The sequence below is a fragment of the Capricornis sumatraensis genome, chromosome 14, assembly GCF_032405125.1.
Source record: "Capricornis sumatraensis isolate serow.1 chromosome 14, serow.2, whole genome shotgun sequence".
Taxonomy (NCBI): Eukaryota; Metazoa; Chordata; class Mammalia; order Artiodactyla; family Bovidae; genus Capricornis; species Capricornis sumatraensis.
The window spans coordinates 13,958,661-14,030,749 of record NC_091082.1 but is presented as its reverse complement, the minus strand read 5'-3'; the positions used below and the strand labels follow the sequence as shown (position 1 = coordinate 14,030,749).

General features: G+C 37.1%; 1 protein-coding gene across 2 annotated transcripts; it reads right to left on the bottom strand.

Annotated features, from left to right (window-relative positions):
* Positions 1–27,399: 27,399 nt before the first annotated feature.
* CD55 (CD55 molecule (Cromer blood group)) lies at positions 27,400–55,599 on the bottom strand. Of its 2 annotated transcripts, XM_068986616.1 has the most exons (10): positions 55,500–55,599; positions 54,596–54,778; positions 53,032–53,223; positions 51,819–51,918; positions 50,711–50,796; positions 46,382–46,570; positions 42,114–42,164; positions 41,250–41,333; positions 37,760–37,780; positions 27,400–29,194 (listed from the first exon to the last, which is right to left on the bottom strand). In XM_068986616.1, exons 1-10 carry the CDS (start codon positions 55,597–55,599, stop codon positions 29,139–29,141), a joined length of 1,062 nt encoding a protein of 353 aa, XP_068842717.1. In that variant the 3' UTR covers positions 27,400–29,138. The 2 variants fall into 2 exon arrangements, with proteins under 2 accessions (XP_068842717.1, XP_068842716.1); XM_068986615.1 differs by lacking the exon at positions 27,400–29,194 and having other exon boundaries at positions 36,773–37,780.
* Between the last annotated feature and the right edge of the window lie 16,490 nt (positions 55,600–72,089).

Here is a 72,089-nt window from a genome sequence, read left to right as displayed (position 1 = left end):
CTTTTCATAGCTGCTTCTCCACACATTCTTATCCATAAGCCCCCAGAGGTGCCCCTCAACATCTGAGCTGCAGTGCTTATCAACCAGGACAGATGAGAGGATGACATCTTAACTTCATTCTTATATCAAAACAACTTTACTTATAAAAACAACTTTTTTAAAAATTTGTCACAAGTGAATTAAAGCAACTCTGCTTAAATTATAAATAAGTAGATTTGAAATAATATCCAACCAATACACAACAGTCGTTAAGACTGAAAGCTACAGAATAAGACTAGCATCTTGTGTGAAGGCTCTTAGGAGGAAAAGAGCTAAGAGTAAACGTCACTCAAAAGTTTCATCTTTAAAAGCTGAAATACTCATATATTTCATCAAGATGGGACTAAAATGTTCTGTTAAAATTCACGCTCAAAGAAAAGCTGTGATTCTCAAAAAGAAAAATTAAAAACATTAAAAATTATACTCTACCTTGAAATATTTGAAGTCAAATTTCTGAAAAAAAATTTATTTCAGTATGTGGGAAAAAATAAATAAAATTAAAACAAATGATAATTTTACTTTTTATGATCAAATAGAAAAAATAATGAAGCATGTTCAGGTAAAATATTTAATACATTAAAAAAATAATATTGATCTTATGATTGCTACCCAGTGCTATGGACCACTTATCATGCCACATATTTTACTAAAATGAAAAGATAACTCTTAGGAAAAATGACAAAGTAAACACGATTGTTTCAATCAATTGACTATTGGTACAGCACTATTAGTTTAATAAACTACAATTTACACACCATAATGTAATACCTTAGTCATATATTAAGATCCCTCATAAAACTCTCTATTCCTAAATATTATTTGACATAAGTATAATTTGTATTTTATCTAATTACTTAAAGTATAAAACTATAATTTAATAGTTTTGGTAGAGCTAGCATAACATCTAAGTAAACATAAAATTTTATATGTATTTCTTGATAAAAATGATTTCCATTAAAAACATTTATTTGAAAACTTAACTAAAATCTGAACAAATAATACCATAGTAATGCTAAGAAAAATGTCCATAACTTTAGCCAACATTTTAGAAAATTTCCAGATGTTTTAATTTGGCACTAAAAGATAATAACTTTAGTTGTCTTGGAATGATCTAATACAAGATTTAAATCAAGCAAATAACTTCAAATCATTTTTCAATAAGCTTGTATTCACTTCTACATATAAAATAGACATTAGATTGAAAAAATAACAAATTGATGGGAATATATAATAATAAACGTTCAATGATTCAGACATTGGTGGGCAGGCTGTAATTAAGGCTAGAGGTGCAAAGGCAGTTCAGAAGTCATAGAAGGATTATCTATTAACTTTAATACAAATTTGCAGTGAGAATAGTTGGAAATGAATTCTTAAGAGGCTTAGCTAAAATACATAAAAGCAATGTTAAGAATCCTCCTTATGAGAAAAATAGTCATTAAAATGAAAGATTAATTCAACAGAAATACACACATAAAACATTAAATTATAAAAGTGAAAGCAATTATTGAAATAAATAATTGCCATATATTCTTAAACAGAATGAGCTAATGTTGTTTGCTTCTTTTTTTTTTTAATTTATATATTTTTTATTTATTTATTTATTATTATTATTTTTTTAATTTTAAAATCTTTAATTCTTACATGTGTTCCCAAACATGAACCCCCCTCCCACCTCCCTCCCCATAACATCTCTGTGGGTCATCCCCATGCACAAGCCCAAAGCATGCTGTATCCTGCATCAGACATAGACTGGCGATTCAATTCTTACATGATAGTATACATGATAGAATGCCATTCTCCCAAATCATCCCACCCTCTCCCTCTCCCTCTGAGTCCAAAAGTCCATTATACACAGCTGTGTCTTTTTTCCTGTCTTGCATACAGGGTCGTCATTGCCATCTTTCTAAATTCCATATATATGTGTTAGTATACTGTATTGGTGTTTTTCTTTCTGGCTTACTTCACTCTGTATAATCGGCTCCAGTTTCATCCATCTCATCAGAACTGATTCAAATGAATTCTTTTTAACGGCTGAGTAATACTCCATTGTGTATATGTACCACAGCTTTCTTATCCATTCATCTGCTGATGGACATCTAGGTTGTTTCCATGTCCTGGCTATTATAAACAGTGCTGCGATGAACATTGGGGTACATGTGTCTCTTTCAATTCTGGTTTCCTCTGTGTGTATGTTCTTAATAGACATACATATCTATTTTTTCAGGGGCAAGTGGATGGTGTAGTGGACAGAAACATGCAATTTTAAAATTTCTATTGGAAGATATAATACATATTAAGACTTGGTAAAGAAAATGTAAAACTTTATCAGTGAAACAGGTCCCAGAAAGATAAAGAAATGAAGAAAAATCAGTTCTGATAAATGTGATTTGAGAACAAGCACACAATACCATTTTAAGTCCCCTGTTCAACATGGAAGTTACAATAAAATAGTATAATCCTGTTTTTGTTTAACAAATTGTTCTGTTAAAGCTTTCAAACTGTGGCGTTGGAGAAGACTCTTAAGAGTCCCTTTGATTGCAAGGAGATTAAACCCGTAAATCCTAAAGGAAACCAACCGTGAATATTAATTGGAAGGACTGATGCTAAAGCTGAAACTTCAATACTTTGGCCACATGATGCAAAGAGCTGACTTATTGGAAAAGATGCTGATGCTGAGAAATATTGAAGGCAGGAGGAGAAGTGGGTGACCAAGGATGAGATGGTTGGATGGCATCACTGATTCAATCGACATGAGTTTGATCAAGCTCTGGGAGTTGATGGTGGACAGGGAAGCCTGTCATGCTACAGTCCATGGGGTCACAAAGAATGGACATGATTTAGGAACGGAACAACAACAACAGGTAGGATCAGAGTACAGAACTGAAGCTCTGGTGAACTCCTATCTTTAGTAGAAGGCTGTTCCTCATGACAAGAAACTGCCACCATTAGGAGGATGAGAATGCAAGGCAGGTGAAGATTTGGTTTAGCAGAAGTGGAAGCCCAGGGCAGCTGAGTGAAAGGAAATTTATGTGTTTCTACATAATGATCAAAGGATCAATCCAAGAAGAAGATATAACAATTATAAATATATATGCACCCAACATAGGAGCACCACAATATGTAAGACAAATGCTAACAAGTATGAAAGGGGAAATTAACAATAACACAATAATAGTGGGAAATTTTAACACCCCACTCACACCTATGGATAGATCAACTAAACAGAAAATTAACAAGGAAATGCAAACTTTAAATGATACAATAGACCAGTTAGACCTAATTAATATCTATAGGACATTTCAACCCAAAACAATGAATTTCATCTTTTTCTCAAGCGCACACAGAACCTTCTCCAGGATTGGGCCATAAATATAGCCTTGGTAAATTCAAAAAAATTGAAATCATTCCAAGCATCTTTTCTGATCACAGTGCAGTAAAATTAGATCTCAATTACAGGAGAAAAACTATTACAAATTCCAACACATGGAGGCTGAAAACACGCTGCTGAATAACCAACAAATCACAGAAGAAATCAAAAAAGAAATCAAAATATATATATAGAAATGAATGAAAATGAAAACACAACAACCCAAAACCTTTGGAACACTGTAAAAGCAGTGCTAAGCGGAAAGTTCATAGCAATACAGGCATACCTCAAGAAACAAGAAAAAAGTCAAATAACCCAACTCTAAGCCTAAAGCAACTAGAAAAGGAAGAAATGAAGAACCCCAGGGTTAGTAGAAGGAAAGAAATCTTAAAAATTAGGGCAGAAATAAATGCAAAAGAAACAAAAGAGACCATAGCAAAAATCAACAAAGCCAAAATCTGGTTCTTTGAAAGGATAAATTAAATTGACAAACTATTAGCCAAACTCATCAAGAAACAAAGGGAGAAAAATCAAATCAATAAAATTAGAAATGAAAATGGAGAGATCACAACAGACAACACAGAAATACAAAAGATCCTAAGAGACTACTATCAGCCATTATATGACAATAAAATGGACAACTTGGAAGAAATGGACAAAAATCTTAGAAAAGTACAACTTTCCAAAACTGAACCAGGAAGAAATAGAAAATCTTAACAGACACATCACAAGCACAGAAATTGAAACTGTAATCAGAAATCTTCCAGCAAACAAAAGCCCAGGTCCAGATGGCTTTACAGCTCAATTCTACCAAAAATTTAGAGAAGAGCTAACACCTATCCTACTGAAACTCTTCCAGAAAATTGCAGAGGAAGGTAAACTTCCAAACTCATTCTATGAGGTCACCATCACCTTAATACCAGACCCTGACAAAGATGCCACAAAAAAAGAAAACTACAGGCCAGTATCACTGATGAACATAGATGCAAAACTCCTTAACAAAATTCTAGCAATCAGAATCCAACAACGCATTAGAAAGATCATACACCATGACCAAATGGGCTTTATCTCAGGGATGCAAGGATTCTTCAATATCCACAAATCAATCAATGTAATTCACCACATTAACAAATTGAAAAATAAAAACCATATGATTATCTCAATAGATGCAGAGAAAGCCTTTGAAAAATTCAACATCCATTTATGATAAAAACTCTCCAGAAAGCAGGATAGAAGGAACATACCTCAACATAATAAAAGCTATATATGACAGTTCAGTTCAGTTCAGTTCAGTTCATTCTCTCAGTCATGTCTGACTTTTTGCGACCCCATGAATCACAGCATGCCAGGCCTCTCTGTCCATCACCATCTCCCGGAGTTCACTCAGATTCACGTCCATCGAGTCAGTGATGCCATCCAGCCATCTCATCCTCTGCCGTCCCCTTCTCCTCCTGCCCCCAATCCCTCCCAGCATCAGAGTCTTTTCCAATGAGTCAACTCTTCGCATGAGGTGGCCAAAGTACTGGAGCTTCAGCTTTAGCATCATTCCTTCCAAAGAAATCCCAGGGTTGATCTCCTGCAGAATGGAATGGTTGGATCTCCCTGCAGTCCAAGGGACTCTCAAGAGTCTTTTCCAACACCACAGTTCAAAAGCATCAATTCTTCGGCGACCCACAGCAAACATTATCCTCAATGGTGAAAAACTGAAAGCATTTCCCCTAAAGCCAGGAACAAGACAAGGGTGCCCACTTTCACTGCTACTATTCAACATAGTTCTGGAAGTTTTGGCCACAGCAATCAGAGCAGAAAAAGAAATAAAAAGAATCCAAATTGGAAAAGAAGAAGTAAAACTGTCATTGTTTGCAGATAACATGATCCTCTACATAGGAAACTCTAAAGACTCCACCAGAGAATTGCTACATTTAATCAGTGAATAAAAGTTGCAGGATATAAAATCAACACAGAGAAATCCCTTGCATTCTTATACACTAATAATGAGAAAATAGAAAGAGAAATTAAGGAAACAATTCCATTCACTGTTGCAATGAAAAGAATAAAATGCTTAGGAATATATCTACCTAAAGAATCTAAAGACCTATATATAGAAAACTATAAAACACTGGTAAAAGAAATCAAAGAGGACGCTAATAGATGGAGAAATCTACCATGTTCTTGTATTGGAAGAATCAGTATAGTGAAAATGAGTATACTACCCAAAGCAATTTATAGATTCACTGCAATCCCTATCAAGCTACCAGCGATATTTTTCACAGAGCTAGAACAAATAATTTCACAATTTGTATGGAAATACAAAAAACCTTGAATAGCCAAGGCAAACTTGAGAAAAAAAAATGGAACTGGAGGAATCAACCGGCCTGACTTCAGGCTCTACTACAAAGCCACAGTCATCAAGACAGTATGGTGCTGGCACAAAGACAGAAATATAGATCAATGGAACAAAATAGAAAGTCCAGAGATAAATCCACACACATATGGACACCTTATCTTTGACAAAGGAGGCAAGAATATACAATGGATTAAAGACAATCTCTTTAACAAGTGGTGCTGGGAAAACTGGTCAACCATTTGTAAAAGAATGAAACTAGAACACTTTCTCACACCATACACAAAAATAAACTCAAAATGGATTAAAGACCTAAACATAAGACCAGAAACTATAAAACTCCTAGAAGAGAACACAGGCAAAACACTCTCCGACATACATCACAGCAGGATCCTCTATGACCCACTTCCCAGAATATTGGAAATAAAAGCAAAAATAAACAAATGGGACCTAATTAAAATTAAAAGCTTCTGCACAACAAAGGAAACTCTAAGTAGGTGAAAAGATAGCCTTCAGAATGGGAGAAAATAATAGCAAATGAAGCAACTGACAAACAACTAATCACAAAAATATACAAGCAACTCCTACAGCTCAATACCAGAATATAAACGACCCAATCAAAAAATGGGCCAAAGAACTAAATAGACATTTCTCCAAAGAAGACATACAGATGGCTAACAAACACATGAAAAGATGCTCAACAGCACTCATTATCAGAAAAATGGAAATCAAAACCACAATGAAGTATCATTTCACACCAGTCAGAATGGCTGTGATCCAAAAGTCTACAAGCAATAAATGCTGGAGAGGGTGTGGAGAAAAGGGAACCCTCTAACACTGTTGGTGGGGATGCAAACTAGTACAGCCACTATGGAGAACAGTGTGGAGATTCCTTAAAAAACTGGAAATAGAACTACTATATGACCCAGCAATCCCACTGCTGGGCATACACACCAAGGAAACCAAAATTGAAAGAGACATGTGTACCCCAGTGTTCATCGTAGCACTGTTTATAATAGCCAGGACATGGAAGCAACGTAGATGTCCATCAGCAGACGAATAGATAAGAAAGCTGTGGTACATATACACAATGGAGTATTACTCAGCCATTAAAAAGAATACATTTGAATCAGTTCTAATGAGGTGGATGAAACTGGAACCTATTATACAGAGTGAAGTAAGCCAGAAAGAAAAACACCAATACTGTATACTAACACATATATATGGAATTTAGAAAAATGGTAACAATAACCCTGTATGTGAGACAGCAAAAGAGACACAGATGTATAGAACAGTCTTTTGGACTCAGAGGGAGAGGGAGAGGCTGGGATAATTTGGGAGAATGGCATTGAATCATGTATAATATCATATGTGAAACTAGTCGCCAGTCCAGGTTCAATGCATGATACTCTACGCTTGGGGCTGGTGCACTGAGACGACCCAGAGGGGTGGTACAGGGAAGGAGGAGGAGAGGTGGGTTCAGGATGGGGAACACGTATATACCTGTGGCGGATACATGTTGATGTATGGCAAAACCAATACAATATTGTAAAGTAATTAACCTCCAATTAAAATAAATAAATTTATATTTTAAAAAAATGTTGTGTGTTTGTATTTTTACTTCTAAACATGTGCTTTGCTCTTAAATCTATGTCAAGTAGGCAAATGGAAAGATGACCTTTTATCTGCCTACCTAAACATGTTCAGAATATATACAGATTCTGTTTTGTTCCTGCGGAAGAAAATTGTAGTCACAATTTGAGGGTCATTTTCTCCCTACCCTTGGTGAAAAATAACATGAACTGACATGGACTGTGTCCAAAGTTGATAACAGATATTTTCACATATTGAGGTCTAGAGAAATAATTCCAAAACCATGCAACTCAGATTGGGACTTGAACCCATGTTCTTTTAACTGGGTTTAAGTCTCAGGACTTAATGAAGCTCAGGCTCTTGATGGCTCATCACAGGAAGAATTCAGTGAGAGACAAAGTGACAGGTAAGAAGTAGATTTATTTAGAGAGAAACACACTTCACAGGCAGACTGTGGGGCCATCTCAGAAGGTGAGAGCAGCGCCAGGGAATGGGGTTGTCAGTTCTTAAAGAGTTGGGTAGTTTAATAGGCTAATGAGTAGAAGGATTATTCCAGTTATTTGGGAAAAGGGGTGGGGATTTTCAGGAATTGGGCTATCATCCAATTTTTGACTTTATGGTCCCCTTGGACCTGCACCTATAGGTGAATCATTTCGCTTGCTGATGTAGTACATTGAGTGTATACTGAGGCTCAAGTTTTAGTGGAAGTCAACTCTTCTACCATCTTGGACCTATTTGGTTCTAATCAGTTTATGTTGTGTCCTCAGGTTATGTCATTCTTTGAAATGTTGTGCCCAGCTCCCTTCCCTCCTATTTTAATTTTAGATTCTACATGAGTTAACTTTAATTTTCAGAGAAGGCAATGGCACCCCACTCCAGTACTCTTGCCTGGAAAATCCCATGGACGGAGGAGCCTGGTAGGCTGCAGTCCATGGGGTCGGTAAGAGTTGGGCACGACTGAGCAACTTCACTTTCGCTTTTCACTTTCATGCATTGGAGAAGGAAATGGCAACCCACTCCAGTATTCTTGCCTGGAGAATCCCAGAGACAGAGGAGCCTAGTGGGCTGCTGTCTATGGGGTCGCACAGAGTCGGACACGACTGAAGCGACTTAGCAGCAGCAGCAGCAACTTAAATTCTATGCTAACTAAAACAGCCAGTTTGTGGCCCATCAAACATACATTATACATCTACTTTATTAGGAAAAAGGCACATTGACCAGAAGTAAAGAATGTTCATGTTAAAAAAACAAAGATTAAATTACTTTTTTTCTGGAACACAAAGGCAAGTACTCCAATAATAAAACTCCCTCCCCAGGTGCAATGCTGTGCTGACTGCTTACATGTACCTGCTAATCTGTTGTGGGCTTTTGTTTTTTATTTTTGAAACCTTAAAGGAATATATCCCTGACTTGTTTAATGTTCTTGTTCTGACAAGATACAAAACTGTTCTGAAACCCAGACTTCTCCAGAGCAGCTCCTCAGAGTTATATGAGAGGCTGTCTTTCAGGCTACAGTCCTCAGTTCAGCTCAAATAAAACTCTTTTCTGCTTCTATTTTAGGTTCCTATTATAGATTATTTATTGGTTATTTTCATCAATGAAGCTAACGCTCAGGGGTGTTCCTTTGCATAGCCCCTTCCAAGGTGGTAGTATTAGTAACTACATTTGAATTCATCATTTTGTATTCATTTTCTTAAAAACCATCACTCCTTCCCACAGTTGTGTATTTTCTATTCTCAACAAAATCTAAATTCACCCTGAGGAACAGAACTCCCAAAATAGATTTCTGCCTTTGATGATGAAGCACTATGGCTGTCCACACTTCTCAAAGAATGAAGTAATTCCAATTTGTAAGCTTTGATTGGAAGACTTTATTTTATCTAGACTGCTTTATTTGCTTTTAGATAATTTTGTAATTTAGAGGCAAAATAATTTCAAACAACTATTAAAAGTCACTAAGTAGTTATCTAAATGTGAAATAACCATAAAAATTGAAAAAATAAGAAAGTGGGCAATTTTTTTTTTCAGTTCTTTCTATATGGCATTCCTATTTTTTAAAAAAAATCATGTACTCGGGGAAAAGTGAAGGTTCTACAGTCACCTGGTAACTGTAATCTTCATATATGAAATAGGTTAATGAATTTAATAGTTAGAGAATTTTACCTCAAAGTTGTTTTTTCCTTAGAAATAACACCTTTCAAATTTATTTTTTAAACCGTATTAATAATAAAAAGATATTATTCAATTGTTTTAAACATTTTGGTTAATGGTATAACATTAAATGTAGGTAACACATTTTGACAAGAAAAATACCCATGAGTTTATAAATAAAATATCTAAATGATTACTTAAAAAATTATTTCCTAGGAGGAGAAGGGTGAGACAGAGGAATGAGATGGTTGGATGACATAATTGACTCAATGGACACGAGTTTAAGAAAATTCTGTGTGATAGTGAAGGACAGGGAAGCCTGGCATGCTGCTGTCCTTGGCGTCTCAAAGAGTCAGATACGACTGAGTGACTGAACAACAACAACAAAGCAACTTTTATAAATTGTATTTAAATGTGTTATACATGCTGTGAACTTCAACAAAAAAGTAAAAGAAATAATAAAAGCAAATGTCACTATTGTTCAGTTGATAAGTCCTATCTGACTCTGTGACCCCATGGGCTGTGGCATTCCAGGCTCCTTTGTCCTCCACTATCTCCCAGAATTTACTCAAATTCAAGCCATTGAGTCAGTGATGCTATCTAACCATTTCATCCTCTGCTGTTACCTTCTCCTTTTGCCTTCAATCGTTCCCAGAATCAGGGTTTTTTCCCAGTGAGTCAGCTCTTCCCATCAGGTGGTCAAAGTTCTGGAGCTTCAGCATCAGCCTTCCAAGGAATAATCAGGTTTGACTTCCTTTAAGATTTTCTGGTTTGATCTCCTTACTGTCCAAGAGACTCTCAAGAGTCTTCTCCAGCACCACAGTTCAAAAGCATCAATTCTTTAGTGCTCAGCCTTCTTATGGTAAAACTCTCAATCCATACATGAGTACTGGAAAAACCATACTTTGACCAAACAGACCTTTGTCAGCAAATTTATGTCTCGTCTTTTTAATACACTGTCTAGTTTTGTCATAGGTTTTCTTCCAAGAAACAAGTGTCTTTTAATTTCATGGCTACAATCACCATCTGCAGTGATTTTAGAATCCAGGAAATTAAAATCTGTCATTGCTTACACTTTTACTCCCTTCTATTTGCCATGAAGTGATGGGACCAGATGTCATGATCTTAGTTTTCTGAAGGTCAAGTTTCAAGCCAGCTTTTTCACTCCTCTTTCACTCTCATCTAGAGGCTCTTTAGTACCTCTTCACTTTCTGCCATGAGAGTGGTATCATCTGCATATCTGAGGTTGTTGATGATTCATCAACCTTCATGATTCATCCAACCCATCATTTTGCACCGTGTACTCTGCACAGAAGTTAAATATACAGGGTGACAATATACGGGTTTGTCATACTCTTTTTCCAATTCGGAACCAGTCAGTTGTTGCATGTCTGGTTCTAGCTGTTGCTTTTTGACCTGCATATAGGTATCTCAGGAGACCCAATCCCTAAGAATTTTCCACAATTTGTTTTGATCCACATGGTCAAAGGCTTTAGGGTAATCAATGAGACAGAAGTAGATGTTTTGCTGGAACTCCCTTGCTTCTTCCATGACCCAACAAATGGCAATTTGATCTCTGGTTCCTCTGCCTCTTTGAAACTCAGTTTGTAAAACTGGAAGTTGTTGGTTTATGTACTGCTGAAACTTAGTGTGAAGGATTTTGAGCACAGACTTGCTAACGTGAAGTGAGCACAATTGTTCAATAGTTTAAACATTCTTTGGCACCCTTCTTTGGGAGTGGAATGAAAACACCTTTTACAGTCTTGTAGCCACTGCTGAGATTTCCAAATATGTTAACATACTGAGGGAAGCACTTTAACAATGCATTTCAGCTTTCCATAAAAAGAGTGCTTAGAAATTAAGAGGGAGAAATCCCGTCTTGCTGTTAGATCAAGGGAGGCTATCTTAAATTGCAAATCAAAACTATAAAATATGTGAAAAAATGTAGGAAACAGCCAATAGAAATCAACATTTTAATAGGAATTCACTGTGGGTGAAATTCTTTTAAATAAAAAACTATGATAGAAACACCAAAGTAAGTGTTCTGAGAAATTAATGAAGAATAAACATTCATTAATAATTAAACTAATAAAGGCAGATATGAAGTACAGATTGTTAGATATAAAACAACTTATCTTGGAAATGGACAATGGAATCATTTCAAATTGCAATCTCAATTAATTGTATTACTTCTAGTGTGTCCAGTCTTCATTTTCTGACCCTTTAAAAAAATGACACTGTGAAAGGAGGATTGAGAAAAAATATATACTTCTGATCTAGATTTAGGATCAAGTTCTTTAAATCACTGCTGGGATTATAGAACAATGTATGGAAAACTGATTTTTTAACATTGTGTGTTCCTGTTTTGCAAAAGTTTTACTTTTGTTTGAAACTTCAGATTGCAGTGCTGGGGGCTCTCAGGTTGCAAACTGATATTGTCATCAGTTTGGATGCAAAAATGCAGTTCTGGCTTTACTTTAACATTTTTACAATGCTCTTTGTTTTATCTTATGAGTCATGGGATTTCACTAAACTCTGGGTGCAGTTGGCCAAACCCCTAGGGGCTCTAGAATTCCAAAATCCACTCCCTGTCTTATCTAAAGTGCTGCCTGACTAAATGTGCTTGAGGGTTGGAACAGAATCTGGGCAGTGTACAGGAAGGTCAGAAGCAAGATCAGATACCTGCTCTCCCAACTTGTGAAGCCTGAACAAGACTTCCTCCATTGTAATTTCCCTTAATAGCCTCAGGACTATTTAGGCTGAAGAGCATGGGAATAAGGTAAGATAACATAAACAGCCTTCTTAAGTGTATGTGCCAAATAAAAATTCTAGATCATCAATATAAATAAAGTGATCAAGAAATAAGTAATGGATTACGCAGTGAAGGAAACAATTTTTCGACAGTAGGGGATTTAGTAAAGAAAAAGTCCTACCATGAATGAGAAGTATGTTTTTGCACATCTGCTTCTATAGCCAATAACTCATTGGCAGCAATAGTAGTAACAATAGAATATTCTATCAAGGTGTGTGCTCAATCACTAAGTCCTGTATGACTCTTTGCAACCCCATGGACTGTAGCCCGAAAACCTATCAGGATACAGTTACATTTATCTATGAAAGTTTCAAAGAAATTAGTGATACAAAGGGAATATTTCATGCAAAGTTGGGCACAATAAAGGACAGAAATGGTATGGACCTAACAGAAAGAGAAGATGTTAAGAAGAGCTGGCAAGAATACACAGAAGAACTGTACAAAAAGATCTGAATGACCCTGACAACCACAAAGGTGTGATCATTCAACTAGAGGCAGACATCCTGGAATGTTAAGTCAAGTAGGCCTTAGGAAGCATCACTACAAACAAAGCTAGTAGAGGTGGTGGAATTCCAGTAGAACTATTTCAAATCCTAAAAGATGACGCTGTGAAAGTGCTGCACTCAATATGCCAACAAATTTGGAAAAACTCAGCAGTCGCCAGAGGACTAGAAAAGGTCAGTTTTCATTCCAATATCAAAGAAAGGCAATGCCAAAGAATGTTCAAACTACCACACAACTGCACTCATTTCACGTGCTAGCAAAGTAATCCTCAAAATTCTCCAAGCCAGGCTTCAACAGTATGTGAACTGAAAATTTCCAGGTGTTCAAGCTGGATTTAGAAAAGGCAGAGGAACCACGGATCAAATTGTCAACATCTGTTGGATCATTGAAAAAGCAAGAGATTTTCAGTAAAAACATCTACTTCTGCTTTATTGATTATGCCAAAGCCTTTGACTGTGTGGATCACGACAAACTCCGGAAAATTCTGAAAGAGATGGGAATACCAGACCACCTGACCTGCCTCATGATAAATCTATATCCAGATCAAGAAACAACAGTTAGAACTGGACATGGAACAAAATGTTGGTTCAAGATTGGGAACGGAGTATGTCAAAGCTATGTATTGTCACCCTGCTTTTTCACCTTCCATGCAGAGTACATCATGTGAAATGTGGAGCACAAGCTGGAATCAAGATTGCCAGGAAAAATATAAATAACCTCAGATATGCAGATGACACCACCCTTATGGCAGAACGTGAAGAGGAACTAAAGAGCCTCTTGATGAAAGTGAAAGAGAAGAGCAAAAAAGCTGACTTAAAATTCAACATTCAGAAAACTAAGATTATGGCATCCAGTCCCATCACTTCATGGCAAATAGTTGGGGAAACAATGGAAAAAGTGAAAGACTTTATTTTCTTGGGCTCCAAAATCACTGCCGATGGTGACTGCAGCCATGAAATTAAAAGACACTTGCTCCTTGGGGAAAAAGCTATGGCTATGACAAACCTAGACAGCATATAGAAAAGCTGAATATTCATTGGAAGGACTGGTGCTGAAGCTGAAGCTCCAAAATTTTGGCCACCTGATGTGAAGAACTAACTCATTGGAAAAGACCCTGATGCTGGGGAAGATTGAAGGCAGGAGGAGAAGGGCATGACAGAGGATGAGATGGTTGGATGGCATCACTGACTCAATGGAGATCAGTTTGAGCAAGCTCTAGGAGTTGGTGATGGTCAAGGAAGCCTGGTGTACTGCAGTCCATATGGTCACAAGGAGTCGGACATGACTGAGTGACTGAATTGAACTGATGAAAATTTATAACTCTGGTTTTTTTGCCAAATTTTACATAAGTGTTCTAGTTCAGTTCAGTTCAGTTGCTCAGTCGTGTCTGACTCTTTGCGACCCCATGAATCACAGCACGCCAGGCGTCCCTGTCCATAACCAATTCCTGGAGTTCACTCAGACTCGTGTCCATTGAGTCAGTGATGCCATAGAGCCATCTCATCCTCTGTCGTCCCCTTCTCCTCCTGCCCCCAATCCCTCACAGCATCAGAGTCTTTTCCAATGAGTCAACTCTTCGCGTGAGGTGGCCAAAGTATTGGAGTTTCAGCCTCAGCATCATTCTCTCCAAAGAAATCCCAGGGCTGATCTCCTTCAGAATGGACTGGTTGGATCTCCTTGCAGTCCAAGGGATTCTCAAGAGTCTTCTCCCAACACCAGGGGAAGCTAAAATTTGGAATGGAAAGAGTAGAGAATGACATTTGGGTCACGATACTTGAGTTCTCATGGGGGGAAAGTAATATGTGGTCCCTTTCCAATATAAATGATAAAATGTGTTAGGCTTCTGGAAAAAGGGATTCCTAACTAATATGTATTAGTTTCTACAACCATTGGTTAACACCCACACAAATTGAGGAGCAATTTCAAAAAAACACATTAAAGGATTAAGAGGAGATACTCATGGAGTTCTCCAATAAGTAGGGTTCACAAATGAAAGAAGTTGATCCATATAGCAGTCCCTTGATAGCTTTGTCACAGTCTATCAGTAAGTGAGTATGATTATTAAATTAACACACAAAATTGGCTCATAATACTTGTGTTCAAGGCTTGAGCTATATCTTTACCAGTGCTGTGAAATCTAGCAGACAGATAAATTTTTATCTATAGAAGGGCAAAGGTCAGAAAAAACAGGCCTTGTTTGCAGGGCAGGTGAAGTTATCCTGAGTTTGGGTCTGGCTCATGTTCCTCCAGCTGAAAATTCCTTAATTGCTTTCTTCATATTTTTCTTTTAATTGGCATATCCATGAATGTCAAGGCATGAATGACAATCCACATTACAATCAGGCTTTCAAGAATAATCTATTCATGAAAATAACACTGGCTTAATGATAAGTATTTCCATTTTTTCCTGTCAGGGGATTATAACTAACATGGTATTATCTTTCCCCTGCATAATCATATCAGCAGGCGTGGGAAGGCTGTTAGGTTGCTTCACCCAGACTTTAGGTCCAATTGCAAGCATTTCACTTATGGACCCAAACTGGCCATCACTCCTCACTGTTAGTAAGATGGGAGATATTCTTTTTCATGCTTTGACAATTGCACATGGAAGAATCAGCAATTCAGTAATTCCATCCTGTTTATTGAAGCTTCCTTTGTTGCTCAGCAGTAAAGAATCTGCTTGCCAATTCAGGAGACGTGGGTTCGATCCCTGGGTCAGGAAGATACACTGGAGAAGGAAATGGCAACCCACTCTCATATTCTTACCTGGGAAATCCCATGGACAGAGGATCCTCACAGGTTACAGAACATAGAGTTGCAAAGAATTGGACACAATTTAGTGACTGAACAATAACAAATCATGTCTATTGATAAATAGATCATCCTTTTTTTTTTTCCTTTTGTAAAATTACTCATATTTCTCCTTGGCAGTCTGGGTCTATAACTCCTCCATAAACACAGACCCCCTTTTAAAGCTAAACTAGAATGTTCTCTAATTAATCCAAGGTGTCCAGGAGACATCTTAACTCCAATACTTGAAATAATACATACCAACCTTTTAGTAAATCTATATTCAGATATAGAGTACAAATCCAGTTCAGAAGCCTCAGGAGTAGCTCAGAAAGGAGCTGGTGCTCCTAGACTGATTTCCCAATACGTAACTATTTCAGGTTGGAAGTCTATTTTATGAATTTGTAAATTTGAAATAGTCATTCTCAAAGGAGTTTCTGATTCTCCTATTGGTCTATTATTTAAAATGCGAGGGCAGTAATAAAGTTAGTCTTCCAATTTTTGTAAGAGCCCTCTCTGCATTTAATTAACTTCTGTTTATGCAAATTACTCATTCTTTCAATCAAGCCAGCAGCTTGATAATAATAAGAAATATGAAAAATCCATTATATATTATGTTTCTGAGCAAATTCTTGTATTAATTTACCTTTAAAATGTGACCCACTGATATGTTGACTTTGAAGTAGAAAAACATAATATAAATTAATTATATTACTCCGATTAAATTTCCCAAAGGGAATGGCCACTAAATATCCAGAATAGGTGTCCACAGCAGTACATACATATTGGCATCTTTTATCTCAAATCAATGAACCGATATAATTAATTTGCCGTATGTGCCCAGGCAGCTTGTCAGGTGTCAATTGTCCTTTGACTAATTGTGGCAAGCTTCTGTTTAATGTTAAAAAATTGGACATTGTAAAATGACAGATTTAATGAAATCCATAGTTAAAGAAATACCTTGATTCTGAGCCCACCCATATATTGCTTTTTCTCTCAGATGGCCACATTTTTGTGTGCCCAAAAAGTCAAGCCTTTTAAGCCACTGGAGTTTGGATCAACTTCTACTGCTTGGAAAATGTTTGTTTACCTGTAATAGAGTTATACCATCGTTTTGTAGAATTTGGAACACTGTGAGCATCTACAAGAAGACCGAAACATTAATAGTTTGAACAATTTCCCAGAAGTCAGACCATAACTTATTTCTACATGGCTCCTTGGAGTGAATTTGTCAGTTATTCTTTAGCCATATGGGAAACCAGGTCCAATGCATTGGCTTTCAATCAAGAATCTGTGAATAGATGTCATTCAGATAAATTCTCTTGCTTAATACCTGTTAAATAGATGTGCATGTGTGCTAAGTTGCTTCAGTCACATCCCACTCTGTGTGACCCTATGGACAGTCACTTGCCAGGCTCTTCAATCCATGGAATTATCAGCTTGGAAAATCAGCTACTTTTAACTTCCACAGTTCAGTTCTGTCTCTCAGTCATGTCTGACTCTCTGTGACCCCATGGACTGCAGCATGCCAGGCTTCCCTGTCCATCATCAACTCCCGGAGCTTACTCAAACTCATGTCCATAGAGTCAGTGATGCCATTCAACCATCTCATCCTCTGTCATCCCTTTCTCCTCCTGCCTCCATTCTTTCCCAGCATCAGGGCCTTTTCCAATGAGTCAGTTCTTCGTATAAGGCTGCCAAAGTATTGGAGTTTCAGCTTCAGCATCAGTCATTCCAAAGAATATTCAGGACTGATTTCCTTGAGGATGGACTGGTTAGATCTTGCAGCCCAAGGAACTATCAAGAGTCTTCTCCAACATGACAGTTCAAAAGCATAAATTCTTCAGTGTGAGGTTTTCTTTCTAGTCCAACTCTCACATCCATATATGACTACTGGAAAAACCATAGCTTTGACTAGATGGACCTTTGTTGGCAAAGTAATATCTCTGCTTTTTAATATGCTATCTAGGTTGGTCATAGCTTTTCCTCCAAGGGACAAGGGTCTTTTAATTTCATGGCTGCAATCACCATCTGCAGTGATTTTGGAACCCAAGAAAAAAGTCTCTCACTGTTTCCATCATTTCCATCTATTTGCCATGAAGTGATGGGACCGGGGGCCATGATCTTAGTTTTCTGAACATTGAGTTTTGAACCAACTTTTTCACTCTCCTCTTTCACTTTCATCAAGATACTCTTTAGTTCTTCTTTGCTTCCTGCTGTAACAGTGGTGTCATCTGCATATCTGAGGTTATTGATATTTCTCCTGGCAATCTGGATTCCAGCTTGTGCTTCATCCAGCCCAGCATTTCACATGATGTACTCTGCACAGAAATTAAATAAGCAGGGTGACAATATACAGCCTTGATGTACTCCTTTCCCAATTTGGAAACAGTCTGCTGTTCCATGTGCAGTTCTAGCTGTTGCTTCTTGACCTGCATACAGATTTCTCAGGAGGCAGGTCAGGTGGTCTGGTATTCCCATCTCTTGAATAATTTTCCAGAGTTTGTTGTGATCCACACAGTCAAATTTTTGGCATAGTTGATAAAACAGATGCAGATGTTTTTCTGGAACTCTCTTGCTTTTTTAATGATCCAGTGGATGTTAGCAATTTGATCTCTGCTTCTTCTGTCTTTTCTCAATTCAGCTTGAACATCTGGAAGTTCATGGTTCATGTACTGTTGAAGCCTGGATTGGAGAATTTTGAGGATTACTTTGCTAGCACGTGAGATGAGTGCAGTTGTGCGGTAGTTTGAACATTCTTTGGCATTGCCTTTCTTTGGTATTGGAATGAAAACTGACCTTTTCTAGTCCTGTGGCCACTGCTGAGTTTTTCCAAATTTGTTGGCATATTGAGTGCAGCACTTTCACAGCATCATCTTTTAGGATTTGAAATAGTTCTACTGGAATTCCACCACCTTCACTAGCTTTGTTTGTAGTGATGCTTCCTAAGGCCTACTTGAGTTCACATTCCAGGATGTCTGGCTCTAGGTGAGTAATCACAGCATCGTGATTATCTCGGTCGTGAAGATCTTTTTTTGTACAGTTCTCCTGTGTATTCTTGCGACCTCTTAATATCTTCTGCTTCTGTTAGGGCCATACCATTTCTGTCCTTTATTGTGCCCACTTTGCATGAAGTGTTCCGTTGGTATCTCTAATTTTCTTGAAGAGACCTATAGTCTTTACCATTCCATTATTTTCCTCTATTTCTTTGCATTGACCACTGAGGAAGGCTTTCTCATCTCTCCTTGCTATTCTTTGGAATTCTGCATTCAGATGAGTATATCTTTTCTTTTCTTCTTTGCCTTTAGTGTCTCTTCTTTTCTCAGCTGTTTGTAAGGCCTCCTCAGACAACCTTTTTGCATTCACTTTCCCTAGTAGTTGTTAGCAATTTAGTAGTCACCAAATTATATGCCACTGCTTTCCAATAGCAAGTGGATCCTATATATTTAGCTGATCCATCAGTGAACACTGCATACAATTTTTCTTGTGTAATTCAAGTGTCAAAGTGCTTTCCCCATTTTACAGGGGACACAGTTATCACTAGTTTAATTATAACCTCTTGCTTGAGTGCTTCAGTTGAAATTTCAGAAATCTTTTCACATAAGGCAGTGAACTCACATGGCCATGATTTGGCTCAGTCCTGAATATACCATTTCAATTTTATTATGCTGGACTCCTGGGCTTGCCCAATCCTGTAGATGCTGGGAAAATTTGTACCCATTGAATGATTGTCACTTGAGGCCTTAATATTACAGTATGATCTATAGTAAATTGTTCCATATCAATCAAAGCCCAATAATAAGCCAATAACTGTTTTTCAAAGGTAGTGTAATTTCTCCTGGCCTCTGGAAATTTCCCTACTCCAGAATCCCAAAGATATTCTTTTGCCTTGCTGCTTTTGCCATAAGCTCCAAATAACATATATAATTGTATGTTCCTTGGTTGCAGCTCATGGGGTAACTAATTTCTATCCAAAGAGAGAGGAACTATCTGGGAGGTGAATCCTAGTCAACATAGATCTCAATTAACAAAACTAGAATTTTTATTCAGTGAAGCATAAAAAGTATTTTGTGAGTGTGTTAACCCTGCTGCCAGGGAAGGCTTTATCTCTTCAAATTAAAAAATGAGGTTTTTCAGAGATCTGGGAAAAGCCAAACAGCCATCTTGGACTTCTCATAACCCTAGCTGTGTGATTTACAGCTATTATTTACCCATTTTAAATTCTTTGATTTAGGAGTAGACTGTTGCCATATTTTATGGACATCAGGATATCAGAAGTCTGGCAATAAGAAGTTAATTTTTTGTAGAAGCAGAATGAGCTTTATCTATGTGTGCCGCAATCTTCATAGATCATTGTGATTTAATATTTACTTTACCAAAGTAACAAAAGATTCTAAAAACAAATGTAAATTACTTAAAGGTGAAGAAATATGCATAGTCTGTTATCAAAATTCACATTCCAAGAAAACTTTGTTCTCTTAACAGAGAGAGAAAGCCAAATTCTAGTCTGATACTAGCTTACTGTTGATAACAGAATTTTGTTTATCTAGTTAAATTTCAATTTAATTTTAAAAAGTCTCTTCTATAAATCTTGAAGAGGCAGGGTTTTTTTGTTAAGGCCTTAGAATGAAACCATAGCTCTCTGTAATGACAGAAGGGTTTAAGAAGGCAAGTTTAAAGTCTGATGACAATGCAATTGACAAAGTAACTAGGTTACTGCTGTGACATGTAACACTTTAAGATGGTAACTGGAATTATGACTGATAACATTTTACCAAGACATATCAGATCTTCATGAACTCTATATAATTTCCAGAATACCCATATTAGTAACATTTACCATACAATACAACCTGAGAAGATTTATTACTTATTAACAATACTTCCCATGCACCTTTAACCTACCAAATGAACCTAATTAACTTCATATCTTTCTTTGGAATGCCTCAGGAGCCCTCTGAAGCACCCCAAAGATAACTACAGGTCAAAAGAATTTCATTCTAATTTGATTTTATGAAGTTGGTCAAAAATATTAAAGGGTTTAGAAAACTCAGTCAGATAGGATCACAGGTCACTAAGAAACAATAGTTATTCACTCAGCTAAAGTAATAATAACAGATTTCAAAAGCAAATATAGACCACTTAAGACATTGTTAGTTGTTGGTTTAGTCACTATGTCTGACTCTTTTGTGACCCCAGGAACAGTAGCCTGCAAGGGTCCTCTGTCCATGGGATTTCCCAGGCAAGAATACTGGAGTGGGTTGCCATTTCCTTCTCCAGGGGACCTTCCCAACCCAGGGATCGAACCCTTGTCTCCTGCATTGGCAGGTGTTTTCTTCACCACTGAGTCACCAGAAAGGCCCCTTTTAAGAGGTAAAGAAACTTAAAATGTGTTATCAAAGGCTGTACAACATCCCAAGAAAAATCTGTATGATGCATAAAACTCTTTTCTCAGAGTTCACTTTTCACAAAACTTTCTTATCACTTTTTATATTCATTATTTTATTTTCCCATTCAGAAACAAACACTTAGAAGTAAGGCCTACTTCTTTTTCTCTTAACTAAATGCAATTTTATTCCTTATACTTTCTTTACTAAAAGCACACATGCTACTTCCCTTAAGCAACAATGAACTGTCCTTTATATTAACATTCTGTAGATTGGTGAACATAAATACCAGTGATGATTTTTTACATATTTGCTTTCTTATAGAGAACATCTCAGGATGGTACCAAAAATTCACTGACAGGTTTAATGTAAGAGGAAGCCAGTGTTCAGCAATGAGTTTCAGTATCTTATATGGGAGTGGCTTAGCTATTCAATTAACTTCATTCACTTAATTTAACACAGCCCTAGCAATTTAAGTTACCAACGTTTGCAGAAACTATTTTAAGTAGACATTCCTAAAGCATAATTATTCTAATAGTTATCTAGAAGCTCTTAGATGCTTGGATGTTTAGAAGAATTGATGCTTTTGAACTGTGGTGTTGAAGAAGACTCTTGAGAGTCCCTTGGACTGCAAGGAGATCAAACCAGTCAATCTTAAAGGAAATCAGTCCTGAATATTCATTAGAAGGACTGATGCTGAAGCTGAAACTCCAATACTTTGCCCACCTGATGTGAAGAACTGACTCACTGGAAAAGCCCCGATGCCAGCAAAGATTGAAGGCAGGAGGAGAAGGTGAAGACAGAAAACGAGATGGTTGGATGGCATCACCAACTCAGTGGGCATGAGTTTGAGCGAGCTCCGAAAATTGGTGATGGACAGGGAGGCCTGGTGTGCTGCAGTCCATGGGGTCGCAAAGAGTCAGACATGACTGAGCAACTGAACTGAACTGAAAAGCTCTTACTTACATTTTCTTTCCTTAAAAGATAATGTTGAGTTATTTTCTAAAGTGGACTCAATACCTGGCTCAAATGTGGAATATACTATTGCCAGAAACCAAATAGCCCTAGAAATTTTTGAGCCTCCCTTCTTGCCTGGTGAGTTGTAAATTTCATTATCTTTTGTTTAGCCTTAGGAAAAATCTCTCTATGTCCTTTAGCCTATTTATTCCCCAAAACTTCACAGTTTGGGCAGGTCCCTGGATTTTGGAGAGATTGATCTACCATCCCAAGCGTTGGGGTTCCAATCTACCTCTGCTTTAGCTATTGCTGATGATTTTTCTTTCCGTGTTTTTTTTTTTTTTTCTTTTTGCTAACTTTGCCACACTGCTTTCCATATTTAACTTGTGCAATCTTTACAGAGAGGCCTTTTTGGCTACTGACTGATGGAGATTCAGTCAGCTAAAATGCAATTTTGACTTTGTAACATGGACAATCATCCTTGCAATCACATAACTCTTTCTTTAATTTTAATTTCTCTTCAACCAATTTTAATTTGGTTTCATATATCTTACATTAGGCAGAGAAGAGGATCCAGCCTCTTGGACCCAGCGAGGTACAGTCTTGTTCTTTCTCAATTGGCATGAGCCACAACCATTCCATATAACTTGTAAAGGTTTGGCCCACTTTAATTTGGGGTCCCAGTTCTCACACAATCCAGTGATATGTCCCTTTTAGTAGCTAACAAGCAGTAAGGCAAATCTTCTCATTCAGGAATAAAAACTTGGTTAGTCTTAACTTCTTTCTTTTTACAGAGTGGCGTTTTATTCACGAATCCTGCTTATAGCACCAATTTATGTTTTGTTGAAGTTTTTACTTTCATTTTAGGTTCAAAGAATTTATTAACCAAAAAAAAAAATCACAAACTAAATAAATTCAATATTTAAGAGAGGGTTCTTTAACTTAATTTCTATATACAAACATTAAAAGAAAAGAAAAATAGAAACAATAAAAAGAGTTAACAACACAAACATCATCAAATTGGGCTGACTAATATCCAGACTTAAACAACACACTAGGAAGTCCCTTGTTAACAGTAATCTGGAGTCTGAGTTTGGAAAAGTTCCCAGGCAGTGTGTCTACTTCATGAGTGAGACTTCAAATTGCAGTTTCAGGGATTCCCACTTATAATTCCAGGCTGCAAACAGATATCGTCATCGGTTTGTATGCACAAATGCAGCTCTGGTTTTACTTTAACATTTTTACAGTGGTGTAAAATTTGGCTTATCTTGTGAATCATAGGATTTCACTAAACCCTGCGTGCAGTTGGCCAGACCTCCAGGGGCTCAAGAATTCCAAGACCCACTCCCTTTCTTATCTAACGTGTTGCATGACTATCTGTGCTAGTGGACAGGCACGGAATCTGCAGTGTCCAGGTAGGTCAGAAGCAAGATCACAGGCCTGTTCTCCTGCTTATGAAACCTGAGCAAGGTTTCCTCCATTTTAATCCCCCTAACTGTTCTGACTCATGAAAATGATATATCATTTGTTTAGATGTATAATTTCTTTCAGCAAAGTTTTATATTTTTTCTTCATAGAGTTCTTTCACATTTTTGCAAAATGTCTCTCTCAATACTCAGGTTTTGGATGCTACTGGAAATGGGATTTTTAAATTTTCTTTTTCTGATTATTCATTACTGGTATATGAATTATAAAATTATAATTGTTTGTATATTAACATTGTATCCTGTGACCTTACTAAATTCACTTATTCTAGTAGAGTTTTCCTATATACATAATCATACTATTTGCTCATGAAGACAATTTTGCTTCTACTTTTCCAATTCATTGACTTTCATTTCTTTTTCTTGGCTTGTGGCACTGGTTAAAACTTCATATAAAATACGGAATAGAAGTAGTAGATATCCATGTTTTCTTCCTTTCCTTAGGTAGAAAGCAGAAAGTAGGTTTGTTAAAGATGCTCTTAATTAGGTTAACAAATTTTTCTTAGTTTTCTGAGAGATTTTATCATGAATTGATGTTGGACTTTTTCAAACTTCTTCTGCATCCATTGAACTGATCATTTATTTCCTTTATTTTATTAATATGGTGAATTATACTGATTGATTTTTGGATATTAAATCAACCTTTTACTACTGGGATAAAACTGATTTGATTATGATCCACCATATTCTTTACATATTGTTAGGTTTGTTTTGTTAAAATTTTGTTAAGGCTATTTGTGTCTATTTTCATGCCCTCATCCCCTTGGTTCATAATTTTCTTTTCTCATGTCTTTGGCCTCATAAAATGAATTTAGGAATAGTCTTGCTTCCTCTATTTTCTAAAAGAATTTGTGTAACTGGTCTAATTTCTTCCTTAAATGTTAGAATTTACCAGTGAAACCATCTGAGCCTAGAGTTTTCTTTTTGGAAAGATTTCTAATTGAAAACTTTTTTTACATGCATTGAACCTGGACTGGCGATTTGTTTCACATATGATACTATACATGCTCCAATTAAAATAAATAAATTTATGTTTTTTAAAAAAAGAAAAAATAATAAAACTTTTTTTAAACATAGGGCTATTCAAGTTGTGTATTCTTATTGGGTCAGACTTTATATAACTTGTGTTTTCAACTAATTTATTCATTTTACCTATTTTTTTGTTGAACTTATTGGTATAATGTTGAATTTATTGGCATGAAATTAGTATTACCTTATTTTTCTTTTAATGACCAGGCTCTATAGTGATACATTCTGATACTATGATACTAGTAATTCTTGTCTTCTCCTTTTATTCTTTATTCTTTATCAGTCAAAATGGAATTTTGTCAGTTGTATTAAGACCTAACTTTTGATTTCATTGTTTTTTTTTTTTTCTATTACTTTTTGCTATTCTATCTCAAAGATTTTTGCACTTTATTATTTGCTTGGGGCAGGGAGCAGTATTTGATTTTCATTACCTAGACACTCTGGAAGAATACAGGCTAACTATTTTGTAGAATGTTCCTTGAACTGCTTTTTTCTGATTCTTTCTCATAAATTGATCTAAATTTAGCATTTTTAAAAGAACTACCATGCAAATGATGCTGAGCTCTTCTCAAGGTGATCTGTCAGGGGCCACTTCATGTTACTTGTCCCATTATTGGTAATGTTACCTTTGACCAGTTGATTAATGTGGTGTCTGTCAGGTTTCTCTTTCAATCCAGGCTTTTATCCAAAACCACTGTAGTGGAAGAATTTTGGACAACACACCAATAGCCTGTGTATTGTAAAACCAAAAGTTGACTATTAATCTTTCTTTTTGCTTTCTTGGGTTCCCTGACATATGTTCTCCTATTGATGACTCCCAAACATATCGAGTGTGGACACCTCCTCCGAGCTACAGATTTGTATTTTTGACTATTCACACATGTCTACTTTGATGTCTGAAAGGCATCTCAAACTTACCATGTATAAAAACAAACACCTGATCTTTCTGTTACAAAAGTCTTTCCTTGCTCAACAAGTGGCAACCTCCTCATTTCTGTTGCTCAGGTTAAAAATCTTGGTGTTATCCTTGATTCCTTTTTTTTCAACTGCACACCTAATCCTTTAAGAAATTCTGCTAACCTTAACTTCAAAATATCCAACTTCAAAAGGTTCACTTCCTGTCCCTTACCTCCCCACCCCAGAAACTTTCAGGATGCTTCGGTTGGAAACTTAGATTGTGAGCAACGTCTGTCTTCTTCATTGTTTACAAGGACCTTCTCTCTTCCTAGTTCTGATTCTACCTTCCTTCACACAACTTAGTCTATGATGTGAACACAGAATGTCAGAGAAAAAACAAAACAAGGAAGAAAACTGTCTTTAAGCTTCTTTAAATTTTCTGCTTCCATGTTGTTCCCTGTGGCAAGGAAGACTGAAATTTGGCTAGCTGTTTGAAATTGGGAGAGGAAAAACTACAGGTAAAATATTCACATTTTAGTCAATTACCCAACCAGAGTAAAAAAGAATAATTATTTTTTAAAGAATATATGGGAGATCTGAGATGGAAGTAGTGGCAAGGGGGAACAAGGAAAACGCCACCACCTCTGAACACTGAAGCATCTGCATTCTGAAAATAAACCAGCCACCACTGGAGTGGGCTGCAAAGGAATCACCAACCTGAGAGAAGAGGCAGTTTTTAACTCAGGCAAGGGGGTGAAGGGAACACTCAAAGTGGGTGTGTGGAAAATAAGGCATTTCCACTTTGGGCATTGACTGAAAAAACAGTGCCAAGTTGTGATAAAACAAAAATAATTAATGTTCAAATGTTCCAAGAAATTTGATAGCAATTGTGGATTAAATACTGTAAAACACAACTTTCTGTGGTGAGCAAGTATAATTTCCTACAACAAATAAGCACCAGTCTCAAAAGTAAAAGCAATAATGCAATCTTAGCAATTAAAGTATATTATAGAAGAGCTTACCTTGGGAAAATGTAAAACTACTCAGCTTCATGATTACAGGGTACAAATTATAAGTCATACAGGAAAATCCCATTATACTTAATATACTTATTTCTATTATTGTTTTCTTCATGTAAACTGGTTGTTAGATATTTTTCAGCTTATACCCTTATCTAACTAATAAGATGTAAAGACTAACTCAGTATAATTTATTGTCAAAGTTTAATGTTTCCCAGTATCTAAAACTCTTGCTACAAACTTGTGACCATTGATTCCAACTTTTAATTTAATCACATCAAAATAAACTATCCAGAATTTATTATTTTACACTAAACATATGACACACCATAGTCCTCTCTCTAAGCCTTTCCTACTTTGAGCTTGCTATGCTGTTTGCAGTCCCCAATCCTGCCATGTGAATCTCATCTATCTGCCCTTTCTCAGTTTGTACAGTCTTGAATGATCCCAGCCCACCACCTAGCGAAAACAGCTTAAGTACTCCTTATATTCTGTACAAGTGTAACACTTATAACTTTACATTCTTTCTCTCAATAAGTATATGGTTTTGGTCTTCTTCTAAGTAGATAAGTCGGTAGATACTGTGCTGTCATTTGGTAGCTGCAGCACTTAGCACATGATAACCTGCTTGGAGTAGGCTCTTAGGTATTTTTCTGAGTAACTAAATCGGTATTATCCTTGCTACTACCCCAGGAAGCACAGACTGTCACAGCAGGTAGAGTAGGTCCTCCTATTTAACAAATGAATGAATTGGTAGATAGACATTGGCCTATTTGCAGGACTTTTAAGGAAGTTAAAAGAATTTCCTAATATTAGAAGCTATTAGGAAATTACTATTAATCTTGTTAGTTGTGATGATGTGGCTAGTTAGGGAAAAAGTCTTTATTGTTGGAAATACATATTTAAATATTTATAGTGAAATGTCATGATGCTTACGGAATTTATTTTAAAACATTTTAACAACAAACAGATGGGGAAACAATGAAAACAGTGATAAACTTTATTTTCTTGGGCTCCAAAATCACTGCAGATGGTGACTGCAGCCATGAAATTAAAAGACGCTTACTCCTTGGAAGAAAAGTTATGACCAACCTAGACAGCACATTAAAAAGCAGAGACATTACTTTGTCAACAAAGTTCCATCTAGTTAAGGCTATGGTTTTTCCAGTGGTCATGCATGGATGTGAGAGTTGGACTATAAAGAAAGCTGAGCACAGAAGAATTGATGCTTTTGAACTGTGGTGTTGGAGAAGATGCTTGAGAGTCCCTTGGACTGCAAGGAGGTCCAACCAGTCCATCTTAAAGGAGACCAGTCCTGAGTGTTCACTGGAAGGACTGATGTTGAAGCTGAAACTCCAATACTTTGGCCACCTGATGCGAAGAGCTGACTCATTTGAAAAGACTCTGATGCTGGGAAAGATTGAGGGCAGGAGGAGAAGGGGACAACAGAGGATGAAATGGTTGGATGGCATCACCAACTCAATGGACATGGGTTTGAGTGAACTCCGGGAGTTGGTGATGGACAGGGAGGCCTGGCGTGCTGCGGTTCATGGGGTTGCAAAGAGTCGGACACGACTGAGCAACTGAACTGAACTGAACAACAAAGTCAATGAAGCAATGTGACAATATAATTATTGTGAAATTTATATGTGTATATATTCTAGTCTATTCCAACACTTAACATGTAAGTGGCAAGATGATAAGAACATATTAAGAATCTGGAAACTGATGTGATTGCCTTTAGGTAAATCAACAACAAGTAACACATTAAAAGTGATTCTCACTAGGCCAAAGGGCAGCACTCCTATGAAAGGCAGGAAGGGGCTCCCTTATTTATGAATACTTTATACAAGAAAATAAATGTCAAATACTACATGAGACAAAAATGTGGTTATTTCTACTTAGGGAAAATAAATTTTGCTTTACATATCTCCTTGAACTTTTTCTGATATACATGTAAGACATAAATAAATATAAATTAAACTTAATATTACCAAAGAATAAGATTTACAATTTGAATATGAACATCTCACTTCAGAAATATAGCATCTTTTCTTATACTAATATTATAATATGTCTACAGAGTTTAAAAGATATTAAGCAATCTAAGACAACTTTCACTCTTTCATGGGGACATTTTTTCAAATAGAAAAGATTGTTCTAACAAAATTATAGCTGATCTGTCTTACAGATAAGGGGCTAATTCACTATCTGTGCTTTATGCAAAAGGAAGAATTATTCCTTCATTCTGCATTCTTCCTTTGTCACCAACTAACCCAAGAAACTCAACACTCTTGGATCATCAGCATTTTTTTTCTTTAAAAAAATCTGCCAACTAATTCAGGCTCATTTTAATAGAATAAGAAAAGTAGAAAATGCCTTTTAGTCAAGGAAAATTATTGTATAATATGTTTTATCTCTTTGACAATTTTCCTTATGAGAGACTGGTTCACTTGTTTTCAGTATCCAATTGTTTTAATTTTTTGTGTCTTTTATAAATAAAAATAACATTACATATTTGGTGAAAAAAATTCACTTTTTTTTCTTTCTCACATTCTAAACATGAACAAATCTCTCCACTTTCCCACACTTTTATGAAAGTAATCACTCTTAATCTTATGAATTGTTCTATTTTCAAGGGTCTTAGGAGTATTGAGAACGTGATTCCAGGACAGATTCATCTTTCCTTGCCTCGTGGACATTCCTATGCATCTTAAAAACAAGATAACATGCAAAACACTTTCTTCTCAACTTCTTTGGCTCAGTTAGCCAACGGTTTCTAGCATCATAAGCAAAATTGTCAATGTTATACACATATGTCCTGAAAGTAAGAAAAAAAAAAAGTTAAAACCAAAATAACTTTACTGACTGGTTATATATATTCATTTTTTAATTACTATGTGATAAATCATGAACTAGAATAGTTGGTTAATTTGGGGTACCAAAAAAATGCAAAGTTAGTAAGTTATAGAGCATGGACAATCTCACCCAGTATAGTTCCCTGGTGTCTCAGTGGTAAAGAAACTGCCTGCAGTGCAGGAGACCTGGGTTTGATTCCTGGGTTGGAAATATCCCCTGGAGAAGGGCATGGCAACCCACATCAGTATTCTTGCCTGGAGAATTTCATGGCAGAGGAGCCTGGTGGGCTACAGTTTATAGGATTGCAGAGATGGATACGACTGAAGTGACTAGGCAGCAGCAGCAGCAGATATGAAAGTGTGTTAGTCACTCAGTCATATCCATCTCTTTGTGACCCCATGTACTATAGCCTGCCAGGCTCCTCTGTCTGTGTAATTTTCCAGGCAAGAAAAATTTCCACTAATTTTTTAATTACTGGAATGGGTAGCCATTCCCTTCTCCAGGAGTTCTTCCCAACTCAGGGATCAAACCCAGGTCTTCTGTATTGCAGTTGGATTCTTTAAGCAACACCAACTAAAATATAACACTTGAGTTTTTAGTTTCTTGTGATTAATTACCAAGTTAGATTCAACTAAGATACTTTCAGATTAAAAATCAATGGAAACTCCCTGGAATAGAAGAAAGTTTAATCAAAAGAAGAAGATACCTAGAAAGTTTCACACATACATACATATTGTCAGTTTTGTTTGATAATTTTGACTCACAACATAATAGAGATAAGTTCTATAAACATGACTTATAAAAGACTTTTTAAAATAGATTTGATATTTCTTAAATATTACAAATGGGAGAAACAAATAGAGTATGAGCCAACCATCTCATGATGCAAGTAGTCACAATGAAAACATTCCTATTTGTAAGCCCTAATGTATCAATCTTTTGCTTTTTTCCCAGATTATTTACAGGATTGTGAACATCCAAACATTTCAATAAACTGAGTAAAAAGCACAGAATGAGATAATAGGTATATTGCTGAAGAGTGGAAGGCTGAAGACGTGTCACATTAACAAAAATCAATGTGTTACTCAATCATTCAACAAAGAAAAACAATTCTAACAATAATAGAGGTTTAAACCTGCATTGTCCTTTAATAGTCACAGATATATACCAAGCCTTTGTGTTAACTGACATTTTCCAAGACACAGAAATGTGATTTTACTGAACCGTATACCTTTTGTAAATTACCAGAGGTCTTACTTCTGCAGCATCACCAGTTACAGTGAATCATGACACTTAAGTGCTTTGTTGTTCTCATGTGTGTAGTAAGAGCTGAATAGTAGAGAAGGAAAATAGTGATTGGATTATGAAAGTTTAAAGCTCAATCAAAAAGCAACATGAGCATTTGTTTACAATCACAATCTTTTTATAAGCTAAAATGTGTCATATATACCAACACTTCTAAAAGATGTAAATAAATCCTTGGACAGGCAAAAACAAAGGATCAACAGGTAAGGTGTAAGACACCTTCACACTTACTTACTCTTTCCTCTGTCTCATTGAAAATTAAACTTTATGAAATCAGCATAAAATTGAGAGAATAACAAGGAATATATAAAGTTAGCTCTTACTCTCAACAGCTTATACTTCCAAAATAAGGCAAGTGGGGTGTTTTTAAATGGACATTTAAAAAAAAAAAGGCAAATTCTTTCTTAGGGGTTTGCATGAATTTTCTCTGATTCAGAAATAGAAGAATTAGGTTTACAGCAAAATCCCAATAAAACATAAATATTCCTTCCTTCTACATTTCAGCACTTTTCATTCTATTAAAAATATCATGGTCAATTATTTTACCAAAGTATCTGAAGAAACTGATGATAGCCAAGAGAAAGCTCCCAGCAAACTCATTCCATTCCCTCCCCCTCAACCTAACAAGCCCTGGAATATTGGCTTGAGAATTATACTGATAATGCTCCAATTCACAAGAAGAACTGGACTAAATGTAAGGAAGTACAGAAAAAAATGTTTTATTCTTTTTTCCCAAAATAGTCTTGAGGAGGCATCTGTATCAACTTAACTCACTTTATATGACTTAGAATTCTGTTATTTATACTGAGCTCTAAACCACATTCTTTAAAAGTTTCAGAAAAATCTGAAGAAGACGTCATATTTTACTACATTTGCTCTTAACGCATCTGAGTATTTTATCAACAGTAAACAAATATCTATAAAACCTGACCAAAAAATAGGACCTAGTGGCCAAATGGTTTTAGCAAAAGACTGAACTGCTTAGTGATGTAAAGAATGTCTTCATACTTTAGCTTATAATAGGCTTAAATAATATCGTTCACTTAAAGACAAGGGAAAGAGCCATGAAGGCTAAAAAGGAGATACATCATCCAAAGAATTGAAAAGGCAATTGAGTAACAGCATTAAAATATAATTGTTCTTAAGCAATGATAAAATAGACAGGCTTTAGGGCACTTCAAAAAGAATTCAGTTTCTGTGAACTCCACAGTTTTCTGAATGATAAAATCTACGAAACAGAAGGTCAATTTAAATAGTACTCTGTCTACAGGATTTATCAGAGCCAAGCATGACCTGATATTTAACACATGTATATTCAATGCAGATCAGACGTTTCAAGTACTGATTTTTTTTTTCTTTCTGCGTTGTCTTATCACCTGAGTGCTTACTATGTGCCAAGTAAGATCTTAACCCCTTTGCAGGTGGTGATTCATTTGATCCCACAAAACAGATACTACAACCCCATGAAGTGGGTACTATTATTTCCCCCCATTTTACAAATGAGAAAACTGAGGCATAGAGAGGTGAAGCTCCTCACAGTCAAACGGCATATAAACAGTAGACCCTGAATTGGAATCAAGCAGCCAGGCTCTAGAACCCACCATCTTAACTACTGGGCTGACTTTGGCTAGACTGGTGTCTATTAATAAATTTGATTTATTCATAGGCCTAATCATATGCAATTTAGCAATACATTAGAGTTTCTTTTTCTAGAGAGTTTCACTTCTGTACAACACACAGATACTCATAAATTTTACTCTGTAGAGGAAAAAGATGAGTTGATCAATAGGTTGCAATGAGACTTTGGCTTTCAAATCACTTAATGTTCTTGTATATACTGAGATTAAGACACAGGCTATTCATCCAAGATAGTAAATATAGATGAAAGGAATAAAGATATAGCATGTCAAAAAATACAATTAAGCTTAGAAAGTTATCTACTGTTATAGTGTCATGTTTTACTGGAAAGAAGCTAAGAACAAATTTTTAAAAATCATCAGAATTTTTGCTCACCCTGATTTTCCACTGTCCCAGAAAATTTTGACTAGAATTATGATACCAATTATTATAGTAACAGCAACACATCCTTGAGGGGGGAAAAATGGTAAGTTAATCAATATAGAAATGAGCAATTACATATACAGTGTAATTCACAATGACAAACATACTGATTATCAGGTAAGTTAAAGAAAAAACAGGAGACATGAATTATATTTTGCTTGCTTGCTTATGTCATAAGTTTGACAGTAAAATCTACATGTTATTTATCCTGTTTTCTTTCAAGGGAAAATGAAATATTTAAAATGAAGTATCATAATACTCAAATAAAATCTTACAGATTTGAGAGGATTCTAAAATGTTTCAACCCCACCATGCTTAATTTTAAATTATTTGATCACTGATTATTTAAACATATTGACTGTACTATGTGCAATTTCAGCACTAGAAGATGTCTTGGAGTTCACATTTATTTTGTAGATTATTAAATTGAGTCTGAGAAAGGTGAAGCTTCCATATGTGGTTAATGGCAAGGCCATTTACTCAGTTCATAGTAAAGGTAACAGAGATGTAGGCCTTTCTCTATCATAAGAAAGGCATCGGTATCTGGGCACGGAGAGTAAAACTACAGAAATGCTTTCCAGTGTTTATTCTATTGCAGATAAAATTTCATTTAGGGAAACTGGTATTTACTTTCAATATTAAACACACTATTTTGAGTTGAACAACAACAAATAATTGATGAAATAATTTGATCAACTGTAAAAAAAAAATTATACCTTGATTTTTACACATAAACTTTCTTCTTAAAACCAGTCACTGCTCTTTCTCCTCACAACCTGCGTATCCCTTTTCCTCCCCACTGCTGCTGCTGCTGCTGCTAAGCCTACACCCTCCCAAATCCTTGAACTCTATTTTTTGATCTGTACTACAAAGTATAAATGATACTAGAAAAGCAACTGAAGCTAATGTGACTAACATGTGTGTCCACTTTCAAATCAGCAAAATAGGATCAATGTCACATAATTGAGCTGCCATGTGGATACATAATTTTAAAAACAGCTGTTTCTACCACAGAATTTACAGTATTTTACCCAATTTCTATAATTGACTCCTTAGCACCATAGCATTAGTTTGAAAGATTGCACTAATAAAATAAGTCATGCCTCCTTTAAAATTTGGGGTTTCTTTTTGTTTTACCACTTCCCATTAATCCCACCATTTTCAAATGTTGCAGAAAAATTCCATTTTCAATTTGAATGATAAATGAAAATCGAAAAATTTTAAAGTGATCCCAAATGTTTGTATGACAAAAGTGGGAATATTCTTAGAACACTGGTCAGCACATATATGTGATTCTAAAAGAAAATGTGAAGGTTTATGTTTTAACAGAAAACCAATGCAAACTACAGAAATATGAGAAGTATTATTCTAAATAAATCATTCCTCCTTAATAATTAATAAGAATACTATTTTGCAAATTAAAACAAAGAAAACTTTATAAAGGCAATAGTTTATGATCTAAAATTTACCCAAAGGTGAATCAGTACTAATTTCAGACTAAAACAATTTAGGCCAACTTGGTTAGATAGCATCACTGACTAAATAGAGGTGAACTTGAGCAAATCAAACTTCAGGGGATAGTGGAGGACAGGAAAGCCTGGTGTGCTACAGTGCATGGAGTAGCAAAGAGTTGGAGCGACTGAACAATAACAACAACCTGGGATCAATGAAACTATAATATTATAAATGAAGTTAAGATTATGATTCCAGTGTCATGAAGGAGCATTTGGGTAGGAAAATCACATAATTTTAGAAATGTTTTTCTCTATGTAAAAGGAGTATTTTAGTAATGTTCCCCATTATGTAGAGATATATTCACCTAGTACTTAAAACAGTGCCAAGCAGTTTGTCACATATTAGCACATTATCTCCAACAACTGGCATGGTACTTGTCAATAGTAAAATGCATGATTTTAACTGTTCATAATCTTCTCAATAAACATACCTGAGATTACTCAAACTAAATTTGTATTAGATGGGTATTACATTAATATATAGAGTATTATCTCCACTCCTGAACAACCCAAATCAGAATGAGGCTGCCTCCTTTCCTGAAGAAATGTGGATTCATCTGGTCATTTCAAAAGGTCTCGTTTATACACATGCCATAAAGTGGAAATGCACTCTCTGTACTGTGAAAAACTAAGAAAGCTATGAACAGGTTTTGTTCTTTCTTATAATCCTATTTAACATAAAAGCATAAGTAAATAAGCATGTGATATTTAAAAGAAAACATACTTTAGATACTTCACTGAGCATTCTCTTAATTTCTTTTTCTTTACTATTGCTAATTGCTCAAGCGGCTTGTGAGTGTCACAACATAGGATTTCAGCAATGAAGGGAAAAAAAAACAACACTTATAAAGAATCAGGACTATCTTAATTGTTAAATTTGAGTTGTACAGATCTAGGAAAAGAATTTTTCTACCCTTTCAAGCACTGAGTGCTAAAGAAAATAATCATCTCCCTCTGTTCAAGTGCCTAATAGCTGTGTGACCTTGAGCAAGGTAAGACTCTTGCACAGCCACGGTTCCTCTCAACTACAAGGTAGGACACAGCTACATTATAGGACAGTTGTGAGCAGTAAATGAAATAATACACAAGCATGTTTCAGTGCAGTCCTTACCACCGACCCAAGATGCACATGTTACTCTAATAAAGGGCTATCTGATTCTTTGGTGTGGCCAGAGGGAACGATAAAATTGTCAGAAATCCATCTCATAAAGATAATAGTAACAAAATAAAAAAGAATTCTTAAAGCTGAAATTTACCCAATTTTTAGCACTATGCCAGTAGTTTTCACAACCCATATTTCATTAAGCTTCCAAGACTTTAAATAAGAATCATGATCACCATCTCATAAATGAAAAAAATTGAGACTCAGAGAGATTAAGTAAATCACTTGGTTTGAGTAATTATTAAATGGAAAAAAAAAATCCAAAACAGGATTGAAACCAAGGTCTGACTGACTCCAAAGCACACGCCATCCTTCTATAAAATACTGTCAACAAAAACAAACAGAAAACTCCACAACTATATACAGCATGTATTCTCAGTGGGGTTGGTATCATCCTTAAAGGGGATAAAGGGTTTTTGATTTTTTTTTTTTTTACTTTTTACATATAAAGTACAGATGTGCATACAGTACATAAATAGATTTATATTGTATCTGTAGTATTAATATTTTATAGGGATGATTAGGAAGAAATGCCTTACAAGATCCTTGAGGGGGAGAGGGTAATAATGGAAAAAAAAAAAAAAAAAACAACCATTGTTTTTGGAAAATACACTAATACACAGCAGAGAATAGCTTTAAAATCATCTTACAGGGATATAACTGGAGGTCCAGTAGTTAAGAATCAGCCTTCCAATGCAGGGGATGCGGGTTTGATCCCTAGGCAGGGAACTAAACATCCCACATGCTTTGGGGCAACTAGGCCTCAATCAGACCACCCATGGACAGCAAACTGTAAAGCCCTTGCACCATAATGACGATCTCACACGTGGCAACTGAGACCCAAGACAGTCAAAAATAAATAAACAAATAAAATTTTTTAAAGAAAATCACAAGGCAGGCTTCACTTACACAGCAGATAAAGTTCTCAGATGAGCAGTCAGTCTCTATTTCTTGGCAAAGTTAAACAGGAAAAAATTCAAAGTTTTTGCATTCAAATGCAAAGTTCTAATATCATTTGTGTCACTCATGTGCATTGCAGTGCAATCAATAAAAGCAATTTCCTTGTTGTATAGTTTATCTTTAAAATGAGAAAAGTGACCTCATTCACAGAATACATTTAAGAAGTAAAGATAATTTTCAGGTTTATGTTTTATAAGTATAAGATCCCAAAGAAAAATATTACCATATATCTGATATAAGAGAGAAGGAATTCCTCTTTATTTTTAAGCACAGGTTGGAATTACAACTAACCCTAAGGGAAAGTTTCTGGAAAATCACACAATATATACTTAAAGAATTTCAGAAAAAATAATAAGCACCTCAAATTTTCACTGAATGCCACTGAACTAGAAGAAAAAGTGTATCTATTAAATTTTAACTTCATCTATTAAAAATGTCATTAAGCCATTAGATCATGAGATTTTCACTTAGAATACATTTATTTTTATTTAAAATATAGAATGGACAAAATGAATTGCAACTGTTGGAATCTTTCAAAATAAATCTTTTAGCTTAAAAGAGTTTTGCTTAAAACATAAAAACTATAATAAGTAACTGAAAATAATAAAAGCAAGTATTACTTTCAGTTTCATAGTTACATGGCTAATTCATGCATGCATAAGATGAGCTTTCAACTTATAAACACATTAATCAAAGTGTTTCTTACAAATTTTTATAGGTGTATTTTCCATTAGACATTACTTATCAATATGCCAATTTAGCTGTATAGCTTCTTAACAGACATTTCTTTTATGATCTTATTCATCTTGTTAATACATAACATCAGATGATATATTTACGAACAAAAAAGGACTGGACAAAATGATAGAAGAAATCACAACAAGAGGTATGTTTTTGGTCTCATGCCTACAGCAACAGAGCAGTTTTTGGAGAAACTTTACTTTAAACCACTGACTGGGAAGGGAAAAGGAAGAAGATATAACCAAAAGTAACACTCTTTGTTTTACTTGGGACAGGACAAATCTAGAAATAGTCAATGAGTAGTTTATGATTAATTATAAAACACTTGAGGATAGAAACTGTATGGAATACTCTCTCCTCTTGTGACTCTTAGGCACTAAAATCAGATGCAGTGAGCCACTAGGCATGCAATAATACTTGACTGACTGGCCAAATGATTTGAAGTTCTCCTCAAATTACCCTGGAACAAGAACACGGTGGCAAATGTTCTTGTCGATAAGATGCCTTTACCTGTTTTCTCTTTGGCACCCACACATACTGTATTCTGATAGTATCCCTAAGACAGTATCACCAACTCAATGGACATGAATTTGACCAAACTCTGGGAGATAGTGGAGGACAGAGGAGCTTGACATGCTACAGTCCATGGGATCATAAAGAGTTGGTCACAACTTAGTGACTGAACAGCAACAACAAGGACAGTAAAAAAACAATATTCTTTTCCAGGAATTATATATCCAAATGCGATGACAAATTCTGCGGACTCTCAGAGAGTCACACTTACCCGATGCAATGGTGCTAGCAACTAAAGAAGGAAAAAAGGAAAGAATTACAAAAGTAAAAATGTTTTAAAGTCATTGATTTGCTAGCAATTTAATAAATATATGTTTATCAATCAACTGTACTTAAAGTTCAAAAGTAACTAAAATAAACAATTATAAATAAATTAATGAAAGCAATCATATTACTAACAATCAAGTAACACACATTAGTATCTTTCTCTATTAAACAAGGACTTTCCTGGTAGCTCAGATGGTAAAGCATCTGCCTACTATGCAGGAGACCTGGGTTTGATCCCTGGGTTGGAAAGATCCCCTGGAGAAGGAAATGGCAACCCCCTCCAGTACTCTTGCCTGGAAAATCCCATGGACTGAGGATCCTGGTAGGCTACAGTCCATGGTGTCGCAAAGGGTTGGACATGACTGTGCAACTTCACTTTCTTTTTTTTCTTTCTATCAAACAAAGTCAGCCAACAATAGAAACATAAAATGTGACTAAAGAGTTATTGAATACTGAAACAAACACTATGTAAATTTGGTTATATGACGTGTGGCAAGTCATCTGTGAGGACTCACACTGACAAATGGAAGGTGCATGGCACATGCATTATGGATTACACTCAGTAGTAGCTACTACTATTTTTTCAATAAAAGCAGAAAAGGCATACAATATTTAAAGGGTAAGTTAACTGTATATAAGAGAGAAATTTGATCCCAAATATTCACTGTATTTTTATCCTAATCATTTAAAATAATTGAAAAGTTTGTTAAATTTGTAGAATTATCATATTCATGCAGTAAAAGGTATTTCAACACAGTTAGCTCTATAACAAATTTATACTAAGTGAACTTGTTTCTCTTCACCTTGCCCTATTAAACCTATATATTCGACCTAAAATTTTTAGGGCCAGAGATGTTGTAAAATTTTAAGAAGTCAGTAACCACATATAAATGTAAAATTAATGAACTGAATCTAATTGGATCAATATAAGCCACAAAAGCAATGTTGAGTGCAAAAATCAAGTTAGGTAATGAAATATATGACATACTGTTTATGCAAATTATAAAAAACATGCAAAGCAATAATATGTACTACTTATGGTGACATACATGTAGCATAAGAATAAAAACACAGAGAGGGAGCTTGCACAATGAGGTACCATCTCACACTGGTCAGAATGGCCATCATTAAAAAGTTTACAAACAATAAATGCTGGAGAGGATGTAGAGAAAAGGGAACCATTCTACACTATTGGTAGGAATGTAAATTGGTACATCCACTATGGAGAACAGTATGGAGAGTCCTTAAAAAACTTAGAATAGTGTTGCTGTGTGTGTGTGCTTAGTCGGTCAGTCGTGCCCCACCCTTTGTGAACCTATGACTCCCGCCAGCCTGCTCTGTCTATGGGGACTCTCCAGACAAGATTACTGGAGTGGGTTGCCATGCCTTCCTCCAGGTAATCTTCCCAACCCAGGGATCGAACCCAGGTCTCCTGCACTGTAGGCAGATTCTTTACCGCCTGAGCTGCCAGTGAAGCCCAAGAATACTGGAGTAGGTAGCCTATCCCTTCTCCAAGGGATCTTCCCGACCCAGGAATGAAACCGGGGTCTCCTGCATTGCAGGCGGATTCTTTACCAGCTAAGCTACCAAGATAGTCCAGTTGCCATATGATCCAGTACTCCTGAATATAGATCCAAAAAAGATAAAAATTCTAATATGAAAGGATATAGACACCCCAGTGTTCACTGCAGCACTGTTCACAATAGACAAGACTTGGAGGCAGCCTAAATGTCCATCAACAGAGGAATGGGTAAGGAAGATGCAGTACATATACTCAATGGAGTATGACTCAGCCATACAAAGAATGAAACAATGCCATGTGCAGCAACATGGATGGGCCTTTAGACTGCCACACTGAGTGAAGTAAGTCAGACAAAGACAAACATCATGTGATATCACATATTATGAAATCTACAAAGAAAAAAATGATACAAATGAATTTATTTACAAAACAGAAACAGACTCACAGACTTAGAACACAAAATTTATGGTTATCCAAGGGGAAAGGTTGGAGGGAGAGATAAATTAGAAGGTTGGGATTTATATATACAAGCTGAGTCACTTTGCTGTATGGAAGAAATGAACACAACATTGTAAATCAAGAACACTTTGATGAAATTTTTTTTAAAGAAGCAGGCAGGAATTGAGGTTCCCTTTTTTAAAAAGGGAACTAATTGGAGTGAGATTTTGTGTATTTGACCTTTTACCTAAAGGAATAAAGAAACATACAAAGGAAATTTCAACAATAATATCTGCAATGTTTTAAGTTCTTAAAGATTCTGGGTAATGGCCAAATGAGCTTGAGTATGGAAATTTATGAAATTTGGACAATGTACTGAAAAAACAACAATGATAACTATTTGAAGACATGGAAGAACAAACTAACTCAGGCAGAAATAAATCAAAGCCAAGAGAGCTCAGGCCGCAGATGAGTTGCAGGGAGTGGGATTTGCCTGCACGCAGCAGGGAGAAATCCCTAGGCCACTTGGCACAGAGAGCAGAAAGCCACAGTTTCACTGGCTGGAGAAGAGTGTCTGGAAGGTGAGGAGCTGATACTGCTCTATTTCTTGACATATGTGGTAGTTACATTGATATTTGCTTTAAGAAAGTTATTAAGCCTTATATGTATATTTTGTACAATTTTCTGTGTGTTGATGTCAGTGAAAAGTTAAAATAATTTTAAAAACTGCCTCTTGGCTCAGTCCTATTGAGATTAAAAAAAAAAAAAAGATAAAAACAAACGGATAAAAACAACCAAAAATCCACATATCTCTATTAGAGAAGAAGAGTGTCTATAAAAATGGCTATTCATTAAGCAAGTTGTAAAATAAGAAGACATCCTGTTGGTCTGAAAAAGCATTAGTTAGATGGGTTTCATTCACTCAGTAGGTTTTCCTGAAATCTAAAGCATATGTTACTCTGCTTTCATAAAAACTGTCATTTAAAGAGTTAACCTGAAAGATTTCAAAGAACTCTGTCTTTTTAATTACTTAGAAGATACTATTAAGGTACTTAATCAAATCATCAACTCTAGGGAATCTGGAGAGTTCCTTTAGCATGCTGAGGGATGGGTCTCTGTCATTGAATCAGACCTAGAAATCAACCTAAAGGATTATACCTACTTGGTTCTTTGAGGGATCATAAGAAATTCAGTGGCTCCCTAAAGCTAACATGAAAAGAAGCATTTTTTTTACTGACATTAATTTAGAATTGCTTTTATGACACCACAACCTTTTTCTGTATCATTGCAAAAATATTTCTTTCTTAAAGGTATGCTGTAGCACAATCCAAAGTTAACCTTTGAAGAAGCTCAGAACATTGCTATGAAGAAACAATAAACCAGAGACTTCTTAATTTTTTAACGCTGATGAATTTGAAATTTCTACCATGGCACATAAAATCCATATGTGCAAACCTGAACTGAGTCAACTGACCTGAAGGAGCGCTTCCTCTTCCTTTAGGTGCGCTTGTTGCATGCAAACGCAGGGTTGTCCTGGGAACAGCTGTACTTTTTGCTGCTGTAACACGAGCAGAGGTCAATCTTTGTGTTATACGGAGACCCTTAGTCGTATGTACAGAAGTGGACTTTTGTGTAGCTTTAAGATTCTGTGTAAGTAAAGATTTTGCTGAGGTGAATCTTTGGGTTGTTGGTGTGGTTGCAGAAGCATTTGGCATGATGGGATTCTGAGCTGCTGTAAAGACAGTGTTTGATATTGGGGAATTCCAGGCTGTCGTGGCGGAACCATTTGCTGTGGTAGGTTTCTGAGGAGGTGATGGGACCTTTGTAGCTGGAACATTTACAGTGGTGTATGTCTGAGAAACAAGTGGGGGCTTTGTAGCTGAAGAATTTATTGTGATGAGTTTCTGAGGAGTTGGTGGTGTTTCCATACCTGGAACATTTACAGCGGTGGGTTTCTGAGGAGTTGGTGGGGTTTCTGAAGCTGGAACATTTACAGTGATGGGTTTCTGAGGAGTTGGTGGGGTTTCTGTAGCTGAAACATTTACAGTGATGGGTTTCTGAGGAGTTGGTTGGGTTTCTGTAGCTGAAACATTTACAGTGATGGGTTTCTGAGGAGTTGGTGGGGTTTCTGTAGCTGAAACATTTACAGTGGTGGGTTTCTGAGGAGTTGGTGGGGTTTCTGCAGCTGAAACATTTACAGTGATGGGTTTCTGAGGAGTTGGTGGGGTTTCTATAGCTGAAACATTTACAGTGGTGGGTTTCTGAGGAGTTGATGGGGTTTCTGTAGCTGAAACATTCACTGTGGTGGGTTTCTGAGGAGTTGATAGGACTTTGGTACCTGGAACATTTACTTCAGTGGATTTCGGAACTGTTGGTGAGACATCAGTTTCTGTAGAAGAAAAATGTTATAATAAAATTAGGTAAATAATGCTGTCCAAGTTAAGATTTAGGAACCAGCTGTTTGCTCTGACTCTTCTCTTTCCCCACAAATACCTAAGTATGACTTTTAGGAAACCAAGTATTCTCATGTCTTTCCCAAGGAACTGAAATGCTATATATTATCTTTGCTTTGAAATAAGTTGCACCTATAGGCAACTAAAGTGGATTTACACCAAAGTAATACTGAGATTCCTAAAACTGTTTTCTATTTGAAAAAGGAAATCAAAGTCAGAACTGGCAGTGATCTCATTCTTAATACCCCTCAAATAAAGAGTTTTTCTCATAAATTGTCCTTTTTCCCTCATGCCAAGACCAAAGAACAGGATGCAACCTTGAAGCAACAAAGATAAGCAAAACATAGTCAGTTTTTCCAAAGCAGTCAGGACATGCTAGTGACCTTGGGAACTTGTTTTGTTTCACTTCTCTTTTAAAGCAATAAATTCAATCAGACTACCGTAAATCCCTTTTCTCCTCTTGTGTTGGTTACCAATCTTACACAGAAAAAAAGTTTAGTTCCTCTTTGGATTTTAAGTGAGATAACAAATATTTCAAGTGCAGATTTAGTGAAGACCCTATTCTGAGAGTCACCAATCTAACATTAAAATTTTAGGTCTGTTTGACTTTGAGTTGCTGATCCAATCTCCCTCATAAGGCAGTACTGAGCAGTGTGTAAGCCTGTTTGACCAGATATTAAAGACTGCTGTCCACTTCTCTAAGCTTCAGTTTTCTCATCTGTAAAATGAATGAGTTTTGAAAAACTTTTACTATGAGGTGCCTGGAGATGGTTTTGTTTTTATTCTTCTTAGAGTCCTGAAAGTTTTTAGAATCTCTTGGTTGATATATTTCATCAGTTTGGGAAATTTTTCAGTCATTATCTCTTAGTGTATTTCTTATGCTTCTCTCTCTCTCTTTCTCCCCACTATTTTTTTAATCATAATTAGAACAGCCATATCTCAAATGTCTCTTAAATTTGGTCTGTATTCTACTTTCATTTTTCTCCTTGTTCTTCAGTTTTAATTAACCTTTCTTCCAGTTTCCAATACCATCTCCTGCTATGTCCAAATTGCTGTTAAATCTGTCTACTGTGCTGCTCAGATACTATATTTTCCCACTGAAGAATGTCTGTCTTACTCCATTTTATAGAATCCAAATCTCTGTTGAAGTTCTCTATCTTTTCCATTAGTATCTTGAATATATTAATCACTTAAAGTCCTTGTCTGCTAACTCAATTATCTAGATTTTTCTTATTTGCTTTTTATTTCTCCTAATTTTGTTATAATTTCTTGCATCTCTCAGTATCTAATAATTTTTATTACATGCAATACATTGTATAAAATTCAGATGATATGATCTTCCAAAGGGAGGGTATCCTTTTCTGATAGGCAAGTTGGTTTGCGGTGATCACATCCTCAGCCTACGAGGACTGAGCTGGGTTACAGTTTCCATATGACTCAGTCTACTTTTGCTGCTTGGAAGTAGATCTTTTTTCCTCAACCCTGAGAGACTGTGGGAGATCCAAGTCTATTCTTTAGCAGTGCCCTCTCTAGCAACACAGCCTCTCTTTCCACAAAGCTTCAAAATGAGCTTAAATATTGTAAGAAGGATGCTGGTTGTATGCTTGATACAAGCCTGTTCTTGTGATGGGTTTGTTTTCCAAATACCATAAGGTTCAGGAAGATCTCATTTTGTACTTTGGCAGCTTGGGGTCTAGCTCCCCAGTCTCATCTGCATTCCTAGAAATCGGCAAATGGCTCTTAGGAAAAACCGGGTCAGCATTTGAAGAATTCCAGTTTCCAGTGTGTTATCTTAGCTAACCACAACTACTGAGAGCAATGGTCGTTTATCTGGTTCAAGATGGATCCTCAGTCTAGGTGCACATCAGAATCATTTGCCTTCATTTGGAATTTTAGTTCATTCACCCCTAGTTATTTCCCTGAGGGAACAATTTTTGCCTTTAAAATACGGTTAAAAAAAAAATCTACCCAGGTTTTGTAGTTATTGTCATGCCAGCATTGGCCTGCCATGACATCCTTGAGCATTACCATAGAGTTGTAAATTCTAAATAGCTGATTATTTAATAAAATAGGGGAAATAAATATGAAGTGGATCATATGGCTAAAATTTAAAATATCAAAATTTACTCATTTTAAATGAATTCAAACCATTAAATGAAATTTCCACCTTTTAACTATCACATCTTCACATCATAATAACCACTATCATTAATGGTACAGAGAATAAATATGCAATATTACTGGGACAGTAAATTGGTACAGCTTCTTTTGAAACAATATTGGTAACATCTATCAAAAGTTTAAATGCATATACCTTTGATATTGTAATTACACTGCAAGGAATTTATTGTAAAAAATGTATTTGCACAGATACAAGGAACACAATAATATTTACTGTAGAATCTTTTTTAAAATAATTTTTTAAAAACTAGAACAGATACTAAATTCCCTTCAATAGGAGACTGGTTAAGTAAATAATATACCCATATCATTAATATGATTTTAAGAAGAAATATGTGTAAACAGTGGCTACTTTTGAGGGTAGGACTAGAAGAGACTTTTGCTTCTCATTTTATATAATCATCAACATTTTTTTTTTTTTTTGGTTTTAACATTGTGCTGTGCTTAGTCACTCAGTCGTCCAACTCTCTGCGACCCCATGGACTGTAGCCCACCAAGATCCTCTATCCATGGGGATTCGCCAGACAAGAATACTGGAGTGGGTTGCCCTCCTCCACAGGATCTTCCCAATCCATGGATCAAACCTGGGTCTTCTGCATTGCAGGTGGATTCCTTACTGTCTGAGCTACCAGGGAAGCCCAAGAATACTGGAGTGGGTAAGCCTATCACTTCTCCAGGGGAACTTCCTGACCCAGGAATCAAACTGAGGTCTTCTGCATTGCAGGTGGATTCTTCACCAGCTGAGCTACCTGGGAAGCCTAGTTTTAACATTTCTTCATAATATTCACATATACTACTTATATGAAAAAACTACTATTAATAAGCAATGCTATTTAAAAACCATGCTAATAAAATTCAAGTATAATTATAAAAGTAGTTATTTATTTGAGTTATACTGGCATTTGAATATGATACTGCTTAAATAAATGCCACCTCCCAGGAGAGTTCTAGAAATGCAAACAAGGGAGCACTGTCAATAAGAGAAAAATTCTGGAGGCAGAAAACAATACAATTCAATGAAGTCAACAGGTGGGCAAGAGTTTCTCTTTGTTGTCACAACATATAAGATCATTATTTAGATCTCTCAGTTCAATCTAAGATTTCCTCTCAATTAAATAAACCACTTTATACACTTTTTTATAAACAAGAATATATCTATACTAACTTATTGAAAGTAACATGGTAAGAAACAGCAAATATAAGCTAATTCACTAAAAACATGAGACATATGTGTGTGTGTGTGTGTGTGTGTGTGTGTATATATATATATAATTATACATCTCCATCCTACTCTGCAGTTCAAGCCATAAAGAATCCATCTGCAATGCAACAGACACAGGAGACATGGGTTTGATCCTTGGGTCAGGACGATCCCAAGAAAATGGCAACCCACTCCAGTATTCTTGCCTAGAAAATACCATGGACAGAGGAGCCTGGTGGGCTGTAATCCATAGGGTCGCAAAGAGTCAGGCATGACTGAGTATGCACACACTTGCCCGATTACATATATACATATATTCACAGTGGTCATGTGTGTATTATTTGTATTTTACCATATGGTGGCTCAGCAGTAAAAGAATCTGCCTGTAATGCAGAAGAAGTGGGGACTCAAGTTTGATTCCTGAGCTGGGAAGATCCCCTGGAGAGGCAAATGGCAACCCATTCCAGTATCCTTGCCTGGAGAATCCCATGGATAGAGGAGTATGGCAGGCTACAGTCCATGGGGTTGCAAAGAGAGAGCCACAACTAAGCAACTAAAGAACAACAGCAACAACATATGTTCTCCACATCAGTGCTTCTTCCTTTTTGGAAGTCATAGACCCCCTCGTAGAGTCTGTTGCCCAGAAAAATGCAAATATGCTTATGTACAACATTTTACATTCATTTCTCAGGGAGTCTGTATGATCTCTGAAGCCCATATACAGACCCAAGAGTAAGAATAAACAGAATTGCAAATTTGCAAACTGATTACCTCTGCATTGAGGTAGGGGGCCACTCCACTCTCCTTGGTCATCTTTTACAGTACAATAGATAGAGCTCTCTCCATGTAGGGTGAAGCCTTCCATACATTTATATGTTGCAGACTGTCCATATGCATAACTGTTTTGTTTCTCTTGAATCATTCCATGGTCAACTTTTGGTGGTTCTGGACATAAGATTTCTTTTAAAACATCATAACATATGTTAAATTAATTAAATCCCCAAGATAATTTTATAAACAAGATTAAAATATGTTAAATATTTCATTAAAGAACTAAAAATACACCATTCTTCTAAATTAAACATTTCATCTCAGAGAAAGCAAGGCAGAGACTTCCATTTAAGGAGTAAAAGGACTTGAGTTTAAACCTAAGATATACCCTCCTTGGAGCAGAGAAGAGGGCTCTGCTTTTGATTCCAGGGAGAAACAATACTGAATGAAAGGAGCTGGGAATGTAAGTGGCATGCGTGGGAAACAGAAATTTTGGATAAAGCAAAAGATTTTAAAAGTCAAAATTAGACTTTGATTTTCAGGATAAAATTTTTAAAGCATGTGTTGACTCTTGGCCTTTTATTTGAAGTAAATCTTACTGAGCAGGTGAATTTGTAAAACAAATACAAGCAAAGTATTGATTGTTATATTATAAAAAGAAGCCTCTCCCTGGCAGCTGCCCTGATAAAAAAATTCAGTGGTTCCACATTCTCTAGAAACATGAACCTGTTTTTCTTGTCCTTTTTTTTTTTAAGCAAGAAAGCAATGTGATCACATGAGGATGTCAAATTATATCACATCAAATACTCTTAAGTACCCAGACAATACTAGCTATTTATGAATTACTTTTAGGCCACTGATCGAAGCAGGGAACAAAAACAAGCTAATCTGATTTACACTGGGCTGAGTGGGTATTGACAACACACATTACCATCAGTTCAGTCCCAACAGTTTCTGAGCATCTAATACATACTGGGCATTGTTCTATAAATAGCAGTATAACCAAGTAAGATACAGTTCCTCTGTCTTAAACTATAGTGGAAAGAGACATTCAAAGAGATCATTTCCATACAAAATGGTGAGGATTATCACAGAAGCATGCACAGTAATGTGGAAAGAACGAACAGTTAGCCAGCCGGGGACTGTGGATACAGTCAGCAAAAGCTTCCAGGAGAAATTTGAGAGCAAACTCTTAAAAAATAAAATAAAAGGGGTAGGGGGCGCTGAAGGGATTTCCTGTCAAAGGCAGCATCATAAGAAATGATGTGGGGACATGAAGAAGTCCGAGGTATCCAGACAACCTCAGCAGTTTGTGAAGGAGGAGGGCGAGACATAAAGCGTGGAGAACTGGATAGACCATGGCTAGACTTGTACACTATATGAAGGGGTTTAGACCTGGTACGTTGGATGTGATGAGGAGATACTATCAAGTCTCTCTCAAGAAGGGAACAGACAAGTCACTTTGTGTTTCAGATGGATGACTGGGTAGAGGCTGGATAAAACACTAAAGGTGTGTGACAATGGAGGCTGGTGGCCACTGCAGTCAGCATCACTTGAGCAAGTGGAACTCCTGCCTAGCTCCCACATGGAAAGGCCATGCTCTTGCCCTCCTCTGGGTGTGCCTCTCTCTACTAGATGGGAAATCTGCAGGGCTGAGATAGTATGCTCAATGAGAGCTCCTCCCCACCCCATTCTAAATCACGCTCCAGGAACTGGTGCCCAGAACTCCCTGGGCCAACACTCCTTTCAGGGTTTCTCCTAGTCCATATTCTTGACAATAGTCTATACTGCTGATGTGTCCACCTTTAGGCCAGAATTCAATGGAGTGGGGCTAAGGGTTATAGGGGATATGATTTGGGTGTGTCGATTGAGCTATCCATTTACAGGCATCAGAGACCCCCTCACAGTGCAAGAAGGGGGCATCAACTTGAGAAGGGCTGAATCTTAGATTAGGGACCTCCATTTATACTCTTGTTCTAGGCCCTGAAAATGTTAGGAATAGCCCTTATTGCAAAGTCTAAATGAAGGCTAGTCAACCATATTAAAAGTGTTATATAGAGAAGATAACACAGGTTTGAGAAATATATTAAGGAGGGAAAAAATACTTGGTGATTACAAGTGAGAGGTTAAGATAAAGAGAGGGGCCTGGAATGACAGACATTATATAGCAGCAACTGATTCTAAGCTAGTGTGTACTGCTGCTGCTGCCGCTAAGTCACTTTAGTCGTGTGACCCCATAGACGGCAGCCCACCAGGCTCCCCCGTCCCTGGGATTCTCCAGGCAAGAACACTGGAGTGGGTTGCCATTTCCTTCTCCAGTGTGTATGTGGATATGGAGGTGTGGATCTAAAGAAGGAAGGAACAATGGACATATTCAGAACTTTTCCTTGGTTATACGCCAATCAGAGGTGATCCTTATTCACCTTATCAGTCACCTTATTTAGTTGACTGCAAGCAGTCAACTAAAATTATTTTTGAAAAGAAAATATTGGCAGAGAGATAGGAAAACAGGTGTTTCTGACACTGAGGCTTTCTTCAGAGGTAAATAAATATCACCTCTGACTGGCATATGACCAAGGAAAGGTTCTGAATATGTCCATTGTTCCTTCCTTCTTTAGACCCACACCTCCATATCCACATCCACAAAGGGACATCAGTGCTGCCTCATGTGCTGATAAAAGCCCAGACTGCATACTTGAGATATGCTGTGTGCTCAGTTGAGGTCAAAAACCTCACTGCTTCATGTTTGGGAACACATGTAAGAATTAAAGATTTTAAAATTTAATTAAAAAAATAAAAAAAATAAAAAAAAAAAATGTTTTACAAATTATAAAAAAAAAAAAAAAAGAATTTATACTTTCCACTTGAAGTCTTTGGTGGAAAGTCTACACTAGGAGAAGTAGGGCTTTAATAGGGATAGTTGAAGACATGGGGTTGCTGAATGAAAAGGCCTCTTTCCCACAGAATACAGATGTCAGTGATTGCAGAGTTGCAGAGCCAGGTAAGAGAGTCAGAGTGGAAAACATAAACATCAGGGTTTTTACCACAGAATTGAAGATATTAGACAGAGAGCAAGACCTGGACTAGCTGTAAGCAAACACAAAGAGAAATTGGGTTTGCAGTGCAAAAGCTCTTCTGTGCTGGAATGCATGCTTGGTGTACACATTTCTGTGAACTTTATGACAGCAGTTGCTTGTAAATATGTTGGCCTCCACTGGGAGACTGCTTGTCCAGACTTGTGACAAGTTGTTGCCTCTGTCAGAAAAAAAGATATGGTCTGGCTCCTGCTTGCTTTCCATATTTGCTTTAGTATCAGTTACAGCATTCCTAACTGGATGATATAGGAAAGGTGATGGTGGGTATTAAGGATGGATATTTGGAAACAATAATGAAAAAAGGGAAGAAATAGTAGATATAGGAGGTAGGGGCCAAGGTGGGTGTGGCAAGAGCAAACTCCTGGTTGGCAAGGCTTCATTTCATTTGTCTTCTTATCAGCTGACCCCACACGTTCCCTACCAGAGAGCACGATGCTTGTTAAATTACACCACATCTACTCAAGTTTCCTGCTCTTAATAACACCAAAACTTGAAATGAGGAATAATTTCAATGAGGATGAGAGAAATAAAGCCTAGTTTTTAAAACACTGCACATATCTACTCCTCTGTTTTCAGGAGACATATGTCTCTAATGCACATATATTTAACTTGATATACCCTTTTAGGAAATTAGCCTTTGTGCCCTCTTCCCTCTTGAGAAGACAGAATTTTCAAGTGCAGGTATTTCTTCATTACGATGTATGCTTATTTCTCTAAAGATAAAAGCATATCACGGTTTAAAACATTTCAACGTAATTAGCTCAGTTAACAATCCTTAAAGGAATCTAGTGTAAATTAACACTAGGTCTTAGAAGAATGATGGGCTTGAAATCAAGAGGTCTGGGTTAAGTGCCTACTTTGGCCACTTATTTTGGCATATAGGGTCAAGTTGTACAGACCTTTTAATGAACAGTATTTTAACTACCATAAAATTAAAAATTATGAAGGAGGGAAAAAAATCCCAAATCTATTTTATTTGACTGTTAGAAGGAATGATAGGATAATAAATGACCAAACACAATATAAACCTTAGCTAATTTTTAATCCTTTATCCTCATGGTTAATAAATTAAGACTCATTACTAATAGAGTTATATAAACAAGGCAAATCATTCACACATTGGAAGGTGAGGGTACTACAAACATATACTGAGGGTAATCCTAAAGAGCAAAAAGCAATTTATCATTGATTATTCAGTCCTACAGCAGAGTGCTTAGATTTTTTTCAGTCTTACTTTGGCATTCTGGAAATCCATCAGTCCACCCAACAGTATTTCCCATAGCAGCACAGAAACTAGAAGCTGCACCAACTAATTTGTACCTAAAATAATGAGGGAAGAAAAAAAAAAAAAAACAAAACCTTAAGTTCCATTCACATGTATTTGACTTCCCTTAAATCCTTCAGAATAGGACCTTACAATATTTGTTACACCAGTAGATAGAGACAAGACAATAGGTGATAAAAGCTCATTTGGTAGTTTAAAGGAAAAGAAAAAAAATATATCTAAAAGGGTGACATCAAAGATTAAAAAAGTGTAAGATAAGCAAATTTTTTTTTTATTTGGGTAAGGCATATGTTAGAAAATATTAAAATATTTAAAAACATTTTTAAAGAATACAGATGCTTAAATCTTTTCTGAGTTCTAAAAGATCAATACAGATTCCATAGAATAATAGAATGTACTTATATTTAAAGGGTTCAAAGTATCCCCAGATTTGTTATTAATGATCCAAACATCTGTGTTTAGTACAGGAGACAAATGATACTGGTAGCTTTATAAATAACAGGGACACACACACAGAATAAAATATCATAGTTCAATTTACAGATATTAAATGAGAAAATGAATATAAAGCTTTTAGCAGCACTTGAAACACTGATAATCCTCAATGATAATACTCCTTTCCCACACATAGAGAACTTACAAAAGATCTTAGGTCAGAATTTATACACTAGGAATGACTGTTTTTAACCCTTGATATTTTATAACAGATTGTTTACATACAAAGAAAACAAACAAATGCAAACTCATTATTTAGATAAAGACTGGTTTCAACACTGAAAAGATTTAATTTCTCTAAGGATCATCAACTTATCACAAGTTTTTTTTCCTCTACAAGTCACAGTTAAAACTTTATAATGAAATCTAGCAATTGAGAGAATTTTGGTGGTATTATAAGAAATATTCCTTTCTTGCACCATTTTACTAATTTTAACTGCAATGAGTTCATCACTGAGCAGAGGGTGGTTTTATTGCTTATCACAAATCTAAAAGTTTCCATCTTAAATTCTAATTTGTTTTTCCAGTTGTTAAATATAGTGTTTCACATGCTCAAACTTACCCTGTGTTACATGAAAAATAGATGGTCGCACCAAGTAGTATGTCAGTTGTTATTTTGACATGACCATTTTCTATTTCTCTTGGCTTAGGACATGATTTTTCTACGAAAGAATACAAATTGATTTTTTTTGTTAAATTATCAGGCACATCTATGCAAATTCACCATCTGAACCATTGCTATTACTTATCCAACTATTTAAATTGCACCTTCATTTTATCAGTTTCAAGAAAGCAAGGTATTAGTCCATGGGGTCACAAAGAGTCAAACATAACTGAGCGACTTTCACTTTCTTTAAAATATACACTTAAGTCATTTTTCACTGTGTTAAGTCACTTCAGTCACATCCAACTCCATGCAACCCTGTGGACTGTAGCCTGCCAGGCTCCTCAGTCTATGGGATTCTCCAGGTAAGAATACTGGAGTGGGCCATTTCCTTCTCCAGGGGATCTTCCAGACCCAGGGATCGAACTCATGTCTTTTAAGTCTCCTGCATTGGCAGGAGAGTGCTTTACCAATACTGCATTTCTAGGTAACCTTAAACTAAGTTTAATCTTAGGTTAAAGGCTCTTCCAGTGGTCATGTATGGATGTGAGAGTTGGACTATAAAGAAAGCTGAGCACCAAAGAATTGATGCTTTTGAACTGTGGTGTTGGAGACGATTCTTGAGAGTCCCTTGGACTGCAAGAAGATCCAACCAATCCATTGTAAAGGAGATTAGTCTTGGGTGTTCAATGGAAGGACTGATGTTGGAAACTCCAATACTTTGGCCACCTGATGCGAAGAGCTGACTCATTTGAAAAGACCCTGATGCTGGGAAAGATTGAGGGCAGGAGGAGAAGGGGATGACAGAGGATAAGATGGTTGGATGGCACCACCGACTCAATGGACATGGGTTTGGGTGGACTCCGGGAGTTGGTGGTGGACAGGAAGGCCTGGGGTGCTGCAGTTCACGGGGTTGCAAAGGGTCAGACACGACTGAGCGACTGAACTGAAATGAAATGAAACCTTAAATGTGAAATGAGTGAGCAAAGTAATATTTCTAGCTCACAAGTATTTAGTTTGCCTAATTTAAAACAAATTGATTCTAATGGTTCATTTAAGAAACATTCTAAATAATAATAGGTACACATAGACTTCCACTATGAGTGAAGGAAAAAACATTATTTTCCCCAAACACCACATGATTAAGATTACTCTTTAAAACTATACTCACTTTTACAAAATCTATCAGGTTTGGACCATATAAAATTCTGAAGACAAGTTATGTTTCCTGAGAGAGAAGGGTCCCGTAGGTAGCCTGGACGGCACTCATATTCCACAGTGGAACCTTCTGGGAAATAATTCTGTTGGCTATAAGACTTTTTGAGAGATGCAAAAAGTAGCCTGGTTGGAACATCACAGCTACCTAAAAGTATTAACAAAACAACAACAAAAAATGAGTATCACTTGATGTTATAATCTATGTCTAATTATCTGGTCCTTAGATCACTCTTTCTCTGTATTTTTTTGTACATTTAGTATTCATATTAATGTCACTATGGCATTGATAGTGTATCAGCATATTCACATATAAATTTTAATTCCCTAATTACTAGAGCCCTGTGAAGTAGATTTGGTACACCAAAGTCACTATGTCCACAATTTAGAAAATGTAACTTATTTAAGTTGCCTGGCATAATTCTGGCATTGACTCAATTAATGCCAATTCCCTTACCCTGTCCTATGTATCATAGGGATAGATAAGAACCAGCATTTCCAGATCCCTGGGCTAGTGTCCTGGACGACAATAATAGTTAACAATGATAGCTAACATGTATTGAGTACTTGCAAATGTTTTACACATGTAAACTCATTTAATCCTCAGGACAACCTATGGAGACAAGGATCAGATGAGCCAATGGAGCACATGAAGTATTTAAAAACTGGAAACATCCAGACAAATGGGAATTTATAGTGGCATCATATAGTGTAAGGGACATTAGATCTATGATCAACAGACTCACTGGCTCTTCTGCATATGGAGCTCCTGATCCCAAGGAAATTGTTTAACTGGGAGCTGCTTTCTCAACTGTAAAGTGTGGATAAGTCCTTAACTAACCTCAGGGAGTTCTTTGAAGAATTAGACGAAGTACTCTATGCAGAATAGTTGGAAACACTAAAGCAGGATACATGTGCAAAGACATGTACTTCAACCTCCTGCCTTGGGATCATGGATAAATAAAAACAAAAAGTTCAAGCTGATTTCACACCTGATTTCACACCTGATTTCAAAAAATACGTGTAGCAGTTTCTATGCTCCAAGTTGTTCAAATGCAGGAATTAAATTTTTATCTTTACTTGTACATGTCAAGGCTAAACTAGGGCAATGACTACAAAGATAGATTTTGAAATGGAAATTGAGAATTTTTAAAAATATCACCACAGAGTTGTACTGGGCAAGTCCTACAGAAGACTCTGTTATGTGTCTCAAGGTAACTACCAAACATAGTTATAGATAATTTACTCCCTAAACAGTATCTCTTGTTTATTTTCACTATTAATCAGTTCAAGAGTTACAGTGTTAGGAAAAAAAAAAAAAAAAACCTGTTAATGAAGAGCAGGACCTATTCCAGGAAGTAACACCATCAATTAGCTAGATTGTGAATTGCCAACAGGTATGCCCAGGTGATTAATAAAGCTAGAAAACTATCAATTACCAGTCATTCCAAAGAGGGATAAAATTAAACTTAAGAAACATTCCATTCCATAACTTTTCTAAAATGAAATGAAGAACTTACGATTACAAAATTCTGCAAGCTCTGACCATTTATTATTCTGACAGACGACTGAGTCTGCCTTGCCAGGAACTTTTACAAAGCCTTTGTTACATTTGTAGGTTACTGTGCTTTGTTCAGGAAAACTTGTAAGTCTTCCCAAAGTTGCTTGGGCATTAGGCACATCTGGGGGAAGGCTGCAGTCACCTAGGAAGGAATAAACAAAACTGAAGGAAATACCACTTTTCAATTCATAGCAACATTCTTTTCCCAAGACAAATAAGGGAGGCAGCAAAAGCTTTTGATGCCTACATAATATTTCCATCCAGCGCTGAGCTGACACATCAAGAACTTGCCAGGCTTCCTGTGTGTCAATTAACTCAAAACTAAAAGAAATTCCTGCCCCTCGTTATCATATACATACAGAGAGAGCTTTAGACTTTCACAGAGACACTGTTTCGAGGCACACAGTACAGACAGACGCCCCCTTGGAACGTTACACCTGGAGGAGACGACGCGCAAACTTGCAGTGCCAAGTCTGTGCACGACTGGACCCTGTGGTGGTCAACGATCTGGCTTCCCAACCTTAAGGGACGCTAAGGATCCACTCTCTTCGACCTCTGCCTGTCTTTGTGGCTTCTCGATGTTTGCCCCCTCTCCCCTAGAACCCTGCCAGCTGGGGTCCAGCATAGTAAACCTCCTAGTGGCAGGTGAGCAGCGAAGAGCCTCTTTCCGTTCCCAGGGATCGTGCCAGTAGGAGGGCTGACCCTTACAGGTGGAGGATTCCGCGAACGATTAGGGATGCCCACATGGCTCACCCTCCGCATTCCGCGGACTCCTCGGCTGTCGTGCCGACGACCTCCGCCCTTTCCACCCTGCCCGGAGGTTGAGCCCCAGGGGTGGGCTTCGGCCCCGGACCCCCACTCACCCGACGCAGCCGGAGGACGCAGGAGTAGCAGCAGCAGCTGCGGGCCCAGCCCGCCCAGGAGGCTCAGCACCGCGCGGGCGCGCGGGCGCGCGGGGCTCATGGCGCACGGGGACGGACACCGGGCGTGGGCCTCCGCGGTGAAGACACAGCCGGCTGGAAACCCGAGCTGAAGTCGGGGCAGCGCTCTGAAGCAATAACAGTTAGATTAGCGCCCTGGGCGGGGCCGGGGCTCTGACTCACCAAAGGACTGAGAAAGAGACGAGTGGGCGAGGGCTTTTCTCACACCAGGTGCTGGGCGGGGTAAGGGCGGGAGCCTCTTCACGGGCCCTTGGGATCCGAAAAAAGAGGAAAAAGAGGGGCCCGGGCAGGGAAAGCAGCTTGTCGGCGCCGGACGCTGGGACCCTTGCTTTCTCTTTGCTAGGGTGGGGCCTGCTATGAACCGCCGAGTGGAAATGTAAATATCTGCTTTCTTACGTAAATAAAATAATGGGGGGAAAGGAGGAGAGAGGAATGGTTAAGCGGCGTAGGCGTTCCTCCCCCCCGGAATGGATTAGTTTAAGTGGAAATGAAGCGCCTTTGAGTGCTGCAAAGCTGAGCGGTAGGTGCGGCGGGCTTGGAGTTTTCCCCGGGAGCTGAGAAACAGGACAGGGACCTGGCGTCTTCAACCTGGATGTCTGTCAAGTGGCAGCAAGATGAGAGGGAAGAACCACCGCGTGCTGTCTCCTTGAACACTGTGTAATCTGAAAACAGCAAACGAGAAACCATCAGAGAAAGCAGGTTGAGAAACAGCAGGGAGTGAACAGTGTTCTTAGCATGGCTGCATGAGAATCGCTTTCATCGCCAGGGGTATTCCTTATAAACCAAGGACACCTCTTGGATTCTACTTAGGGACTGCTGTAGTGTAACTGCAAGTAGAAAGTCACCGTCCTGTGCTGTAGGCATGTGTCGGCTGGGAGAAAGTTTTAAAAACAAAAACGGAGCGCTAGAAAGCTAAATAGTAAGAGGGTGGATTTTAAGAGGAAACTGTTAGAAAAACCTTAAGTGTATGCCAGGGGTTTGCCAGGGTGGCCACACCTTAAAATGACATGGGGATGTTTTTAAAATCCTAATGTTCAAGCTACACCTGAAGTTATATTAGAATCCCTGGAGATGGAACTGGGAGGACATCAAGATTGTTTAAACCGCTCCGCGTAATTTTACTTTGCAGCCGGAGTTGAGAACCACACAGCTATGACAGTGCTGGTCAAAAACACCAAAGGACATTGATAAAAGGGCCAGTTATTCATCCTTACTGGGAATAACTCAACATATTTCCCTTCAGTAGTTTAACTGAGCTGGTTAGCAGAGTCCTAGCCTGGGTTTCCTATCCCTCCAGACACTTTACCTGATTAAATGAAATCCCCAATTTGAAAATATGCCTTGGTCCTCGGACCAGCTGTGGAGTCCATGCCTCTTATCCTTTCCTAAATGCTTTCTGATCACTCTTTATTGGTTAGTGTGAGCTTTATAAGGAGGAAAACGACAGTTTCAACAACAGTATTTTCTCTGACTCATGCTTACTGTACTGAACAGAACTCTGTGTCCCCCAGTGCTAGGACCATTCCAGGAAAGGAACTATTGGCTTTCACTGAAGCCAGTCAGTATTGAAACACCTTAGAGTTTAGAAGGGGAGGGGAGTGCTTTTAAAACCAGCTAATGTGATCCTCATCCTTGATATCAAAATACCTCATTTTTACTTTCATATTCGGCATAAAATCACAAAGTGTGTAAGGGCTCAGAGTGTTTTAAAAGTTATACCAGATCTTCATTTATTTTTCCAAAGAGCCCCCCTTGACTTTAACTACCACTCCCTTTTGCTACACCAGCATAAGCAGGTAGTATACATTCCTGCTTGAGCTCATAGAAGTGGTGTGAAAGGCAAGGTGGCGTCATAAAAAATAGTTGGAGATCAAGGCCAGTTACAGAGTTGCTAGAAGACTTAACTATGAGGCTTGTTAGAACTGTTTATTAAGTGAATATAATAACTTTTTATTCAAAGAAAACATTGAAGTCTGCAAATGTAGGAAAAAAAAAATCTATCACCGAGCTTAACCACACTAAATGCTCTAAGCATTTACCTTCCAAACTACTTAGTTGATAATCCATCTTTTTTTAAAGGAACTTTTAAGAGAAGTAACTGAGTGGACTCTAGTAATACTTTCAGTAACAGCACCCCCAAAATTTCAACATTTCCTCAGAAAGTTGAAAAAAGAAAAAAAAATCCACTTATTCAACTTAGAGAAAGATTCTATGGTAAAAATCTATGCATGATTAAGAAAAATTAAATATTCAAATTTGTAATTTACTGAAGATTATTTTGGCCTCAATTTGTTGTGTTCCAATATAGACATTATACACCATTTTGCTATGACAACTTCTTAAAGTGGAGATAACTGTCCACATTTTATAGATGAGGAAGCAAGCTGAGAAGGTAAGCAATTTACCCAAATCTGTGCAGCTAGTAAGTGACCAGGCCAGACTCTAAATCCAGTTTGTCTTACTCCCAAACCTCTACTTAACCTATCCTACTCTACCACACTACATTCTTTTTGTTGGAAATAACCAGCAAAGTTTTCTTCTATGTGAAGGACTCTGAATTAGGCAATTTGGGGAGATGATTTGAGACCCAGCTACATCTGATGACAGCAGTGGCCCTGAGCCTTCATACTTGATCCATAAAAAACCATCTGTGTATTCTCAGGGACTCAGGTACCCATTGATCAAGAAAGATTTGGGACAAAAATAGGCTCTACAGAGTTTTGCAATTCCAAGGCACTGTTTATATAATTAGGTTGAAAAACATTTAACAAAATAGAAAATACCTCTACGATTTTCTCAGAGGTTAGAAAACACGGCTTCCACCACAGTCCCAGGCACCATCCAATGACTACGTCAAAGGTTTTCAATACACTGAGGGCCACTTAGTACACAGAAGCAGACTAAGAAAGTGGTGATACTTGTGTTCCAGAATCTGTAACCTAAGAGAGAGGTTTTATGTGATAAATTCCATGAGCATGTCACAATCAATGTGCTATGAGGGTTCAGAGAAGACAGAAAGGAACATGGCTGTTGGGGCAGAGGAGGCTGACATCCTAGTGATTCAACTAAATATGACAAATGAATATCAATGTAATAGGGAAAATATGAAAATAGGTAAGAATGGCATGAGCAGAGATTTGGGGTCAGGAAAAGCACAGTTTACTCCAAAAGGAGTAAGGAGTTTCTTTTAGGGAGAGCTTGTAGAACTGAATTGGAGAAATAAAAGGTTGAAACATAGACTGGCAGTAGATTTGAGGGAACCTTAAATGCAAGGCTTTTCCACATTTAGTGCTGCTCAGAAGCACCGGAGGACTGTTGAGAATTTTAAGCAGGAAGTTGAGTGAATTTCACAGTTGTGTGTAGGATGTTGCAATGGGGTGACTGAACAAAGACTCGATTTATTACAGCTAACTGTGCAATGGTCGAGCCACTTAAAATTGGAGAACAGGAATGTCTTTAATTTTAGATTAATAAATGTATGTTAAGGAAATAATCTTGTTACTCTAAAAAACCCTTGACATGATTATTATAGCCATTTGAGTTTTTATGATTGTTCTTACCAAACATGTTTCAATGGAAGAACTTACAATTTGGTGACTCATAGATAAGGAAACAAGGGGAGGGGAAAGTGTTAAAGCTGACTCAGCGCTTTGGTGTTTGAGCCTAGAGGTCCTATCTGAAAGAACTGTTTCAAAGTCAAGAGGTAATTTAGGGAAGAAATATAAATTTGGTGCACTTGTTGAAAGTAAAATGCCTTGCCAGGGTGTCCACATGGAGTTCTATAGCATAAGATGAAAACGTAGATAAGGTTGAGCTGGAGCTTGGATGATATGTCTGAAGGCATGGTAACCAAGGGAGAGAATGTAGACAGAAACTCAAAGAGGCCTGAGGTGTGAGCCTTGCCCCTTCAATCCCTTGCCTCCACAATACGGTACAAATAATAAAGGGAAAGGAGGGAACAGTGGAAAGAAAAGAAGTGCCATTTCCTGGAAGCCTAAAGACACAAAACCTTAAGCCAGATATTATCACTCTATCTGTCAAGGAGGCAGTTGGTGTTTACAGAGGTTGTAAGTAACTGAAGTAGCTCAGTCGTGTCCAACTCTTTGCAACCCCTTGGACTGTAGCCTACCAGGCTCCTCCCTCCATGGGATTCTCCAGACAAGAATAATGGAGTGGGTTGCCATTTCCTTCTCCAGGGGATCTTCTAAGTGCCTCCAGATCACTTGGCAGTGAAGGGTGGAGCTGGGGCTTAGGACCTTAACCCCTCTGTTACATTGCTCAGCATCACCCCCTCTGCAAAACCCCCTGCTCACAAAGTCAGACCCAGTACCAAAGGACCACTACCTTTCAGTATCTTTCAGTTCCTCAATTCTAAATCAGTCTATTTCATATTTGCATTCATAACTCAGCCTAGAATTATCCCGTAAATCTTAAAGTGGCCAATGAAAATCAAAACTTTTTCTGAGATATTTTGTCACACAGTTGCAAACCAGAGCAGCTGTGCTGCAGAGAATAAGTGTATTCGTAAAAAGTAAATGAAAACTGAAGAGCAGACTCCTGCTTCTTTTAAGGGGAGTTTATTCTTCAGGAATTCACTAATCAAGGTATCTATACTACATCAAATTTAGCTTTTTTTTTTCCACTAGGGGCAGGTTTAGCAGCACCCCATAAAAGTGACTTAATACTATGTGATGTTTGCACTTGGCATGGTGGCATCCTGCCCTGCCTCTGGCTTCCTTGTGTGTGAGGAAAGGCTCAGAGGCCAAATGGAAGCATGGTGCTTGACTCACATGAGCAAATGTTTCTAGCCAAGCCCTGATTTTGTAAGATGACAATGAATTTTTGCCAAAGTGGAGGTGGTGGCAGGAACCAGAAAATTGTGTGTGGGGTGTGTGTGTGTGTGTGTGTGTGTGTGTGTATCTGTGTGTTTGAGTCTGTGTCTATATACATGTGTGTATGTGTATTAATGTGTGTGTGGCTGTGCTTCTGAATGTATGTGAACGTGTGAGTATGTGCATGTATGTGTGCATATGTATGTTCATGTGTGTGTGGGTATATGTGTATTAGTGTATATGTGTGAGTGTGTGATGGGAAGCAACATAGCACAAAGGTTGAGTGGGAAGTTTGGGAGTCATATTGTGTTATTTCAAATACTGACTCTGTTGCTCCCTTACTTTCTATGTGGCATGGTAACCAACCACTGTTACACAAATCACTTATTTGTAACTCAGATGTGATAATGTTGCCTACCTCATAGGGTTTTTGTGAAAAATAAATGAGGTAATGTATGTAAAACACTTGGTACTTTGTGTGGCACACAGTAAATACTCAATGACTATTACCAACAATTGATGACAATAACAGGCATGAATGAGCACTTCATATACCAGGACATGCCCACTTTTCGTGTAATGTATTTAAAAAAAATCATGACAGAGAATCTGAAAAATCTATAAAAGAAGTATCAAGGAGATGCTAATAGTGTTGAGACCATTCCACTATTCGCCTTATTCTTTCCCTACCCAGTAGAATTTCACCATTGGCAAAATTAGGTCATTTACAAAGATTCAGATTTGTTTAACATTGTCCCCCTCCCTACTTCCCCTGTAATCCCATCTGCATTTTGTTTGCCTTGATTTATGATCTTGCAAATTAAAAAGCAAAATTACAATCTGAGCTCATTAGAATTGCACAAGGATGAGGAGAGAAAAAAGAAATGTGTACTTAAGGATCCCATCACACATGCTACTCCTAGTTTGAGGACTAACCTCACTGCTTAGCCATCATGGCAATGCCACAAGCAAATGACTACTACATCCATTTTCACATAACACAAATGCTCAAAGGAGAAAATGATTGGATCAAGAGATACATATGGCAAAACCAAGATTTGAATCCAGGTCTCAGTAGCTTTAAAATCGTGCTCTGTCCACTACATGTTACTTTATATTTGTTGGTACATAATTAAAGATAACTGTTCCTTGATATTTCTCAGAAGGATTCATTAGTGGGTAAATATTTTCTTACTACTTCGCTTTTAGTTGTCAAATAAAAGCCAGTTACCTAAAGATGAGCATTTCCCTGGAATAAATTGTACTTTTTCATATAAATCCAAATAGTCTGCTATAAAGAAGGTGATTCAAACAAACATTGACTGCAATGCTTTTTTACCTCCTCCCCTAAGACTTCTGTAGTATCCCTTCTTCTTCTTCCTACATATTAATCCTTGTGCTTTGAAGCCCTTTGCCTCTACCTGCTGATTCTTTTTTAGTACATTTTGCCACATATGGGCTCACTGAAGGATAACTCTAAATTGCAAGAAGGTTTTTTATGGCAATTACAAGATCTAATTTATCATTTTGTCTTTTATTTCCTAGTGCAATTTCATGCACAGAGTAAGTATTGAATAAATGGTTGTTATATTTACCAGTCTATCTTCCTTATGACCCTAGAATTTATTGACTTGTTTAATAAACACAGCAAATATACTAAGATAAAGACTGAAAGCATTATTTCAACTTTAGCCATTTCTCTCTCATAATCCATAATTTAGATAAATCTTCCATGACCTCTGTATCTGATTAGAACACCAATAGGTAGAAAAGAAAGTAAAGAATTTCCCAGGATAAAAGACCTATATAAGATGATTTTGAATTTATTTGAGAAATACATGAAAGTGAGCTTCTTTTAACTTTCAGCCACTTCTCTCTCTACTTCAAATCTGCTTTATTCAAAGAATGGTATCATTATCCTTTCAGATCTAGGTACTTCCCCATCTCTTGCTTCTATTACTTGAAGACATTTTATGGAAAAAAAAATATATTCAAATGGCCAAAATAAGGATAGGGGGAAAAAGTTCAACATCATTATTCATCAAGGAAATGAAAATTAAAAGGAGTAGGTTACTACTAACTCCCCATTAGAGAGACTAAAGTTTTAAAAGACCTTTTATTAGTGAGGATAAGAACACCTGGAATTCTTGTACATTGCTAGTGAGAATGTAAAATAGTACAACCACTTTGGGAAACACTTTGGTCACTTCTTAAAAAGTTAAATGGATACCTTGTATGTTAGTCATTCAGTTGTGTCTGACTCTTTGTGACCCAATGACCTAGCAATTCCAATTCTAAATATTGACCCAGGGAAAAGAAAAACATATCTACAAAAGACTTGCACATAAATGCTCCTAGCAGCTTTGTTCATCATAGCCGCATGTGGAAACAGTTCAAATGTCCATCAACAGCTGAATGGATACATTGGTACTTCCATATGTGCTCAGTATTCAGAAGGAATAGTGATATCATTGGAGAAGGCAATGGCAACCCACTCCAGTATTCTTGCCTGGAAAATCCCATGGACGGAGGAGCCTGGTAGGCTACAGTCCATGGGGTCACACAGAGTCGGATACGACTGAGTGACTTCACTTTCACTTTTCACTTTCATGCATTGGAGAGGGAAATGGCAACCCACTCCAGTGTTCTTGCCTGGAGAGTCCCAGGGATGGGGGAGCCTGGTGGGCTGCCATCTATGGGGTCACAAAGAGTCGGACACGACTGATGCTACTTAAGCAGCAGCAGCAACAGCAGTGATACCATGAACAATATGAATGAATCTTAGAAACACACTTGGCCAAGAGAACCTAAACACATAAGAGTACACATTATATGATTTCATTTGTGTGAGATTCTAGAACAAGCAAAATATTTACTATGATAGAAATATAATTAATGGCCATCTAAAGTGGGCACGCCAAAGAGGTAGCAGGACTGATTGCAAAAGGGTAACAGGGAAATTCTGAGGGTGACAAAAAAAAAAAAAAAAAGCTTTGTATAACATCCATTGGGGTGGTGGTTTTGTGTGTATGAATTTGTCAAAATTCATCAAACTGAATACTGTAAATGATGCCATTTGGCTTATGTAAATCACACCCCCATAAAGTTGATAAAAAATGAGATCAGAGTTTTCAGATCTGGAGTTGGTGGGCTTTAGCAACAAAGAACCAAAAAAGTCATTATATCAAGAACAACACAATCAAATGTGTTGTTGTTTAGTCTCAAAGTGTGTCTGGCTCTTTTGTGACTCCATGCACTCTAGCCTGCCAGGCTCCTCTGTCCACAGGATTTCCCAGGCCAGAATACTGGAGTGGGTTGCCATTTTCTTCTCCACAGGATCTACTTGACCCAGGGATCAAACCTGAGTCTCCTGCATTGCAAGCAGTCCTTTACTGCTCAGCCACCTTCGAAGTCCTACAGTCAAAAGTATCTTTTTCCTTTTTGCCCCCTCATCTAATAGATCAGATTTAATTAAGTAGCATTAACCTTACTTGTGCTATAATTTCAGCCTGTGCAGTAATCTTAGCCTATAAGGAACAATAGTAGTGACCTTTTCTGACTTCCAAAAAAACTGTTTTATATATGTGAGAAAACTGACATGACAGAAATTTATAAGCATGTTGGATAAACTTTTTGATTTGGATAGTATAACCCTGGTTGTTTACTATATTCTGAGAGGTACATGGTCAAATCAGAGGGCTGATTATTACCAGTACATCCATGGGAACTTCCAAGTGTGACTTCCCATTAAGTGAAAACCTAGGAGATTCCATCATCCATACAATTTTGACCCCAACTTATTCTCACTGCTCCATCTGAGAAGCTAGTAATGTTTTCTCAGAGTTAGTGAGGAGGATTTCTGGCTGTCCTCCAATGACCTATCCTATGAGTTCCCACTAAATCTTGTGCTAGCATGTATGGAGGTAATTCAGATGCTCTGGATTGTTCATCACTGATATCTCAGTTAGTCTTCCATCCACTCCTTGACAGAAGTGTTATGATCCTCCCCTAAGTGAATTTCAAGGATTACCTAACCAGCACAAAGTTATACAAAAGTGATGACCAGATTTCACACTTGATCCATCAAATGTACTAAAGATTTTGCACATGATCCATCACACCATTCACACGTCACAATATACAGTCTTGCAAAATGAAACAACTGTAGACACCACACAGTGCTGTGTATTAGGTCTGCTCACTCTAAACATGCTGTTTTCACTCTCAAGTGTCAGTGGGTTATGAATTGGCTCAGATATCACTTTTCCATAAACTTTACCATTTCCATGAATTCAGGGTTTTTAAACAACAAACGGATGAATTGGCCAGTCCATTCTAAAGGAAATCAGTCCTGTGTGTTCTTCAGAAGGAGTGGTGCTAAAGCTGAAACTCCAGTACTTTGGCCACCTCATGCAAAGAGTTGACTCATTGGAAAAGACTCTGATGCTCGGAGGGATTGAGAGCAGGAGGAGAAGGGGGCGACAGAGGATGAGATGGCTGGATGGCATCACCGACTCAATGGACGTGAGTTTGAGTGAACTCCAGGAGTTGCTGATGGACAGGGAGGCCTGGCATGCTGCAATTCATGGGGTCACAAAGAGCTGGACACAACTGAGTGACTGAACTGAACTGAGGATGAATTGGGGGATAATTGTAACCATACTTAAGAATGTACTATGTCCTTCTTCCCAGCTAACTTAACAAATACATATCAGTTCAGTTCAGTCATTCATGTCCAACTCTTTGCAACCCCATGGACTGCAGCACGCCAGGCTTCCCTGTCCATCACCAACTCCCAGAGCTTGCTCAAACTCATGTCCATCGAGTCGGTGATGCCATCCAATCATCTCATCCTCTGTTGTCCCCTTCTCCTCCTGCCTTCAATCTGTCCCAGCATCAGGGTCTTCTCCAGTGAGTCTGTTCTTCGCCTCATGTGGCCAAAGTATTGGAGTTTCAGCTTCAGCATCAGTCCTTCCAAGGAATATCCAAGACTGCTTTCCTTTAGGATGGACTGGTTGGAACTCCTTGCAGTCCAAGGGACCCTCAAATACATATAAATAAATGTAAATGCAATATAATAACACACAAATATAGACCTAAGTAGAGTGTGTTTCTGCAGTTAATTATCAAACCCTAGTTGTGCCTCCCTGGATGTTTTCTACATGCTATTTCCCATGTGTCTTTATCAGTTGTCCTTCAGGGGCAGCAGTGTGGTTAAAACAAACGGTCATTTTGTTGTCTCACTAAGGTTTTGCAGTTTAACTGTCTCATCCCTGACTAAATAGAAATTATGTTTAAACTGGCTGCTCTTTTCATACTCTCCTGTTTTTTCCAAAAAGCTTTATCTGGAATACTAGTCTATGGACACAGTTCACAATTCAGAAAAGACTAAGTAAAAGGATACTACACTTATGTAAAAAGAAATTTTTTTAGAAAGTGTTTAAATATCCAACTATATTTGGTTAAATATATTTTAGTATGTATACCTACATTACTGAATGTTATATAATGATTAAGAATTATACATACAAATAAATTTGTAACAGAATGCAGAATGTTTTATTACAATGTTATTCAAGCAAGATAAAAATGCTAAGTTCTATATATAATAGCATCATCAATTTGACTATTTATCAACATGGAAAAAGTTATAAATAAAAGAAAAAAGTAACTCAAAATGTCATCTAAGTGTATACCTGTGGAGTAAGCTTACTGATTTTTCTTCTTTCTGTTTTTAGTTTCTCTATTGAGCATACATTACTATTAATTCTAGAAAATTTTCTCTTATTTTAAAAGAAATCCTATCGTCTGATTCAAGATCATAATTGCTCAACATTTGATTAGATCGCTCTCAGTTGTAACTTGTTTGAATCTAGTGATTTGAATTCATTCTACTTGAACTTCTTGCAATTTAATTCCATTTTAATCATATCAATTCCATCCTTTCTAGTTTGAAAAAATTTCTCCTGGGTAGAGAAGACAAAATCCAACATTTTTTGGTAAGTCAAATTCTTCCCATCCAGAATGTAGCCTTTTATTTGCACTCTCACTAACTCCTGTCTGATCTCGAAAACTCTCATCCAGACTGTCACAATAAACCCTTCCCTGTTTTTTTTGCCTCCTCTTCATTAATTATGGTACCATGTCCAGATTAAACTATCATCTGATCAACAATGACTTCCCATTTGCAGAGGATCAAGTCCAATCTTCTTAGCCTGACATCAAGTCCCTTTGTAATTTGACATTATGTCCTCCCTGCCTTGTTCTCATCAATATCATGTATGAATACACAAAATTTGCAATGCCCTGGTGAAACTCTTTCCTTGCTGACCTCTGGCATCCAGTTCCTACCTCCACATCCTGACTCTCTCTCAAAGAATGCCCTCCCTGCCCAGGTTGGTCCAAGAAAAGTCTTCCTTGACCATCAGCCAGAAGGATTCTCCATCTCTTCTGAATCCTGCAGTAATACACTTATTTTCCCGAAAGTATGCTTGCATGCATTTGAGATATCTCTTCCAACATTATGTTGAACTCTTTTAGATCTTATAAGGTTGTTTAGTTCTGTTTGTTCTTTTCCTCAACTAGGTTATAAAGCAGTGTGACACAGTGGGTAATAGCACTGGCTCTCAAGCCTTCTGTTTGGGTTTGAATCCTGACCCCATCTCTTACAAGTACTGTGACCTGGATAAGTTACTTCATTTTACTGAGCCTTATCTATAAAATGGAGATAATAATAGTATCTCTCATAGAATTAAGTGAGATAATTTAAAGTACTTGGAATAATGCTTGGTATACATTTTACACCAATTAAATATTAGCTGTCATGGCTGTTAGTTTAGTGTAAGGAGTATATTTCATATTTCTTATCATCCACTGCTGCTGCTGTTAAGTCACTTCAGTCATGTCTGACTCTGTGCGACCCCATAGACGGCAGCCCACCAGGCTCCCCCGTCCCTGGGAGTCTCCAGACAAGAACACTGGAGTGGGTTGCCATTGCCTTCTCCAATGCATGAAAGTGAAGTTGCTCATTCGTGTCCAACTCTTAGCGACCCCATAGACTGAAGCCTACCAGACTCCTCCATCCATGGGATTTTCCAGGCAAGAGTACTGGAGTGGGGTGCCATTGCCTTCTCCACTTACCATCCACAACTCTTAGTAAAAAATGTTTTACTAGGGAATGAAGAGTAAAAATGTTTATGTATTTGCTGATTTTTCTGATAATGAGACAACCTTTATATTAGCAACTAGTACACCTTAGGAATCTATTAATAATCTGTATGTAATTTATGCTATAACATTATTTTATTAAATAGTCACAATAAATCTTATCTCTTACATTGCTTCATATGTGACTTTTTATTCAAATTTTAGGTTATGAGTGTGTGTATGCAATGAAAAATCCAAACAGTACTTCTTAAGGGTATGAAACAGTAGTTACCTGACCCGTTATCCCTCTAAAAGGTAGCAATTTTCAACATCTTTAATGTATCTTCTGGTATATACCTCTGTACTCTATTCTTCATGTCTTACTATTTCTTTATCAATTTTAGACCTTATCTGTTGACTTCCTATTATGTAAGATTAGAATTTAACTTTTCTCTTACACCCCAACCTCCCATACTAACTTCTTTCCTCTCCCTCAGCCTCTCAATATAGTTATATAATAATCTTTACTTGAATTAATATTCAATATTTATATATTATTACTATAACATTAACAGATTGGTATATAGTGCATTATTAATTTTTGCATTAATTTTTAAAATATTTCTTTCCAGTGATAATTGTCTCATTCTACTGTTTGCTCAGTTTTCCTATGTACATTTCACTAACTGCACAGTACTGTAAAATCCCATGGAGAAGGAAATGAAAACCCATTCCAGTATCCTTTTCTGGAAAATCCCATAGACGGAGGAGCCTGGTGGGCTTCAGTTCATGGGGTTACAAAGAGTCAGACACGACTGAGCAACTGAGTATAAAATTCCCTAAAATATGGTCAGACATTAACTAAAACTATGGGTTCCACTTTTTCTTCCTCTTGAAGTACAAACTTTTGTAGTCCTTCATTATTTTCTACCAATCTGTACTTCTGTCATCTTGAGACTTCCTTTTGCCAGAGGAGAGAATTAACTCTTTCTCTTATGTTATTGTTGTTATTGGATTTCCTTCTTCCTGAACCTGTGTCTTCTTGTCTTGTGTTTCTCCTCATTTTGCTAGCTTCCTGAAATGGGGGACAAGGAGGAGAGGATAAGACATATTTTTTTTCTTAATTTTTTAATGTCTGAGAAGATCTTGGTTTTACCTACAAGCTTTACAGAAAGTTTGTCTACGTTCATTTTCATCTAAATTGAAATTTCTTTCCCTTAGAATTCTAAAAGGCATCTCTATTTTCAGGATTAATAACTTCCAGAATTTAGACATCATTCTGACTCCAAACTCTTTATGTTTGGTCCAATTTTATTCTCTATAAAGTTATACTTTCTTTTATTTGAGCTTGATCTCTGAAATTTTAATCTCAATATGCCTCATATTACACTTTTTCATTCGCTCTGCTGGACAGGTCAACCTAGAAACTCATGTCCTCCAGCTTTGGGAGGTATTTTCATATTATTATTTTGATAATTTTTTTTCTGTATTCTCTTTCTTGAGCTTCCATTAGTTAGTTCATTAGTCCTGAGATTCCTGTTAGTTCTCTAAACTTTTTATGTTTTGTCTCTTTTCTTTTTGTTATATTTTCTTAAAGATGTCCTTACTTTCTGGTCTTACATTTAGATCTTTAATCTATTTTGAGTTTATTTTTGTGTGCGGTGTTAGAAAGTGATCTAGTTTCATTCTTTTACAAGTGGTTGGCCAGTTTTCCCAGCACCACTTGTTAAAGAGATTGTCTTTACTCCATTGTATATTCTTGCCTCCTTTGTCAAAGATAAGGTGTCCATATGTGTGTGGATTTATCTCTGGGCTTTCTATTTTGTTCCATTGATCTATATTTCTGTCTTTGTGCCAATACCATACTGTCTTGATGACTGTGGCTTTGTAGTGGAGCCTGAAGTCAGGCAAGTTGATTCCTCCAGTTCCATTCTTCTTTCTCAAGATTGCTTTGGCTATTCGAGGTTTTTTGTATTTCCATACAAATCTTGAAATTATTTGTTCTAGTTCTGTGAAAAATATGGCTGGTAGCTTGATAAGGATTGCATTGAATTTGTAAATTGCTTTGGGTAGTATACTCCTTTTCACTATATTGATTCTTCCGATCCATGAACATGGTATATTTCTCCATCTATTAGTGTCCTCTTTGATTTCTTTCATCAGTGTTTTATAGTTTTCTATATATAGGTCTTTAGGTAGATATATTCCTAAGTATTTTATTCTTTTCATTGCAATGGTGAATGAAATTGTTTCCTTAATTTCTTTTTCTAACTCCTAGAGGAGAACATAGGCAAAACACTCTCAGACATAAATCACAGCAGGATCCTCTATGATCCACCTCCCAGAATACTGGAAATAAAAGCAAAAATAAACAAATGGGATCTAATTAAAATTAAAAGCTTCTGCACAACAAAGGAAAATATAAGCAAGGTGAAAAGACAGCCTTCTGAATGGGAAAAAATAATAGCAAATGAAGCAACTGACAAACAACTAATCTCAAAAATATACAAGCAACTTATGCAGCTCAATTCCAGAAAAATAAACGACTCAATGAAAAAATGGGCCAAAGAACTAAATAGACATTTCTCCAAAGAAGACATATGGATGGCTAACAAACACATGAAAAGATGCTCAACATCACTCATTATTAGAGAAATGCAAATCAAAACCACAATGAGGTACCACTTCACACCAGTCAGAATGTCTGCGATCCAAAAATCTGCAAGCAATAAATGCTGGAGAGGGTGTGGAGAAAAGGGAACCTTCCTACACTGTTGGTGGGAATGCAAACTAGTACAGCCACTATGGAGAACAGTGTGGAAATTCCTTAAAAAATTGCAAATAGAACTGCCTTATGACCCAGCAATCCCACTGCTGGGCATACACACCGAGGAAACCAGAATTGAAAGAGACACGTGTACCCCAGTGTTCATCGCAGCACTGTTTATAATAGCCAGGACATGGAAACAACCTAGATGTCCATCAGCAGATGAATGGATAAGAAAGCTGTGGTACATATACACAATGGAGTATTACTCAGCCATTAAAAAGAATACATTTGAATCAGTTCTGATGAGATGGATGAAACTGGAGCCGATTATACAGGGTGAAGTAAGCCAGAAAGAAAAACACCAATACAGTATACTAACACATATATATGGAATTTAGAAAAATGGCAATGATGACCCTGTATGCAAGACAGCAAAAAAGACACAGATGTATATAGCGGACTTTTGGACTCAGAGGGAGAGGGAGAGGGAGAGGGTGGGATAATTTGGGAGAATGGCATTGAAACATGTATACTATCATGTAAGAATCGAATCGTCAGTCTATGTCCGATGCAGGATACAGCATGCTTGGGGCTTGTGCATGGGGATGACCCAGAGAGATGTTATGGGGAGGGAGGTGGGAGGGGGGTTCATGTTTGGGAACGCATGTACACCCATGGTGGATTCATGTCAATGTATGGCAAAACCAATACAGCATTGTAAAGTAAAATAAAGTAAAAATAAAAATTAAAAAAAAAGATCAATTGAAAAAAATAAATAAAGAGGCATAAATTGAAAACTCTTTGTTCTTAGGACAGAAAGATCCAGCAAGTAAGGCAACTGTGGATTAGCTAATTCCTTTTAAATGGCTTAGAAAGTAGGCTCTTCTAATCCAAATGTTACCTCAGATGCGACAAAGTGCATCAATATGTGCCCCCCCAAAGCTAATTAGCTTGTGAGTTATTAAAGAAAGTCTTCAGGCTCTAGTCACATTTCTTAATAAAATCACTTGACAAAATGCTAATTCAAAGTCCAGGGTCTAATGGAGATAGCAGTACTTCAGATTGCAGACAGAAATAAGTTTTATTCATTAATTTAACAACTGTTCATCGTGCCCCAACTTTGTGCCAGGATGTAGTCCTATTGACCATTTGACAACAGTACTTCCCATGGATGAAACAATGTGGCATGCTGGCCCAAGGGGAGCCTTCCCTCTCTAAAGGGGCCAATCCAGAAGGGCTGCCAAGGGCCACAGATGCTCTACTGTGTAGAGCACTACTGTATTTACTTTTAGGTGAAGTATTGTTTGACAAATATAGTTTTCATCATTTCAGATAAGTAACAAGTCCAAGCTTCCAAGACGGGCTCCCAAATTGCTTTTTCTGTGATGATATCAGCATTCACTTAAAAGACAAATCAGATTCTTTGAGATGTCAGTAGTTTTAGGCTAGGAGCTGAAATGGTATGGCTATCTATTTCTCATGGCTAAGGCCAAACTGTTAAAAGAAATGTAAGTTTCTATTGTGGACAGAGAAATCTGAAATCAATGCAGGTTTTATTTCTTCATTCAAAATCCACATCCAGCTGACCACTTTCAGATTTTATGATTCCCTCAAAGCTCCACCAATTATGGACAGCAAATTTAGCTTGGCAGTGTTTACACTGAGGAAGATCTGAATATTGATGTTTCCAAAGGAAGCCTTTTCTACTGTGAAGGACCCAAAACATCCAGTATATTTTCAGGATAAGTAGAGGTTGCAAAAGTT

What these genes read in the sequence shown, in the direction of transcription:
- CD55 (XM_068986615.1), bottom strand. Translation starts at nt 55,599, where the DNA reads ATGAGCCCCGCGCGCCCGCGCGCCCGCGCGGTGCTGAGCCTCCTGGGC. An exon ending in TGGATTTCCAGAATGCCAAA is followed by an intron (nt 46,571 to 50,710) that starts GTAAGACTGAAA and finishes ATGTTTTAAAAG; the next exon opens with AAATCTTATGTCCAGAACCA. An exon ending in CACTGAAGTAAATGTTCCAG is followed by an intron (nt 41,334 to 42,113) that starts GTACCAAAGTCC and finishes CTCGTGTTACAG; the next exon opens with CAGCAAAAAGTACAGCTGTT.